The sequence below is a fragment of the Manihot esculenta genome, chromosome 3, assembly GCF_001659605.2.
Source record: "Manihot esculenta cultivar AM560-2 chromosome 3, M.esculenta_v8, whole genome shotgun sequence".
In the NCBI taxonomy this organism is placed as follows: domain Eukaryota; kingdom Viridiplantae; phylum Streptophyta; class Magnoliopsida; order Malpighiales; family Euphorbiaceae; genus Manihot; species Manihot esculenta.
The window spans coordinates 16,989,457-17,061,140 of record NC_035163.2 but is presented as its reverse complement, the minus strand read 5'-3'; the positions used below and the strand labels follow the sequence as shown (position 1 = coordinate 17,061,140).

Below are 71,684 nucleotides of genomic sequence, written 5' to 3'. Positions count from 1 at the left end.
TAAAAAAATAATACTAAAACTAAATTAAAATTAAAAATATATAGAATCACACCGAAATTAAACTAAAATTTAATTTTAATTTTGATAAATCTTTTCCTCCTTCTGGTCCATGATAAATCTGGTTTTCTTCTGGGTCCCTTCTTGCTGGGCTCTCTAATGGGTCTTTCCATGTTCTATCTGGTGAAGGAACCTGTAAAATAAGAAAGAATGGTCAGGGGCCTACCGGGGGTGCCCCGGTGGAGGCCCTCCAACGCTCAAGTCAGATTTTATGGCTCAGGGTAGTATATTCAGGCAAGAGTTGCAGAAAGAATAAAAATGGTGTCCAGGAAGGAGAAGGAAGAAAAAGAGAGAGCCCCTGCGTGGCCTTTACCGTGATATATATATCTGTCTCTCTACCACAATGCTAGCTGTCTTCTGCCACAATGCTAGCTGTCTTCTGCCGCCTAGCTCCGTATGTACGGATGTGTCAGGCGCCTGCTCCATGCGTAACGGCCATTAATTCTCCTCTGATACGCATGCGGAAGGACCTACCAGTGGGGCATCTTGGTCATTTTCCCCTTTCCGGGCTGGGTTGAATGGTAGGGCTGAAGTTGAGCCTGGTGAGGGCCTGATTACTGGGCCGAGAGGTTTGGGCCGGCTTGATTGAGAAGTCTAGGCGGAGTCCGGCCCTGTGACTGAGCGGGCTGGACCTGGCTCTCGAGGGGAATATTGAAGCCTTCGGATCATGGACTGTTTTCATGGGCCTGGCCTTTAGACCGGGGTGAAGAAATCCAGCGATCATCAATTGCCCCTTTATCTCCTCAGCAGTTATTCCATGACTGGTGAGGGGATAAATCTTTAAACTCTATTCATGACCGTGTGGTCTGAGAACTGCTCTTGTCGAAAGTATCCCTTTCTTGCCTTTTTATTATTTTTGTCTGAGCGTTGGACTCTCGTGTATGTTTTTTGCCCCTGAGTATTTATGGGCTATCTTCTCTCGGGCGTTTTGCGGGCTCTTTGTTGCCTGAACCTTTCTCTAGGCCAGCTGAGTTGGTTTAGTGTGAGCGGTCAATTCTCGAGGTCGGTGCCTCTTATGATTGCCCCTGATTCTCTGTTTGGCTTTGTATTTTGGTATGCAGTTTGCTTAGGAATCGTCTTGCCTTAATTCGGTCTGCCTATTGGGTTTACCAGTACTGTGCTCGTTTTCTTGAGATCGGCATGATGCTTTGGTACTTTTGGCTGTTGTGTGAGATCAAAGTCTCTTTACCTGTTGACTCGAGGTCCTTTGGGAGGTCGGAGTTTAGCTTTTTAATTATGGTCTCGTGCCCCAATCTTTTATGTGAGATCAGAACTATGTTCTTATGAGTTGTTTTTGCTTGTGGCACCGGACGATCTTGGGGATCCCGGCCGTTTTTGCTCCGGGGGATCTTTGAGATCTTCGCCGGCCTTCTACCTCAATGAGGTCTTCTGCCTCAGTGAGGTCTTCTGCCTCATTGAGGTCTTCTGCCTCATTGAGGTCTTCTGCCTCAGTGAGGTCTTCTGCCTCATTGAGGTCTTCTGCCTCAGTGAGGTCTTCTAAGGTCTTCTGCCTTATTGAGGTCTTCTGCCTCATTGAGGTCTTCTGCCTCATTGAGGTCTTCTGCCTCAGTGAGGTCTTCTACCCCATTGAGGTCTTCTGCCTCATTGAGGTCTTCTGCCTCAGTGAGGTCTTCTACCCCATTGAGGTCTTCTGCCCCATTGAGGTCTTCTGCCTCAGTGAGGTCTTCTGCCTCATTGAGGTCTTCTGCCTCATTGAGGTCTTCTTTTGCTAGGACCTCACCTCTTTGAGGTCTTCTTTTGCTAGGACCTCAGTGAGGTCTTCTTTTGCTAGGACCTCAGTGAGGTCTTCTCTTGGTGGGACCTCAGTGAGGTCTTCTTTTGTCAAGACCTTTTTGAGGTCTTCTTTTGCCAGGACCTCAGTGAGGTCTTCTTTTGTCAGGACCTCAGTGAGGTCTTCATTTGTCAAGACCTTTTTGAGATCTTCTTTTGCCAGGACCTCAGTGAGGTCTTCTCTTGGTGGGACCTCAGCGAGGTCTTCTCTTGTCAAGACCTTATTGAGGTCTTCCTTTGTCAAGACCTTATTGAGGTCTTCCTTTGCTAGGAGATCTTGGGGACCCTGGTCTTCATTCTCCGGGAGGTCTTTTAAAATCCTCACCGGCTGTTTTTATTTTGTTTTTCCGGGAGTTCTTAGGGGATCCCGGTCTTCTTTGTTTTCCCGGGAGTTCTAGGGGATCCCGGTCTTCATGCTCCGGGAGGTCTTTTAAGATCCTCACCGGCCGTTTTTATTCCGGGGTGACCTCGGGGCCCCGCCGGCTGATTTTTGCTTTGTTTTCCCGGGAGTTCTAGGGGATCCCGGTCTTCATGCTCCGGGAGGTCTTTTAAGATCCTCACCGGCCGTTCCGAGGTGACCTCGGGGCCCGCCGGCTGATTTTTGCTTTGTTTTCCCGGGAGTTCTAGGGGATCCCGATCTTCATGCTCCGAGAGGTCTTTTAAGATCCTCACCGGCCGTTCCGGGGTGACCTCGGGGCCCCGCCGGCTGTTTTTTGTTTTGTTTTCCCGGGAGTTCTAGGGGATCCCGGTCTTCATGCTCCGGGAGGTCTTTTAAGATCCTCACCGGCCGTTCCGGGGTGACCTCGGGGCCCCGCCGGCTGTTTTTTATTTTGTTTTCCCGGGAGTTCTAGGGGATCCCGGTCTTCATGCTCCGGGAGGTCTTTTAAGATCCTCACCGGCCGTTCCGGGGTGACCTCGGGGCCCCGCCGGCTGTTTTTTGTTCCTCCTTGAGGTTTTGCACAAGATTCGGGCTCAGTGGCCTTACTGTCGCTTCGTCATCTCAACTGGCTTTGTGCCTAATTGAGGTCTTGTTTTTTTCAAGGGGTCTTTCTGAAAGATTCAGGATTTTTCTGCAAAATAAGAACTTGCACAGAGCACATATAACGAGGATGCTCGTTGTTAATTCAATAATATTCATCAATAAATAATATGTCGCACGTGTCACTTAGTTTCATACTTCAGATGAACAAATGCAAGTATTAACTCTTGCAACGTTAACCCATGCAGTTTTAGAGATGCAATAAACAATATTTTACCTGTGTAAATTTCTTCAAGACTTTTCGATCTATAAAATGCAAGCTATTATCAGGATATCTAAACTCATAGAGTTTTATTTTAATTAAACTTAATCTTATTATTTACATGCGAAACCTGCCCTTTAATCAACTTATAAAATTATTTATTTTTAATGATGCTTAAAATAACTGCCGATAACTAAAGGCATTCTTGAAAATTAAATTATATTTTACCTATTTATAACTTTGTATGTTGACAGTAATCATGACAACAAGAAATTCTTGAGCAGACCCCACTCCCAACACCAAAATTTGTACTCCCAATACCTCTTCTGACAGTGCCACTTGAATAGCACTTCGTAATAAGCTAGAATTTTATACTACTGAATATTTCACTTTTATAAAAGCAAAATAAACAAATAAATAAATGAACCACTTCTTCTGTACAGTCCACATGTACCTGAATTTCTTTCTGGATTTCGGAGAAATCATAGAAGCATTTTCCAGGAAGGTGCAGGAGCTCGCCCCACTCCTCCTCTGTGGCATCGGCCTTTCTTTTAATCTGCAACAGCTGCAAAACCAACTGCCGTCGGGTGCAAATATATTTTCCCCGAGGCAAGAAATCCCTCCCGACAAGAGCTTTCAGCACGCTGGATTTCCCACTGCTCTGGCTTCCAACGACCGTCACCTGCGACAGCTCGATCGTCGACTGGCTCCCGAGTTGCGCGAATATGTCCTGCAACTTATTCACCATCGGTATGACTGAGGAACCAAGCGGCGCAGACTGTGATTGCTGCTGCGATTGCGCCGCCAGAGACGACGAGGCGGGTTCCTCTGCCATTGACGGATCCATTGGAAATAATAGGGAGTTTTGGAATTATCTTACGTTTTTGAACTCTGTTTCAGAGAGAAATGGAGAGATACGCTTGTAGAGGGGATCTTCAATGGGTGATGAGAGACGGACTGACGCGACTGGACGCGACGATAATTTTTATCTGACCTAAAGTGTGAGGCCGATCTCAAACACGGTTCCGTCCTCGATCACATCTAAGCTCGAGCACAGGTTCGACCTCAACGAGCAATCTATCACTATGGTCGTCGGATTTGCCGAGTTCTCCGACCTTCAGCATTACGCGAACCAGAAACAGAGAGCGGCAACTGGACGCGACAATCATTTTTATCCGACCCAAAATGCGAGGCCGATCTCAGACACGGCTCCGTCCTCGATCATATCTAAGCTCGAGCATAGATCCGACCTCAACGAGTAATCTAATGTTGGGGTCGTTGGATATGTCGAGCTCCTTTCAGTTCTGCTACTCCGACCAGCGAAACCATTGACGGTCTTATTAGCGGTGTTTGATCAGTCGTTCTTTCGACAGTCAAATGGACTAAGGGCGACCATGCCAACCTGGGTATCTCAGTTCACCTTGTCTTCGAGCTGGATGACATACTGCGTCCGAGCTTATCCACCTTGCCTGGATATTTGATTATTTCCTATTATCTCCAGGTTGCTCTGATACTTGAGGGGCGTTGCTCTGCAACAGAGTTGGATGGCTATGTCCGACCTGAAATGTTAGTCCGAACTTGTCTATTTTTCATTTACTAATTTTCTCTCTAACTTGCTAACCTGAGATTTTACAGCCGATCTCACAACTTCAACAAATATATATATACTTCTCATTCTTTTTTCCTTTTACAGAAAAGATTAAAATCTACACTCAGAGACAAACATTTCAATCTGAAGTTTCACCTCATCACCTCATCAGATCTCAAAGAAAAAGTTAGTAGTAATAAAATTCAATAAATGTTAAAATAAACAACGAGGGTAGGAAAATGAAGATTAAGAGACTGTCAAGATATTCTTACACCAGCTGGGTCTTTCTTTTCAGCTGGGTTACTGTAAATCTCCAGCTTTCTTTTTCGTGTAAGCTTTCTTTTTTGTATTGTCTCCCTGTCGCCCCGATGCTTTCCATCTGTCCTGAAATGCGACTCCAACCTCAACCACGAATCTAGTTTCGAACATGGATCCGACCTCAACGAGCAATCTATCGCTGTGGTCGTCGGATTTGCTGAGTTCCTTTCTGTCTTGCTAAACACGGCTCCGACCTCCTTTTTTCTCACGGACTCCTCTTCTCTTTCTCTCACCTTCTTCTTCTCTTTTTTTTTTTTTTTATATATACAGCGGACCTCAGAATTTCAACAATACATATATTCCTCACCCTTTTTTTTTCTTTTACAGAAAATATTCACCAGACTTCAAAGAAAAAATCAGCCGTAATAAAATCTAATAAATATTAAAATAAATTATCTGAAAGACCATCAAAATATTCTTTAGCACAATGAACCTTTCTTTTCAGCTGGGTTATCTGCTCAAACTTTCGTACCTTATGTGGATCTCAATGGGTGGATCTGAAAACTTTTGAGATAGTAAAATCTCTTTCGTGGAGGGCACATTCCCGGCCAAGCTCGGCGAGGGGTTAAAAGGAATGGGTGGTTGGTTGTTTGGAGTTGTAGGACTGGAAAATAAGAACCGCTGCCCCTCTTGGGCAGAGCTCAGATTATTTGGAATGAAGTTAAGGTTATTTTCTTGGTGGTTTGCCATTGTGGATCTCAGTGGGTTTTGAAAGTGAAAACTCCGGTGATGAAAAGATCTCCTTCGTTTCCCACAGACGGCGCCAATTGATAAATCTTTTCCTCCTCCTGGTCCATGATAAATCTGGTTTTCTTCTGGGTCCCTTCTTGCTGGGCTCTCTAATGGGTCTTTCCATGTTCTATCTGGTGAAGGGACCTGTAAAATAAGAAAGAATGGTCAGGGGCCTACCGGGGGGTGCCCCAGTGGAGGCCCTCCAACGCTCAAGTCAGATTTTATGGCTCAGGGTAGTATATTCAGGCAAGAGTTGCAGAAAGAATAAAAATGGTGTCCAGGAAGGAGAAGGAAGAAGAAGAGAGAGCCCCTGCGTGGCCTTTACCGTGATATATATATCTGTCTCTCTGCCACAATGCTAGCTGTCTTCTGCCACAATGCTAGCTGTCTTCTGCCGCCTAGCTCCGTATGTACGGATGTGTCAGGCGTCTGCTCCATGCGTAACGGCCATTAATTCTCCTCTGATACGCATGCGGAAGGACCTACCAGTGGGGCATCTTGGTCATTTTCCCCTTTCCAGGCTGGGTTGAATGGTAGGGCTGAAGTTGAGCCTGGTGAGGGCCTGATTACTGGGCCGAGAGGTTTGGGCCGGCTTGATTGAGAAGTCTAGGCGGAGTCCGGCCCTGTGACTGAGCGGGCTGGACCTGGCTCTCGAGGGGAATATTGAAGCCTTCGGATCATGGACTGTTTTCATGGGCCTGGCCTTTAGACCGGGGTGAAGAAATCCAGCAATCATCAAATTTTAATTTTAAAAAACTCAAAAAATGGAACATCAATTTTAATTTCGATTTCTGTAAAAAACCATCTTGAATGGCACACCCTATATTACCTTCAATTTCAAAAGAAGCAACAAGGAAATAGGAATTAGCAAACCCTTCTTATTTAATTCTATGCTCTGCATAATCTCTTATGTAAGAGTTTAAGATATTATATATTAACCCTATCCCTATGTCAAGTCACCCCTAAATATTAAAAAGGAAAAAAAAAAATAGTTTGTTCTTCGGTCAAGCTGGAGAGCTTTTCATTACTTATTTAGACACGTCATCACATGGACTGATTTTTAATTTTTACTATTTATTTTGTTTGGATAAAGAGAAAAAAAAATTAATTATATTATTACACATTATTTATATTAAAATTATTCATATAAATAATTTTAAAATTGTTACGCATTATTTATATTAAATAATAATTTTATATTATTACACATTATTGGTATTAAAATTATTCATATAAATTTTAATTATATAAATAATTTCTTTTTAAGTATCTATATTTTCCTAAATATTATACTTATTTATAAATAAATCATTATATTTTTATAAATTAATTCTTAAATATTATAATTATTTATAAATAACCTTTATATTTTACAAATTAATCACTAGACATTTAATAAATTTATATATTTTCATAAATTAATATCTAAATATTATAATTATTTATGAATAAGTCCTTATATTTTACAAAAATAATCCTTAAATATAATTATTGACAAATTGATCTTCACATATTATAATTATTGATAAAAACTAATATTTTATAATTTGTTCTCTTAATAATTTAATTAGTAGAGAATAAACCCTTATATTTTCATAAATAATTCTTACAAATTTCTCCCTAAATATTATATTATTTATATTTATCAATTATATTGTTATAAATAATTATAATATTTATGTATCAATTTATAAAAGTAAAAAAGCTTATTCATAAATAATTATAATACTAATAAATCAATATGAAAAAAATGACTTATTTGCCAATGATTATAATATTTAAAGATCAATTTATAAAAATATATAAGATTATTTGTAAGTAATAATATTTATGTATCAACTTGTAAATATAAAAACTTATTCGAATAATAGTAGGGATTAATCTATCAAAATATCAGAGTCTATTTATAAATAATTTAAATATCCGAAATCATTTGTAAGAAAAAAATAAATAATTATATTTAAAACTTATTTTGCAAACTACTAGCTAGGGTTGTTAAGAAATAATTATAATTTTCAGGGGTCACGTAAATAATTACAATATTTATGTATTAATTTATAAATCATAAGATTATAATATTTTGTAAAATATAAGCTTATTCGTAATAAATAATTATAATATGAATGATCAATTTGTAAAACTATTGATTTATCTATAAATAATTATAATATTCAATAATCAATTGAGAAAAAATCAGCGATGTCCAAAGTCAGAAATAAATGAAAAGAATCGAAATACTAAATATGAGTTTATAACTCGAGTGCTTGCGGACAATCTCATATTTTGTGAAAATTCTCTCATTCACCTTTTCCTGTTAGTCATAAGTTTTCTATAACATAAAAGTCAAACAAAGCAATGAATGCGTTGGGCAATGGTACTGCCCAAACCTGGCTCCACCGCTGCCTTGTACAAGAGGGGACCTATACTGAACACTCCATACGTGGTTTTAACCGTAAAATTGCCACTAAAGTAGCCTTCCATCCGACTTGGTCCATGGCATTTATATCATACACAAAAACAATACTTTCCACTAACTCAATTATCATTTAAAAAAATGTAGTCCTATTGCACATATAAACCTTCTTGCAATAAACAAATATTACTAATAATACCTTTCCAAATCAAAGAATTTGATGGAAAACTGAAGTGCTTACCTTTCAGAACTTTAAACATCTCTTTTGAGAATCCTCCGTCCCAAATTAATTCACCGACATGATTATATTAAAATAATTTATTAATAATTATATCCAAAAATTATTTTATAAAATGTGAGTGCTTACATCTAAATGATATGCTCATTATATTAGGAACCGATCTAATACTACCAATTTGTAAAAGTATTAAAAGTGAATTATAAAAAATATATAAAATTTAAATTAATGGAAAGAGCATTTTAGCCATTTTTCCAAAATTACATAGAAATTAATTTATAAGTTTATTCAAATGTTAAGCACTCAGTAGATGTGTTTTAAAAAGATACAGGAAGTAAACTGGAGATTTCCTGAGATTTGCTATTAACAGAAGGTGAAAGATGATCACCATCGAAGTTGATGACTTTTCTTGCAAAAGATACATATAGATGAGTAGGCAGCTCAAAACAACAATCTTTTTTGTTCAAAAGATTCAGGATTCAGTAACATACTATGTACATAAGCAAGGCAACACACATTCAAGCAACTTGGAGAACAAGAAGCTAATATGGCAACTAATGAAAATCAAACTCAATTCTCATCTCTTTGGGAAGCATTTCCAGGGGCATTTGCCAAAGAGGATGATGAAGTTGAGGTTGAATGATTTCCACTGGATTGAGATCCTGAGGAAGATGAGAACAAACTATTGAAAGGCCAAGGAAATGAAAACCTTCTACCATTTCCATTTCTTCCCTCCTCTTCTCCCTCTTCAATGCTATTTCCGTGATGTTGGTGATTATTACTACTATTACTACTGTTACTGCCATTGCTGCTACTATTGTTATTATCAACATTACTGCTTTCTGTCCGATGAATGCTAATCCGAGACCTCTCAGAATCAGACTTGGACTCATCAGCAGGCAACTGAAACCTGCAAACTGGGCAAGAACTATGAAGTTCCAGCCATGGCAATATACATGAGCTATGAAACTTGTGCTTGCATGGCATTTCCTTTGCCTCAGTGCCAATCTCAAAATCATCCAAACAAACTGAACATTGGAAAGTTTCCTTGATTGTTACAGTAGGCAATGCCTCAATTGCCTCCTTTTGTGCTGGTGGAGTACCATATCTGTTTGGATCATTCTCTGCTAAATGCTGCAACAACATATCCAAACCAGGTCCTAAGAAATAATCACCTAATGACCCAATGGGAGTGTGATTCTGGTTTTGACCATTGCTTGAATCATATGAACCCTGAACAATGACAGTTCGATTCATAGGATTGATCAAAATGACTCGTTCTCTTTCCCTATCTCTATCTCCATCTCTATTCCTTTCTCCTTCAGAATTCTCTGATTCAGATGCCATTCCAGCTCGAATTCCTTGAAGCAATTGTAATATCGTAGCTGAACTTCTTCTCCTCCTCCTCATGAATGATTCAAGTTCACGGTCTAACTCAGTTTCTCCTCCATGGTGTGGCTCACCATCATCACTGTCCTCTTCTTCTTCAAAATCCATTCTTCTATATCTTCTCCGTCGACGGGGATTTCCCATCATTCCAAGCAAGATTGGGGCCCAAAGAGAGAGTGCACGATCAGAACTAAAATCAGGATCAGGCTCCTGATTTTCCCTTGTGCTACTGCTCATTTCTTCTACAAATCCACTTTGACAAAAGGGGCATTTAATCTCAGCTTCCATAATGGGATTGACCATTTGAGAACACATGTGACACCAATATTGGGCTGCCATTGCTTCCTCCATTCTTTCTCTTTCCCCTCCTCCAGCAACACCCCCTTTATTGTAATCTCTGTCACAATCAAGGCATAAACGCATTAATAAGTAAAGCAAACACCGTTCCAATCTTGAATTCACACAGAAAGAAGTGACATGAAAATTTGCAAATGTCTTCAGATCTAAGAACTGATGAACAATAGAAATACCAAATTCCACAATCTCTTGTGTAAGGGAGTGGAAGGTAACTGAATGTCTCTTGGAAAAACAAAACCACTTATGGGTCCGGTAAAAAGTGATATATTTCAAGATCTATCAATCAGAAAATCACAGATCACCCAGTGATAATCAATCTCCAGCTAAAAATTTGACCAAAAAAAAAGCCTAAACTAAAAGAAATAAATAAGAAAATGGGGAAATTTTCCATCTATAAACAAGAATCTTCATCTTAAAGCAAGTACAATTTCCACAAAACAGAAAAAAAAAAAATTGTAGCATGTTGGCAGATCCCCGCAAGAAAAAAAAAATTAATTTCAAGAAAAAGAGAGATAAAGAAAAAGACTTGAGTAGCTCTTACCAAATGAATACAAGAGAATTAATTCAGTATAACAAAATATCAGATAAACCCAAAATATAAATATAAATTCAAGAAGAGAGACCTCTTATGAGGAAAATCAAGGGTAGGTAAATCAAGCTCAAATTATTAAAACCCCAGAAAGATCTGGAAGAATCCCCAGAAGCAAAGCATGTAATGTTTGACGCAAACAAGCATTTCATCTTACATATTTATCAGCTGATTCTCTAAATTCTTAGAAAAACCCATCATCGCATAAAGAAACAAGACAAGACAATAATATTTGAATTTAACACGCACAGAGGAAAAAAATTATAAAAAAAAAAAAAAATCAAAAGGAAAAAGTAAAGCGAAATACCAGTAATCATCAAGAAAATATAAATAAAATGAAAGAGGAGAAAAGAAAATTACCCAAAAGTGGAATTGGATGGGAGATTAGCTGGAGAAAAATATGTGTGGATTTCGTGTTGAAGAGAAAGAGAAAAAGAAAGAAATGAAGATGCACAGCTAGATTAGCATTATAGAGCAAACAACCAAACCGCGTCCTTTTCTTTATTTCTTGCTTTTTTCAACTTTTTTAATTATTATTATTATTGGTTGGCTATTTATTATTGGTCATTGTAATTTAAAAAAAAAAAAAAAAGACGTTTATGATAATCATTCTTTGTGGAGAGTACTATTTTGTGCATAATGATGCGTGAATCGAACCGAATTGATTCATCAAATAATTAGGTTTAGTTTCATTTTTCAATTTCCAATTCCATTTAGTTCAACTTTTAAAGAAAAAAAATAATAAATAAATCAAACCAAATTACTTAAATTCCACACTTTGAAATTTAGTTTTAATATTCAATTTTCCTTTTTCACTATAACAATTATGAAAATTCTTTCACACACTTTTATATATTATTTAATATTATTTTTTATATGTTTTTTAAATAAATAATACATATGAGATATCCAAAATTGAACCTCAATTTAAATCTAAAATATTAAAAAATAGTGAAAAATTCTAAAATTTAAAATATTTCCAGTTAATTTTATTAAATATATCACAAAAAATATAAGTAAATTTAATCATAAACTATTCATACTAATTTTAATAAATTTACATAATTCATAATAATAACTCAAGTATTAAACAATCATGAAAAAAAATCTTAATAAATTATATTCAAACAACATGCCAAATAACAATAAATTAAAAGTTTAACTACAAATTTTAAACTATAAAAAATAAAATTTAACTAAACAAGTTAAGGTAGATGCTACTCATTTCTCTATTAACTCAACAACTTTAGATAACGGGTATATATAGAATGTTAGACCTAAACTCATAATGTGAGTTAAAATTGATACTTATATAATTTAAATTATCCAATAATTAAATTTAACCTTTTTTACTTATAAAAAATATCATCTCCATTTAAATTTAATATTATTTTGTTTTTATATTGCACCCATAAACCCATTTTCAACAATTAAATTATTTAATCAAATATCAATTTAATAATATTTAAAATTTATATTTTATTTAATTTTATCAATATTTTTTACTTTTAAATTTTTTCAAATTAAAATTGAATTGACTTTAAAGTTTAAATTTAATTAAAATCTTTAAAGTTTAATTTTAATTAAAATTTATATTGAAACGGTAAAAAATATTATTGTATCTACTATAAAATCCAACTAAAAAATTAAATAAAAATTATTAAAAAATCAAAACTCTTTTAAAATTATTATAAATCAAATTAATTTTAATTTGATTGATTTTAATTCAATTTGTAATCGAATCGTCAAATTTAGAACCGGCCTGATCCCTTCTAATTTTATTTGAAGTTAGTTCACTTTCATTCTTTTTCCTAGTTTTGAAACTAAATAATTGATTTTTCTCATTCTTTGTTCTCTCAATTCTTACATATTTGGAAGGATATTTTTTAAGATAAAACACTTTCTAAAATAATGCATTTATTTTAAGGTTTTTTGATGGAGGTAAAAAGAAAATAGGGAAAATTACTTTTTAGTCTCTGAGATTTAATATAATTAACACTTCTGTCCCTCTATTTTGGCGACCCAACATTTAAATTTCTCACTTTCTCTTCTATCCAAATTCGTAGTCCTTCCATCCAAAATAGCCGTTTGGAACACATAAATTGATAAAATTAACTCTCACTAAAAGTCTCGCTATTTCAAAATCACGAAACCCAAACCCAATGGCTCTTCACTGTAGATTCTTCTTCTTCTTCTTCTTTACCATAACTGCTACTTTTTCTGCAACTTTTTCTTCTCCATCATAACTTCTACCCTTTCTGCAACTCTCAAATAATGTTTCAAGGAGAATAAAGATGGAAAAGAGAAAAAAAAAAGGAAAATCAACAATGTCAAAAAGAAATAGAGAAAATATGAGTGAGAACAAAGATGAAAAAGAAAAAAAAAAAGGAAAATCAACAATGTCAAAAATACGAAGGAGAAAAAAGATGAAAAAGAAAAAAAAAAAAAAGAAAAATCAACAATGTCAAAAGAAAATAAAGAAAATACAAGAGAAAAGAAAGATGAAAAAAAGAGAAAGAAAAAAAAGAGGAGAATTAACAATGGATAAAAGGGAATAGAGAAAATATAAAAGAGAAGAAAGATAGGGATTTCATGTTGAGAGGAGGGTATTTTTGAAAAAAATTATCACCTTTCACCTTTGACTCTTTGATCAAACAGTTATTTTGAATGGAAGGACTACGAATTTGGATATAAGAGAAAGTGAGGGATTTAAGTGTTGGGTCGTAAAAATAGAGAGACAAAAATATTAATTACGTTAAATATCAGTATCAGGGATTAAAAAGTAATTTTTTTCAAAAAACATATGAAAATATGATACCCTTTCAATCCCCTAATGGGTGAATTGGAGAAGAATCTTTCATTACCTTAATTTACCTTATTTAATAAACCTTTCTTTTTTCTCCGTTCAAACCTTCCTTATTTAATAAACTTTCCCTTTTTGCTCCATTTAATTTACCTTATTATTTATTAGAAGATACTTTCAAAATTTGATCAATTTATTCATAATTGCAGATTTTTTTAAAAAAAATCAAATTATATCTTATCTTAAATTAGACAATAAGCTAATACCGCGCCCTATATATTAATTAAAAAATCTGTTTCTTATGCTAATTCTATTAGTTGGTTTTTGTGTTCTGAATTTTTTATAAATATTTTAAATATTGATGTTGTTCTAAATTTTTTACTTAATATTTTAGTTTTAAATTGGAGTCATGAAAAGACCTCATAATTTGAATCTTCTATATTAAAATTTTTCGATTAATAAAATTTATATTAAAAAATAATATCATTTAAACTAATCTATAATATATAAAAGTGGAAAGAAAGAGAATATATGAATGATGTAAAATGTCCTTAGATTATTTATAAGTACATATTAAAAATAATAATATTAGTATTTAAATTAACTTTAAGAGTTAATTAAATAATTTTTAAAATGAAAAGCATGTGATTCAAGCTAAAAACCAAAGTTGCCAATTAAAATGAAAAAGAGGGAAGGTTTTCTTATATTGGTGTCAAGTATATGCGGTATGCTTATAAATTCCTTGACGACCAAGCTTGTTTTCAATATATAAAATTTTGAATTGGGAAAATTATTATTTTATATTTTATTATATTAATACTTTAGTCTCCATATTTTGATATTTAAACTATTTAATCCAGAATTTTAATTTTATTTATATTATGAAGTTAAATAATAAGGCGGTTCACACTAGACCAATCTGGATTGGTTCCATGATTTAATACCACAAGACAAGTCTTTGCCGACACTTTCTAGAGCCAGCAATGTCAGAGCCTGAGCATGCGCTAAGCCATACATGGGCATCGGTATTACCTGCAAATAAGTTTGTTAGCCTCCTCTCCACCTCTACCTCTCGAATCAACGTCGAAAAAAATGGTGAGCTCGATGTGTTAGGGTCATAGAATTCTAGAGATCAAAATATAATTTTTCAATAATAGAGTTTTTAAAAAATAATATTGGGATAATTAGTGTAAAATAGAAGTAAATTAATGGTGAGCTCGGTGTGTTAGGGTCATAGAATTCTAGAGATTAAAAATATAATTTTTCAACAATAGAGTTTTTAAAAAATAATATTGAGATAATTAGTGTAAAATAGAAGTAAACTAAGGGTCGGGTTAGATATCTGTAATTCCCTTTAGATTATTTATTTTAAAGGGTGTCATCTGAGACATATTGATGTCTTATCCTACTACAAGCCAAGTTGTTTCTAAGGTTCTTTAGGGGGGAGTGACTAGTCGGCCACCAGCAGGGATTTGACCCAGTTGGCTACCGTAAACCTACGGAGATCCTAAGTTGTGCCTTCACTCCTTGTAGACCATGGGACGGTCTACAAGGGAGGTGAGAATTATTGTAACGATTGTGTCGATTATAATGTATAATTACTATTTTATAATGATTGTGTCGCTGATAATATATAATTATTATTTTGTCCTTGAAATAAAATAAGTAGTATGTTCATGAATTCTTATGTTCAATTCTTATCTCTTGTGCCTACTGTGAGGCTTTTGATTGAATGCTGCTTATGGATTTCGTTGTTCGCTTATATAACTTTGACTAATCAGGGTATTCATGTTCATAGGGTATCGAGTGATTCTTAAGGCTGATTTGGCTTGAAGGTGTTCAAGTCAAATGCTGCATGGTCCCAAATGAGTGTCAAAATGCGGGCCCATAATAGTTGGTACAGGCCTAGTCATAAAGCGGTTCTCGCCAGACCACTCGGGCGTTGGCCTTACGAATCAAGACCACAAGGCAAGTTTTCGCTAGGCTTGGTCATAAGGTGATTCCCGCTAGACCACTCGGGCATTGGTCCCTCGAATCAAGGCCACAAAGCAAGTCTTCGCATGGCCTGGTCACAAGACGATTCAAGCCAGACCACTCGGATATTGATCCTATAAACCAATGCCACAAGGCAAATCTTCGTTAGGCCAGGTCACAAGGCGATTCCCGCCAGATCACTCGAACATTGGTCCCACGAGTCAAGGCTATAAGGCAGTCTTTGCCAGGTCACAAAGCAGCTCCCGTAAGACCATTCGAACGTTGATCCTACAAATTAAGGCCATAAGGCAGTCTTCATCAGGTCACAAGGTGGCTCCCGCCAAACCACTCGGATATTAGTCTCACGAATCAAAGCTATAAGGCGATTTTCGCCAGGATTCCAACTATAACTACATGGCAAGTATCCGTCGTACCTTATGTTTGGAGCACTACCTCCATTCTGGAAATTCATTAAGTTTCTTATCTCATGGCACCAAGATGGATCAGCGACCAAGCATTATAAATGAATGGTAGCCATGTGAGCAAATCTTTTTCCTCTAAAATAAATAAATAATACTATTGCAGATAATATAAACGCCCAACGGAAAGAAAGACAATATTCTCATTAAGAAAAAATATATGAAAAGATTACAAAAGGGCGGGGTCATAAGCCCCATTCGTTTGAGTTTCCATTACATTAATATTCTCAACATTCATTATAGGAGAAACTTGGTGGGTACGTCTTCATCACGCTCATCCTCAAGGGGAGTATCTTCAGCATGCTCTCTTCCGCCCTCATTTTCTTCCCCGGGAAGGATATCATCTATCTAGGAGAAATCCTCAGAAGGAAAACGCTTCATTAGCTCCTTCTTCACGGAATCCTGACCTTGAACAAACATCTCCTCACCTTAGGCCATTGTCTCCTGGAGTTCCGCTTCTAGCTCGACTACCCTAGTGGAGGCAGCCCGAGCCTCCTCAGCTTGAGCTTATAGCTCTAAAACTTGGTGTTGCAATAAGCCACTTGATCCTTGGCAGATTTAGCCTGATTCTCAAGACCCAGTCGAGAGGCAAGGGCCGTGTAATACCCGGCTAAATCCGGCATCGGAATTCCTATCGTCCGATGGAGTTCAGGGATGTCAGAGGTTTCTAGAAGGGTAAGAGTGAAGGTTTTCTAAAAGATTTTAAGTGTTTGAAAGGTTTTGAATCAAACCGGATTGAATTTTGAAGAGAAAAGGTTTAGGAGACAAAGGCCAGGTTCGGCCGCCGAAGGTAAGTTCGGCCGCCGAAAGTGCCCAATGTTCGGCCTCCGAAGTTTATGTTCGGCCCCCGAAAGTTGCATGGTTTTGCATGCAGTTTCGGCAGCCGAAGCTGAGGTGGTCGGTTAGTTGTGCACACTCCTCAGTCTGTGGTTTGGCCAGGTGTTCACCTCCAGATCATGACCTGAGGTTAGGCCACGTCTCCCTTGACTCATCTGCAAGCTTTTATCAGCTCATGCAGAGGTTTGAGTGTGTTTCAACGTGTTTTGCATGTTTTGAGAAAAAAGAAGAGCGCTTTAAGGGTTTGGTGAAGGAGAAGGATAGTTGGTGTATAGCTGTGAGTTCAGATTGTCTAGCTTCTGTTTTCAAGAGGTAAGGGAAGCTTTTAACTTGTTTTAATGTTTTATGATAGCTTTTAAAGAGGTTAAGGGTAGAGTTATGTTTATAGGTTTAGTTTTGATGTTTTAATGGTTTATGCATGATTATGTGTTATGTGTGTTGTTTGTTGGGGTTGATAGGTAGTTTTGGACCCCTTGAAGCATGTACTTGAGTATATGTGAGTTGAGAAGCTGAGTTATGCATGATAGAGTGTGTTGGAGAAGTTGTGCATGAGAGGAAGCAAGGTTTTGCCTTTTGGAGAACCCAGCTTCGGCCGCCGAAGTGAAGATTCGGCCGCCGAACCTCTTGTGGAGTGGAGTTGGTGCTTGGCAGGCTTGTTCATGCACGAAGCTGAGTTTTGGATGAACTCAGGTTCGGCCGCCGAAGGGAGGATTCGGCCGCCGAACCCCTTGTGGAGGTAGTTTCGGCTGCCTAAGGGTGCCTCCGAAAGAATGGACTTTCGGATCTGTCATGCACATTCGGCCGCCGAAGGTGCCGCCGAACATGCATGAGTTTCGGCTCTGGAGAGGACATTCGGCCGCCGAACCTGCCGCCGAATGTGTTCTGTCCAGCCTTCTTTTGCATGCTTTGTGTGCTTGTTTCAGGAGCTTTGAGAGGGATTTTGGGAAGTTGTTTGTGAGTTAATAAGAGTATGTTTGACACCTCATTCGAGTCCATTTGTGTAGGATTGGACCCGACAGTTCAGGGAGGTTGTCAAGATTAGCAGTTGCAGAGTCAGTCAGGTTTCTGCTTGAGGAGCAGAGGTGAGTAGAACTAAACTTAATCTTTTTATTAAAGAAACAGAATGCTTGTTAGCATAGTTCATGCATCATGGATGCCATCATATGTAATAGGGTGATTGCATTAGAATCACAAAGTTGATGCATTGCATTATACATTGATAGTGAGGATTGGACCAAGGCGACATCAATAGCCCGTCGAGGGAGTTTTGAGGTCATGTCTAATCCAAGATGTGGAATGTTTGAGTTGTGACACATTTCATATAAAATGCGTATGAATGAACTGTTTTCAGTGTTTCTACTCACTGGGCTTTAGAAGCTCATCCTTTTCCCTTAATCCCAGTTTTGCAGGTACAGGGTTAGCTGGGAAGTCAGAAGCATCAGAGTGTTGGCTCCAGTATGCTTATGTAATAGTTTAGTGTGGACATGATGTAAATTAAAGAGATTGTAATACCCAGTTAGAATCCGGCATCGGGATTCCTGCCTTCCGGCGGAATCTAGGGTGTTGGATCTCTCTAGAAGGGGTAAAATGTGTTTTCTAAAATGTTTTTCACGTGATTTCATGGTTTTAAATGAAAAAGAATTGAGTTTTGAAAAGAAAAGACCAAGGAGGCATTTGCCAGGTTCGGCCGCCGAAAGTGAAGTTCGGCCGCCGAACATGGAAAGGCTTCGGGAGCGCCTTTGGCCTCCGAAAGTCTTGTTTGAACGAGCCAAGGTTCGGCCGCCGAAAGTCAAGTTCGGCCGCCGAACATGCATGAGTTTAGGGGGCACGTTAGGCTGCCGAAGGTCTTCGACCAGGCCACCTATAAAGAGCCCTCAGATCGGAAATGGGCGAGTTTTCTCCCCATTCCCGAGCTCAGGTGAGTTTTTGTCCTTCCTTGGCCGTTTTCATGTTCTTTCTTCATCTCCTTCATGTTTTCATGAGTTCCATGGTTATTTTTGAAGAGTTTTAAAGCTTGGATCAAGTTTTGGGAGCTTGGAGCTTTTGGAGCTTGGATTCTCCACACCTCCGAGTTAGGGATCGCACCACCCCTCGATCTTCAAGAGGTAAGTGTAGATCTTTGCTTTCCTTCATGTTTTAATGAAGTTTTAAGAGGTTTTAATGGTTGAGTATGGGTAGATATGCATGTTTAGGTTTATGTGGGTTTTATGCCCAATGTATGTTATGTGATGATGTGTTGAGAAGTTTGAGTTAGTTTCCTTGCTTCCTATGCTTGTGGGAGTGTGTATGCATGCTTGGGAGAGAGTATGTGAGGTTTGGGGATGTTTTGTGAGGTTTGGAAGGCTGATGTGCACGAAGGCTGAGTTCTGGATGAACTCAGGTTCGGCCGCCGAAGGTGGTTTCGGCCGCCGAACGTGCCTGAGGATGCATAGGTTTGGCCGCCTAACCTTGCCCCCGAAAGTGGAGTTGTGGCTTGAAAGCAGACTTTCGGCCGCCGAAGGTAATGTTCGGCCGCCAAAAGTGCCTGACTTTCGTCTCTGGAGAGAGGGTTCGGCCGCCGAAGGTGCCGCCGAACCTACCCGAGTTTCGTCTCTGGAGGAGACTTTCGGCCGCCGAAGGTGCCGCCGAAAGTGCCTGTCCAGCCTTTTCATGGCTGTTTTCTATGCATGTTTCAGTGATGTTTAGAGGGGTTTTTGGGTAGTTGCTTATGAGTTGTTAGAGTGCGTTTGGCACCTCATGTGAGTCCATCTGTGTAGGATTGGACCTGAGGAGAGGTGTCTAGCTTCAGTGCTAGTTGACCCTGAGTTTGTTGAGCAGTGGCTTCAAGTGAGTAGAACTAACTTAATCTATTATTTTAAGAAAATCAAATGCCTAAAGCATGTTCATGCATCATGATTATATGTAATAGGATGATTGCACTAGTTTCACGAATATGACGCATTGCATTATTTGATGTTGATGGAGGAAGGGTGGACCGAGGCGACTTCAATAGCCCATATCTGTCACGAGTCTTGTCTTAGTCCTTTGAGAGCCGGACAAGTACATGTAGGAAAGTCCATGTGAGCTCTCTGTGGACCAAACACCATGTCATGTATGTTTCAGGCCTTTGTGAGCTCCTATGGGGGAGCCGGGCACCGACAGAGGGATTTTTGATGTCATGTCCATCCTCTGAGAGGAAAGATGCATGCAAAAAGACAGACTCTCAGAAACCAGGGTCCGTGGGGAATAAATATTGCATAAGCCCCGAGGCGGACAAGATTATGTGATTTCTCTGTGTTATGATGCATTTCATAAAAGCATGTAATTAATGAACTGTTTTCGATGTTTCTACTCACTGGGCTCTTGTAGCTCACCCCATTCCCTAACCCCAGTTTTGCAGGGCCAGAGTAAGTAAGCCAGAGTTCAGTCAGAGTGAGCTATGGAGATAAAAGAGGTTCAAGCATGGGTTGCCATGTTTGGTTGTAATAGCTTAGTTGTGTTTTGTTATGTATAAGAGATGCTTGTATGTATATGTTTATGGAGAAGTGATATGTTATGTAATGCTATGTATGCTTCGTATGCTTTTATAGCTTAGTTGTGGACATGATGATATTTGGACTTGATGTATGGTCCTTATGTATGTAAAGACTATGAATGAGTAGAAAGAGTAATGTATAAAGAGATAGAGCCAAGTTAAGAAAAGTATAGATATGTCATGTGTTGTAGCATGAGATGTATAGAGTTGTGCTTTGCCTAGAGTGTTGGTTAATCCCTTTTTGTTATGCATGATCTTAAGAAAACGTTTTAATGCTATGAGTTTTGAATGGCCCGTGAGGGAAGAAAGGGTTCCAATCCCTTGACCCAAAGCGGATATGTTTTAAAGCAAGCTTGATGACCCATCTGGTATGAGGCTCTATGTTTCCATGCATAGGTCAAGCTGACGTAAGAAAAATAAGTTTAAAGGTTTTAAGTTTTCAAGCAAAGTTTGATCATGTATGGGATTATACCTAGAGTTCAGGATGTTTAGCAGGCTTGCTACGGGTTCCGGCGGCCTTAAGCCGATCTGAATCCTAGCGCCGAACAGTTTGGAGCCGTTACGGCAGGGTATCGGTTTCCGGGCTGTTACAGTTGGTATCAGAGCATAGGTTCCTCGAGAGTACGGTGTTTTGATGCGAAGGTGCTCAGACATCGGAAAGAGGTTGTGCTGGATGTTAGGAGGGCAAGCACATTAAGAGAGATTAAGAGTAAGATCATGTCCACTAGGATAGGATGAGGAGTCCTGTCTTGCTTGATGATGTGTAATGCCATGTGTGATGCATGTGCATTTATGTTGTATTATGGATGTTGATAGTCCCTTAGCTGCGAGATGGCATGATATGTACTGATATGAGATGAGCTGAGCGACCAAGAGTGGCCCTTGGCACAGTTGGTCATGGCATGTTCTGCTTTGTTGTAGGCTATAGGTGACAGGTTCATCCATGATATATGTTGCATGAGGGGTCATGTGTTTGTCACATGGACCATATGATATGATGCATGCTATACGTTATGATGCTATGCTATGTGTTGTGAGTTCATGTGTTTGTCATGGACCACATGATATGATGTGATGCTTATGTGTGCTTGTGTGCCCGTTGTGTTTCAGACAAGCTGAGATGCAAGGTGCTAGGAGCTCTATGGAGTCAGATCCATCTGAGTGGGAAAGTGAGCCTTTTTCCCTTGCAAGGTCAAGTGGAGATGACAGAGCAAGAGACCCTGAAAGGTCTGTTGAAGTCAGCAGAGAAGTTATGGTGCAGAGGAGGGATGTAGGGTTGCAAGTGAATATGGATGAGGACTGCATGAGAGAATCTAAGGATTCTGAGAGTTCAAGTTCAGGGGAAGTTGATCTCTCCATGCTGAGTACAGCTGCCAAGAGAGGTAGAAGGTGGGGAAGAACCAGAACCCCTAAGCAATGGGGCAGAACTAGAAAGGGTAGGCTATGGAAGAGGTTTAGGCTAGATGCTGAGGATGGTTCGAGTTCTGGCCGAGGAGCTACAGGATGTTTGAGGTGTGGGAGACCACACAAAGGAGTTTGTCGAGTTGGGACAACGGCATGCTTCAGGTGCGGACAGGAAGGGCACATAGCACGTGAGTGTCCTACTGCGCCCAGGAGGGTGTGGTCCCAGCAGCGAGCTTCAGGTGCTGTGGCCCAAGCCAGTGTTCCAGGAAGGGGAGCAGACACATCGAACGCAGTGATGCCAGGTATGCTCACTTGTTCATGTTCTGATGTGTGTGTTTGTGCTCTAGTGTGTTTCCCTTTTCTGTTGTTGCTCTAGGAGCCTTTGAGAGGTTGAGTTGATAGCTTTTGGGTGTAGAGTGTTCTCTTTGGGTTAATAGACCCGGGTAGGATTCATCTGAGCAGAGGATCAGTCCAGTGTCATTGAGAGTAGATGCCTTCCACCCGATTTTGAGGTCCTAGACTTGAGTGTCTGGATGTCATTCGGGGAATGGCTTGGTTTTCTACTCGTGGTGCTAATGCTATCTGCGTCTGCAGCGCAAGGTAGTCAGGATCACAGTTCAAGATGGATCCGAGGTAGGTTCCAGAGGGGATCGAGTAGGATGCCTAGAAGTTTGATGTCAGCTGTCAGGCTCGTAGAGTTGAGCATAGGAGTGGTGTCTGGACGCAGAATCATTTCTGTCCTTCCCTATAGGATGGCACCTGTAGTTGAGAGTTGTCAGAATAGAGGTGAGGCTTGGTAGATAAGGGTTTTATCCGACCTAGTACCTCACCCTGGATTGTTCCAGTGTTGTTGTGGGAAAAGAAGGATAGATCTGTGAGACCTTGTAACGACTGTAAACAGTTGACTGAGGTCACTACCAAGAGCAGGTATTCCCACGCAGGATGGATGATCTATTGGGACAGCTAATAGGGGCTGTTTGTTTTTCCAAGATAGATCTGAAATTCGGGTACTACCTGTGAGAGTTAGAGTTAGTTTTGGGTTAGTAGTGAGAAGAAGCCAGTTAGTAAAGATGAGAAGAGAAGGGTAAGAGCAGAGAAGGAGGAAGATAGAGAAGGATCAGAGTAGCGCAGCAGAAGCTTGTGGAGTATGGGAACCTGGGAGTTCTTACTCCAGCGTTTGGTGTCTCTCTTTGGAGAGAAGCTTTAGGATTCGCTTGCTTGCTTGCATGTTTGTTGTTGTTTTAACATTCGGGGACGAATGTTTTTGTAAGGGGGGTAGAATGTAATACCCGGTTAGAATCCGGCATCGGGATTCCTGCCTTCCGGCGGAATCTAGGGTGTTGGATCTCTCTAGAAGGGGTAAAATGTGTTTTCTAAAATGTTTTTCACGTGATTTCATGGTTTTAAATGAAAAAGAATTGAGTTTTGAAAAGAAAAGACTAAGGAGGCATTTGCCAGGTTCGGCCGCCGAAAGTGAAGTTCGGCCGCCGAACATGGAAAGGCTTCGGGAGCGCCTTTGGCCTCCGAAAGTCTTGTTTGAACGAGCCAAGGTTCGGCCGCCGAAAGTCAAGTTCGGCCGCCGAACATGCATGAGTTTAGGGGGCACGTTAGGCTGCCGAAGGTCTTCGACCAGGCCACCTATAAAGAGCCCTCAGATCGGAAATGGGCGAGTTTTCTCCCCATTCCCGAGCTCAGGTGAGTTTTTGTCCTTCCTTGGCCGTTTTCATGTTCTTTCTTCATCTCCTTCATGTTTTCATGAGTTCCATGGTTATTTTTGAAGAGTTTTAAAGCTTGGATCAAGTTTTGGGAGCTTGGAGCTTTTGGAGCTTGGATTCTCCACACCTCCGAGTTAGGGATCGCACCACCCCTCGATCTTCAAGAGGTAAGTGTAGATCTTTGCTTTCCTTCATGTTTTAATGAAGTTTTAAGAGGTTTTAATGGTTGAGTATGGGTAGATATGCATGTTTAGGTTTATGTGGGTTTTATGCCCAATGTATGTTATGTGATGATGTGTTGAGAAGTTTGAGTTAGTTTCCTTGCTTCCTATGCTTGTGGGAGTGTGTATGCATGCTTGGGAGAGAGTATGTGAGGTTTGGGGATGTTTTGTGAGGTTTGGAAGGCTGATGTGCACGAAGGCTGAGTTCTGGATGAACTCAGGTTCGGCCGCCGAAGGTGGTTTCGGCCGCCGAACGTGCCTGAGGATGCATAGGTTTGGCCGCCTAACCTTGCCCCCGAAAGTGGAGTTGTGGCTTGAAAGCAGACTTTCGGCCGCCGAAGGTAATGTTCGGCCGCCAAAAGTGCCTGACTTTCGTCTCTGGAGAGAGGGTTCGGCCGCCGAAGGTGCCGCCGAACCTACCCGAGTTTCGTCTCTGGAGGAGACTTTCGGCCGCCGAAGGTGCCGCCGAAAGTGCCTGTCCAGCCTTTTCATGGCTGTTTTCTATGCATGTTTCAGTGATGTTTAGAGGGGTTTTTGGGTAGTTGCTTATGAGTTGTTAGAGTGCGTTTGGCACCTCATGTGAGTCCATCTGTGTAGGATTGGACCTGAGGAGAGGTGTCTAGCTTCAGTGCTAGTTGACCCTGAGTTTGTTGAGCAGTGGCTTCAGGTGAGTAGAACTAACTTAATCTATTATTTTAAGAAAATCAAATGCCTAAAGCATGTTCATGCATCATGATTATATGTAATAGGATGATTGCACTAGTTTCACGAATATGACGCATTGCATTATTTGATGTTGATGGAGGAAGGGTGGACCGAGGCGACTTCAATAGCCCATATCTGTCACGAGTCTTGTCTTAGTCCTTTGAGAGCCGGACAAGTACATGTAGGAAAGTCCATGTGAGCTCTCTGTGGACCAAACACCATGTCATGTATGTTTCAGGCCTTTGTGAGCTCCTATGGGGGAGCCGGGCACCGACAGAGGGATTTTTGATGTCATGTCCATCCTCTGAGAGGAAAGATGCATGCAAAAAGACAGACTCTCAGAAACCAGGGTCCGTGGGGAATAAATATTGCATAAGCCCCGAGGCGGACAAGATTATGTGATTTCTCTGTGTTATGATGCATTTCATAAAAGCATGTAATTAATGAACTGTTTTCGATGTTTCTACTCACTGGGCTCTTGTAGCTCACCCCATTCCCTAACCCCAGTTTTGCAGGGCCAGAGTAAGTAAGCCAGAGTTCAGTCAGAGTGAGCTATGGAGATAAAAGAGGTTCAAGCATGGGTTGCCATGTTTGGTTGTAATAGCTTAGTTGTGTTTTGTTATGTATAAGAGATGCTTGTATGTATATGTTTATGGAGAAGTGATATGTTATGTAATGCTATGTATGCTTCGTATGCTTTTATAGCTTAGTTGTGGACATGATGATATTTGGACTTGATGTATGGTCCTTATGTATGTAAAGACTATGAATGAGTAGAAAGAGTAATGTATAAAGAGATAGAGCCAAGTTAAGAAAAGTATAGATATGTCATGTGTTGTAGCATGAGATGTATAGAGTTGTGCTTTGCCTAGAGTGTTGGTTAATCCCTTTTTGTTATGCATGATCTTAAGAAAACGTTTTAATGCTATGAGTTTTGAATGGCCCGTGAGGGAAGAAAGGGTTCCAATCCCTTGACCCAAAGCGGATATGTTTTAAAGCAAGCTTGATGACCCATCTGGTATGAGGCTCTATGTTTCCATGCATAGGTCAAGCTGACGTAAGAAAAATAAGTTTAAAGGTTTTAAGTTTTCAAGCAAAGTTTGATCATGTATGGGATTATACCTAGAGTTCAGGATGTTTAGCAGGCTTGCTACGGGTTCCGGCGGCCTTAAGCCGATCTGAATCCTAGCGCCGAACAGTTTGGAGCCGTTACGGCAGGGTATCGGTTTCCGGGCTGTTACAGTTGGTATCAGAGCATAGGTTCCTCGAGAGTACGGTGTTTTGATGCGAAGGTGCTCAGACATCGGAAAGAGGTTGTGCTGGATGTTAGGAGGGCAAGCACATTAAGAGAGATTAAGAGTAAGATCATGTCCACTAGGATAGGATGAGGAGTCCTGTCTTGCTTGATGATGTGTAATGCCATGTGTGATGCATGTGCATTTATGTTGTATTATGGATGTTGATAGTCCCTTAGCTGCGAGATGGCATGATATGTACTGATATGAGATGAGCTGAGCGACCAAGAGTGGCCCTTGGCACAGTTGGTCATGGCATGTTCTGCTTTGTTGTAGGCTATAGGTGACAGGTTCATCCATGATATATGTTGCATGAGGGGTCATGTGTTTGTCACATGGACCATATGATATGATGCATGCTATACGTTATGATGCTATGCTATGTGTTGTGAGTTCATGTGTTTGTCATGGACCACATGATATGATGTGATGCTTATGTGTGCTTGTGTGCCCGTTGTGTTTCAGACAAGCTGAGATGCAAGGTGCTAGGAGCTCTATGGAGTCAGATCCATCTGAGTGGGAAAGTGAGCCTTTTTCCCTTGCAAGGTCAAGTGGAGATGACAGAGCAAGAGACCCTGAAAGGTCTGTTGAAGTCAGCAGAGAAGTTATGGTGCAGAGGAGGGATGTAGGGTTGCAAGTGAATATGGATGAGGACTGCATGAGAGAATCTAAGGATTCTGAGAGTTCAAGTTCAGGGGAAGTTGATCTCTCCATGCTGAGTACAGCTGCCAAGAGAGGTAGAAGGTGGGGAAGAACCAGAACCCCTAAGCAATGGGGCAGAACTAGAAAGGGTAGGCTATGGAAGAGGTTTAGGCTAGATGCTGAGGATGGTTCGAGTTCTGGCCGAGGAGCTACAGGATGTTTGAGGTGTGGGAGACCACACAAAGGAGTTTGTCGAGTTGGGACAACGACATGCTTCAGGTGCGGACAGGAAGGGCACATAGCACGTGAGTGTCCTACTGCGCCCAGGAGGGTGTGGTCCCAGCAGCGAGCTTCAGGTGCTGTGGCCCAAGCCAGTGTTCCAGGAAGGGGAGCAGACACATCGAACGCAGTGATGCCAGGTATGCTCACTTGTTCATGTTCTGATGTGTGTGTTTGTGCTCTAGTGTGTTTCCCTTTTCTGTTGTTGCTCTAGGAGCCTTTGAGAGGTTGAGTTGATAGCTTTTGGGTGTAGAGTGTTCTCTTTGGGTTAATAGACCCGGGTAGGATTCATCTGAGCAGAGGATCAGTCCAGTGTCATTGAGAGTAGATGCCTTCCACCCGATTTTGAGGTCCTAGACTTGAGTGTCTGGATGTCATTCGGGGAATGGCTTGGTTTTCTACTCGTGGTGCTAATGCTATCTGCGTCTGCAGCGCAAGGTAGTCAGGATCACAGTTCAAGATGGATCCGAGGTAGGTTCCAGAGGGGATCGAGTAGGATGCCTAGAAGTTTGATGTCAGCTGTCAGGCTCGTAGAGTTGAGCATAGGAGTGGTGTCTGGACGCAGAATCATTTCTGTCCTTCCCTATAGGATGGCACCTGTAGTTGAGAGTTGTCAGAATAGAGGTGAGGCTTGGTAGATAAGGGTTTTATCCGACCTAGTACCTCACCCTGGATTGTTCCAGTGTTGTTGTGGGAAAAGAAGGATAGATCTGTGAGACCTTGTAACGACTGTAAACAGTTGACTGAGGTCACTACCAAGAGCAGGTATTCCCACGCAGGATGGATGATCTATTGGGACAGCTAATAGGGGCTGTTTGTTTTCCAAGATAGATCTGAAATTCGGGTACTACCTGTGAGAGTTAGAGTTAGTTTTGGGTTAGTAGTGAGAAGAAGCCAGTTAGTAAAGATGAGAAGAGAAGGGTAAGAGCAGAGAAGGAGGAAGATAGAGAAGGATCAGAGTAGCGCAGCAGAAGCTTGTGGAGTATGGGAACCTGGGAGTTCTTACTCCAGCGTTTGGTGTCTCTCTTTGGAGAGAAGCTTTAGGATTCGCTTGCTTGCTTGCATGTTTGTTGTTGTTTTAACATTCGGGGACGAATGTTTTTGTAAGGGGGGTAGAATGTAATACCCGGTTAGAATCCGGCATCGGGATTCCTGCCTTCCGGCGGAATCTAGGGTGTTGGATCTCTCTAGAAGGGGTAAAATGTGTTTTCTAAAATGTTTTTCACGTGATTTCATGGTTTTAAATGAAAAAGAATTGAGTTTTGAAAAGAAAAGACTAAGGAGGCATTTGCCAGGTTCGGCCGCCGAAAGTGAAGTTCGGCCGCCGAACATGGAAAGGCTTCGGGAGCGCCTTTGGCCTCCGAAAGTCTTGTTTGAACGAGCCAAGGTTCGGCCGCCGAAAGTCAAGTTCGGCCGCCGAACATGCATGAGTTTAGGGGGCACGTTAGGCTGCCGAAGGTCTTCGACCAGGCCACCTATAAAGAGCCCTCAGATCGGAAATGGGCGAGTTTTCTCCCCATTCCCGAGCTCAGGTGAGTTTTTGTCCTTCCTTGGCCGTTTTCATGTTCTTTCTTCATCTCCTTCATGTTTTCATGAGTTCCATGGTTATTTTTGAAGAGTTTTAAAGCTTGGATCAAGTTTTGGGAGCTTGGAGCTTTTGGAGCTTGGATTCTCCACACCTCCGAGTTAGGGATCGCACCACCCCTCGATCTTCAAGAGGTAAGTGTAGATCTTTGCTTTCCTTCATGTTTTAATGAAGTTTTAAGAGGTTTTAATGGTTGAGTATGGGTAGATATGCATGTTTAGGTTTATGTGGGTTTTATGCCCAATGTATGTTATGTGATGATGTGTTGAGAAGTTTGAGTTAGTTTCCTTGCTTCCTATGCTTGTGGGAGTGTGTATGCATGCTTGGGAGAGAGTATGTGAGGTTTGGGGATGTTTTGTGAGGTTTGGAAGGCTGATGTGCACGAAGGCTGAGTTCTGGATGAACTCAGGTTCGGCCGCCGAAGGTGGTTTCGGCCGCCGAACGTGCCTGAGGATGCATAGGTTTGGCCGCCTAACCTTGCCCCCGAAAGTGGAGTTGTGGCTTGAAAGCAGACTTTCGGCCGCCGAAGGTAATGTTCGGCCGCCAAAAGTGCCTGACTTTCGTCTCTGGAGAGAGGGTTCGGCCGCCGAAGGTGCCGCCGAACCTACCCGAGTTTCGTCTCTGGAGGAGACTTTCGGCCGCCGAAGGTGCCGCCGAAAGTGCCTGTCCAGCCTTTTCATGGCTGTTTTCTATGCATGTTTCAGTGATGTTTAGAGGGGTTTTTGGGTAGTTGCTTATGAGTTGTTAGAGTGCGTTTGGCACCTCATGTGAGTCCATCTGTGTAGGATTGGACCTGAGGAGAGGTGTCTAGCTTCAGTGCTAGTTGACCCTGAGTTTGTTGAGCAGTGGCTTCAGGTGAGTAGAACTAACTTAATCTATTATTTTAAGAAAATCAAATGCCTAAAGCATGTTCATGCATCATGATTATATGTAATAGGATGATTGCACTAGTTTCACGAATATGACGCATTGCATTATTTGATGTTGATGGAGGAAGGGTGGACCGAGGCGACTTCAATAGCCCATATCTGTCACGAGTCTTGTCTTAGTCCTTTGAGAGCCGGACAAGTACATGTAGGAAAGTCCATGTGAGCTCTCTGTGGACCAAACACCATGTCATGTATGTTTCAGGCCTTTGTGAGCTCCTATGGGGGAGCCGGGCACCGACAGAGGGATTTTTGATGTCATGTCCATCCTCTGAGAGGAAAGATGCATGCAAAAAGACAGACTCTCAGAAACCAGGGTCCGTGGGGAATAAATATTGCATAAGCCCCGAGGCGGACAAGATTATGTGATTTCTCTGTGTTATGATGCATTTCATAAAAGCATGTAATTAATGAACTGTTTTCGATGTTTCTACTCACTGGGCTCTTGTAGCTCACCCCATTCCCTAACCCCAGTTTTGCAAGGCCAGAGTAAGTAAGCCAGAGTTCAGTCAGAGTGAGCTATGGAGATAAAAGAGGTTCAAGCATGGGTTGCCATGTTTGGTTGTAATAGCTTAGTTGTGTTTTGTTATGTATAAGAGATGCTTGTATGTATATGTTTATGGAGAAGTGATATGTTATGTAATGCTATGTATGCTTCGTATGCTTTTATAGCTTAGTTGTGGACATGATGATATTTGGACTTGATGTATGGTCCTTATGTATGTAAAGACTATGAATGAGTAGAAAGAGTAATGTATAAAGAGATAGAGCCAAGTTAAGAAAAGTATAGATATGTCATGTGTTGTAGCATGAGATGTATAGAGTTGTGCTTTGCCTAGAGTGTTGGTTAATCCCTTTTTGTTATGCATGATCTTAAGAAAACGTTTTAATGCTATGAGTTTTGAATGGCCCGTGAGGGAAGAAAGGGTTCCAATCCCTTGACCCAAAGCGGATATGTTTTAAAGCAAGCTTGATGACCCATCTGGTATGAGGCTCTATGTTTCCATGCATAGGTCAAGCTGACGTAAGAAAAATAAGTTTAAAGGTTTTAAGTTTTCAAGCAAAGTTTGATCATGTATGGGATTATACCTAGAGTTCAGGATGTTTAGCAGGCTTGCTACGGGTTTCGGCGGCCTTAAGCCGATCTGAATCCTAGCGCCGAATAGTTTGGAGCCGTTACGGCAGGGTATCGGTTTCCGGGCTGTTACAGAGATATTTGTTACAGATGTAAAAGATAGTCAGTTAATGTGCATATGGTTTAGTGTGTGCTTTGCCTACAGTATGTTCTATCCCTTGGGTATGCATGTATCCTGTTTTTTAGTTTCTTGATGAGAAGTGAGTCAAACCAGGCTTAATCAATGTTGTGTTTCGAAAACCCAGTGAATTATAACTGTGAGGGAAGACAGGGTTTAATTCCTTTGACCCAAGACCAGTGCAGAGGAAAGACCAGGTTTGATTCCTGTGATCCATAGAGAGGCCAATAGAGAAGACCAGGTTTGATTCCTGTGACTCTATGGTAGCCAAGTTAACTTATGAAATGCTGACCCTTATAGAGTGGGTTCTATGTTTCAGAGCATAGTGCATGGAGGTTACTTGGTAAGTATCACTGGTTTAGCCCTGAGGGCTAGTTCAGACTGAGATGTCTGATGTTTTACAGGTTAAGTCTGGTGGTTTTTACAGAGAAAGAAAGTACAATGAGTAGTCGAGTTGGATCATGTATGGGATTTTACCAGGTACACAGAGTTCATAGCAGGCTTACTACGGGTCTAGGCGGCCTTAAGCCGATCTGGATCCTAGTGCCGAGCACTTTGGGCCGTTACAGAGAGGTACCGGTTTCCGGGGTTGTAACAGCCCGGCCCCGTACGACCGGCCCTGTTACCGCTCACAGCCCGTGACCTTCCTCTGGGCCCAGCCACTGTGAGCAGCTCTTAACATCCCTTCACCCTCACGGGTTCCAGGCAGGATTTGTCCCTCGGGGGAGCCATTACGGCCCGCCCTAGCCCGAGTGGATTTGGCCCAATTCCTTCCTCTGGGAATTAGGTCGCCTCCCCCACTGCTCGAACCCTTGACCTCCCACTTTAAGGGAATAGTCTGGTGAGAGTGAGTACCAATTGTTCCAATAAGCCCTAAGCAGGTGGATTGAAAGTATCCCACATCGGAAAGAGGTAAGGAGGGGGGAGGCCTTATAAGGGCAAGCCCCAAGAGACCACGGTAGACGCGTTTTGAGGGGAAGGATGCGGGGGAAGGACGCTGGGCGTGAACCCTGGGCGTGAACCCTTAGAAACAAAACCGTGAGGGGAAGGCTGGGCCAAGGCCCTCGAACCCAAAGCGGACAATATCTACTGTTGTGGGCCCAGAGGATGTTACAGGGGTGTTACAGGCCGCATCAAGGTCAGCCTGAAACTTGTCCAGAGATTCTAGGGTATCCTTCATTGTACCCTCAACTTCGGCCATCCGGGTCTTCAAGGTCAAACATTCTTCGGCCAAAAGCTCTCTGCGCATCTCATTTACGCCAAATTTCTGTCTCAAGGTTCTAACAATGCTCTTTGACCACATAAGCGCAAAGGGCACCCTCCAATGCAAAATTAATAGCATTTATATATCGCACGTCCGTCTCAATCTCATTTAAGTGATGGTGATCTGCGGGTTTCAAGGCACTCTTGATTAGCAGAAGACTTAGAGAAGGTGACCTATTTAGTGCCAAGGCTAAACGTCGAATGCTCGCAAGCCAAGACGACTCGACCCTAGCAGTCACAGGAGTGGAAGAAGACGGGGCATCAGTGGGAAGCATAAGGGCGAAGGCAGAAGCAGAGGCGCTTAGGCCTAAAGACTCAGGTTAAGGGAACACCAGTTCCTCGTTGTAGGTTGGGAAGGAGGAGGGGGAAAGTACAATCACATCCTCTAAAGGGCGAGCGCGCATGATAAACAGAAATGGAGTTGCAAGAGTGAATTCCTTTAAAAGACAAAAAAACGGTAAAGTGATGCTTAGAGAAGACGATGGACCCTTATAAAAGTCGTTTTGATGGTAGCTGTTAAATGTGGCATGATAAACTGTGCAGAAGGTTCAGTAGACGAAGTGACGTGATAGCAAGAAACCAATCTTGAAGGGCCATGTGTCTCGGACCTCGATAGAAGATACATTTTTGAATTTGAAGAAATGAAAACTAGCGGGGGGACTTCTGATGTTACATAACATCTGCCCAAAGTAAGCTATGAGTTGTCACCACAGAACAAGTACCATGTGACAAGGATCTAACAAATGAAAAATACGGTTCCGCTATAGGAGAAGGAGACCCGAACACTTTAACACCTAGACTATCGTCAAGACTTAGCCTCCTCGAATTGGCCGAGACTTGACATAGAGTTACCGTTATCAGGCACATTCTCATTTTGCTAGAGATCACGGGATTACCAACCTAATTAGCTGGTGATGTCCATTATCGAGTAGTCGGTCACATCATCGCCTGATTTTCAAGAAACAATATATTTATCTTTATTCTCTCATAGTATAAAAAAGGAAACGATCTTAAAAGTAAATGTACACTATCTCTAGCATGACTCAAATTCTAAATAATTTATTGCATTCTCTCTAATCTTTAAGATATTGACTTGAGTATCGGAGTGGCTGCCGTAAGCACTCACCACCAACTCATGTTTTCTCTTTTTCAGGTTTTAACCAATCACATCGCAGTGTTGCTTCGGCCACGTCATCAATGCAATTTCAGTTACATTAATATATATCTTAATTTAAAAATTTTTAAAGTAATTAAATTTAATTAAAATAATTTTTGATATCTTAATTTAAAAAGGTAAATAACTAATATAAATTTTATAGATAAGTTAATTAAAATTTCATATGAAAGAGGTGTAATATCACATGCAATAATAATAATAATAATAATAAATCATAAGATGCTGTTTTGACTGGGTAGAATTGAAATGAGGCAAATTTACTGTACTCGTCCAGGAGAGGGAGGGCAACAAAATGAGGTATATGATGAAAATATGAAGACGAATATGAAAATCTCATTGAAAAATAGATGGAGACGACCATCTCAACGAGCTTGGAAGCAAGATCCCTAATAGAATAAATGGATGGAGGATTGATTTTTCAGACAGAATATAAGTTGGGATTAAAATATTCCGTTTTAAAAATAGGATATATTTATTAATTATATTATATTTTATATACTAAAAAATCATTTTTCTTTATTAAATTTTAAGACCTAAAACTAAAAAATAGGTGTAGTGAGTAATTAGAAAAAAAAAAAGTCTATTGGTTCTGAAAAACTACAAGTTTGAGTTTTTTTATATTTGTGAATAAAATTTTAAATTTTAAATAAATTTTTTTTAACTTTAATAACCTCGAATTAATTTTAATTAAATTTAAATTAATTTATATGATATATTAGATGCTATTATTATTATTATTATTATTTGGATTTAATTTACATAAATAATTAAATTAATTTGAGTTAAATTTTAATTAAAATTCTAAATCACTAATTATTTAAAATCTCAAAATTATATAATTAAAATTTTAATTTGAAAATAAAAAATAAAAAATTTTAATTATATAATTTAAAAATTTTATATAATTAAATTTTTTAATTTTTAAATTACTTATCTGATTAAAAATAATAATACATAATATAAACTAATTTAAATTTAATTAAAATGAATTTGAGTAATTGATATAATTATAATAAATTTAAAAAATTAAGATTTTTATTTAAAATTAAAAATTTTGATTATAAATATCACAAAACACAATATTGTGGTCTTTACGAACCCATACTAAATAAACTGGGGGAAATATAGAGTTAAAAGGGGTCGACGGTGAAGGAGCGAACTATCGTCTAGGGGCATTTCAAGAATCGGACAGCATACGCAAATGGCTGAAGAAGGTGGCAATGGGAAAGGAAATGAGAATTGGGTAGAGGATCTTCAACGTACTGTTATCGAATCCAAGGACTCGGCAATTCGCTCTGCTCGATCCTTTCAGCAAAATTCTTCTTCCCATTTTCGCTCCTTACAGGTCCCTTTTCCTTTTCCTTTTCCCCATTTATGTCAATTCCTCAATCTTCTTTCTCGGATTACCAAATGCATTTTTTCTTCAATTTCAATTTCTGGGTATTTCCATCCTGATATGATTCCATTGGTTTCTAGATTATTTAAGCATTCAATTCCTTTTTCTGTATAGTTTGGAGTGTATATTCTGAAATAAGCATCACCACTTCACAGGATCATGTGCCACAAGCAATTTCCCAGTTTAAAGCTTATGAAGATACCTTTTTCAGCAGAATTAAAGGTAACCTGTGATAGTATAGTATGTAAAACGTTTTCTGCCAAATTAATTTGGCTAACCTGCCGACCCACAAACAATCCAAAAACCCTTTCCCCCCTTTTTGTGTCGCAACATAATTTGGATTATCTGCTAAACACTAAAAGAATTCTGTTGTGGAAGTTGGGTGCTGGTACTCCAACTCCACCCTTAATGTATCAACCGTATTTACCAAACATCCATGAACATGGATACCTTTCTTGTTCAGAGAAATTATTTTTGATTGAAAATAATGGCTTCGACCAAACAGATTATTATTTTGCCAACTTCTTTGTTCAGAGGAGTTGACGAGTGCAAAGGAACACCCAGTTGAGGCTATTGGGGTTGCTGTAACCACTGGCCTCCTTCTTATGCGAGGTATGAATGAATCCTTATTTATGTCTGGATAATGCTAAGATTTATTTGGTTATACTCTTCAGAAAAATTCTTAAACTCCTGACCGCTTGCGTAAGCTTCTTATTTTGTTTTTCTTTATTAGATTTATTTACTTCGTGCTCAAATCATGCTACTTTTGTCTTTTGTGCATTATGGTATCAGATCTTTAATAAGTAACCAGAGTTTGATCCATGCAAAAAGCATGTTTTCATTAGTGTTAAACTGAAAATCTGTACCTTGGCTTTAATCTTGGAAGGGGAAATATCTGGAAGTGTTGTAGATTAGGTGCCTAGTTTAGAACTGGTCTCCTTCAACTAAGATGCCCATTTAAAAAGGACTTAGAATCTTATGTAATAATTTAACTAATTTAACAAAACTACTAGAAAGGTAAAGAGAAGGTTCTACTCTTGAATGGTCCTACTATAAATAATAATTCAATAATGGATTCTTCTTCTACCCCTCTTTTTGAGGAAACTTAGGTCTTAGTTCCAGTAGTGAAATGTGGGTTTGTAGATAACTATTATCAGCCATCTGGGTTTGCTTTGTGTTTTCCATAATTTTGATTGTATAATTGATGATCATATACATCAGAAATATTGGCATAATCTCTCTCAAAAATTAAGGGAATGCATTAGTTATTTATTTGCATTAATTTTTTGGCCTTCTTTTTTGAATGTGATCTCCCATGCAGAAAGTTTTTGATTTCATATCCTCCCCCCTTCTCTTCTTCTTTACAACTGAATGAGATGAGACCACGTCTACATGATTGCTGAAAAGAGAAACTACATCTGTTTGCAGGCCCTCGAAGATTTTTGTTTCGCCATACATTTGGTAGACTTCTAAATGAAGAGGCAAGTTCTCTTTTTCTTTTTAATTTTTTATGGGTGGGATGGCATTTGCAAATGAGCTACCAGTTTATCTGGTAACCACAGAAAGCCTATATTTTCTGAGCCTAGGGTTTGTGTTTTGCCATTCATTGTAAAAGGCTGATGCTTTTGTATCTGAGCATTGACATTTGTTTATATATTTGCAGGCAAAATTTCTTAAAGCTGAAAAGAATGTGAAAGAGTTGAATGTCTCAGTAGATTTAATGAAGAATGAGAGCAAAAAGTTACTTGAAAGGGCATCTCTTGCTGAAAAGGATATGAAACATGGCCGTACTGAGCTCATGTATAGTGATTTTAAGTTCTTTTGTGTTCTGATATAATTTATTAACTGTCCCAGATTATTTGCTTATAGTTATATCTATAGGGATGCTGGAAATCAAATTCAACGTCTTGCTAAATCAGCTTACAAGGTGGAAAATCAAGTTGCAGGTAGGCATGCTAGACTATTCCTGTTTCTCTTATTGTTATTGATAATGTCATAATGGAGTGGTATGAGCATTCGCCTTGATGGTTTATTGTTGTATTCCTCTGTGTATTGTTACTCATGCTGCCTTTTGGTTTGTTAGAATTTTGAAGTCTTTAAGCATTAGTTTGTCCTTTTGAAAGGGAATTTGAAAACCAAGAATTTAATTTGAGTTTTTAGTAAAATCTTATAAACATGGACCAATGACAGGAAAAAAAGTAAAAATAAAAATAGAGAAGTATTTCTTCTTTCGATTAGACCCATTTCTTTTAGTTTAATCAATTTGGCGTTATGGTCCCGAGGCACAGATCTCGTCACAGGGCAATGGATAAGGAAGGAGCTTATTAGAGGAAGCTCTTAACACCTGAGACTTGTTAATGAGAGAGTCTTAAATCTCAAATTTATTTGTTATTAAAATTTTTATTTTGTTGAATAAAAATAAACTTCTAGTGCTTCTAATTAAAGTAGAAGTCCAATATAAGCAATCGTTATATCTAGGATAAGATAATGAAAAATATGATAAGATAAGATAATGAAAAAAATAAAATCTATTTGTTATGAATTTGGTCTATCAATTATCCATAACATCACCCTCTCCTGGAGAAGGAGTTTGTTCTCAATCTAAAAGGTAGAATATGCAGCGTGAAAACAATTAATAAACTTCCATGTAGCTTCAAATTTGCGACAGCCTTTCCAACTAATTTTAATACTTTCCAAACATGAGTGTCTACAACTCTATGACCCTTATTATAATACTCTTGCATGCGTACCTGTGGTTGTTGCAAGTGTATCTGAATTTTATTTAAAATTAAATTAAGATCTTTTAAAACATACCTCCATTCTTATAGATCCTGAAATGTAGGAGAATAATGAGTTATTTGTGCCATCACACGGGAGAAAGTCAAGTTTGACAACTTGGGGCATCGTAGGTACTTCAATCCTCTCATTCGCATGTTGACCAAAATTTTATTGGCTGCTACTCGATTTATCTGACTTCTGGTTTACCCTCCTAGTGAAGGTTCGAACTAGTTTAGAAATTTATTGAGTTAAGTCATTCAAATGTGTATCTATCGTTGCATGAAAGAATTCAACTTTTCTTCTAGATTTGTTAAATCACCAATGACGACCGGCTTTGATACCAAATTGTTATGGTCTCGAGTCACAGATCTCGTCATGAGACAATGGATAAGGAAAGAGCTTATCAGAAGAAGCTCTTAACACCTCAGACTCGTAAATGAGAAGGAGTCTTAAATCTCAAATTTGTTTGTAAGTAATCTGTTTGTTTTTATTGAATAAAATTAAAGCCATTATATAGTGGAGAATCTAATACTTTAATCAGAGTAAAAATGTAAGACAAGCAAACATTAGATCTAGGATAAGATAATGAAAAATCTGATAAGAAACTAATTGATAAATAAAATTTGTTTGTTATGAATTTGGTTTATCCATTGTCCATAACATTTGGATTGCAGACTTTAATTAGTGTTACAATTGAATCCTTATCTTTATTTAGGACCTACAATAATTGTTAATGTGGATGCTAAGCATTGATAGGACCCACATTGCTGTATAGATCCACTTCCTGGAGCATTGATGGCTACCAAACTGAATGGACTATTGCCAACTTCTAAGTTATGTTTTGAAAGGGGAAGTTCATGACACAACTCCTTAGCAGAGTGTAAGGAGTATAATTCTTGTTCTGTATGCAAACAAATTAAGAGCACTTTTGAACAGAACTTTAATTGATATACAAATGTGATTCTAGTTAGACTTTATTACCCAAATTAATAAAAATAGAAAAGCTTTTGTTATAATTGTTCAAGGTGTCAAATTTCATATGTATGAACCTGACTGAAGTAAAATCATCTGATACATAAATTATACTTGAACTTTCTCTTTTTGGTTCCTTCATGCCTCAAACTTTTTTTTCTTGCATCATACCTCATCTTTTCATGCATAACACTTCTTAGCTTATGTGGCAAGGCAAGTTAAGTCCGGGGAGATAACCAACACGTCATGTAATTGTCAATTTGTCATCCTCTTCCAAATGGTTCTCTGTCTACATGAGTCCCCAAATTACTCTTTCTCTCTTCTCATACCCAATGTCATTTTCTCTCTCCTCAGCTAATTAATAGACTGACTCACTCTTGTGTTCTTAGCTTCAATTACCGCTCATTTCGCGAATCATAGACAAAAACCTTAACACAAAGAAGAAGATACCCATAGCTTCAAAGTTATTGCTAATTGCAAAGAAGTCTCAGTCTGCTGCTGTTGATTTACCAAGATAATACTTGATTCCTCATTGCCACTATCGAGAAAGATTGAAACGAAGATTACATGGATGAAGGATAAATTGGTTTTGGATTATTTGATTATGGTAAGAACAGTTAAGTTTTGAGATCTATTTGGCTGATTGAGATAATTTTGTAATATTGGGAAGTTGGAGCTTGTGGGTTTATTTGTGTGGTTTTATTCTCCCATTCCCTCACATGCAGTGTAATTCTGGGTTTTCTAAGTAGCGTCAGACATATAGGAGAAGAAAGGGACAGAGAAGGGCTTGCAAAAAAGGTCTAACGTGAAGAGGACATGGTTAATTGGTTTCTGGATTGTTGTGTTGTATATGGCTTTGATTGTTAACAAGGTTCCTAATTAGTGTTTGGAGTAGTTATTCCTGCTTTGATGAATTATGTATTTGACCTTCTGCTATATGATTTGTACAGTGATATTGATGATTGCTATTTTCACCTTAAAACTTGCAATTGCATATATTCTGTGCGACTGAGTGACATGAAATAGGAAGATAAGAGCTAAAAATAAATTCCCAAGTTTGAGGTAATGCCGCCAATAGGATACTTAATGGTGCCTCTAAGATTTTGATGACGCTGCTAAGGTTTTCAGTGGCACCTGTAGTCTCTAGCAGTAATTCTTTGTTTTTTCTTCAATATTCACACCACGTTTAAAATCTAATGCTCTTTATAAAATGAACAACAATCCTAGGTATTCAAATGAGTTTACTCTACTAGCTGATATTGCAAATGTTCAAAGGATTTATTAGAAAATAAAAGAAAATTTAGGGATTTATGTGTTTCTGCAAAATGTTTTGTGGTAATTTGGAAAATTGGGAGGAATGATTTCCCTCCTTTTGGCATCTGGGTACCATGATGGTCAAATAGCTGTTGCATATTATCACGTGCGTAAAACACGCACTAACAAGTGAGCTAAAAGGTGTTTCATTGTTATAAAAGCTGCAAGTTGATGTGTGACGCTACCGAAAATAGGTTCAGGGTGCACAGTGACCAAAATGAGAAAGTACAAGGGGGATTTTATGTATCTTTATGTTATATCCTGGTATCCAAATGTAACATTAAAGAACTTTGTGGATTACAATATATCATGTTCTAAGCTATAATAAGGCTTTATTGATGGTCATTGGTGGAAAGTTTGGCAGTGGCATATATTTTTAAATGGAAACTCTGCAATTGATGATCCCATTTTCTTCATTTGTGGCAGATTTGATGGAAGGGCTACGAGAAATCCCTGGGAGGGATGCTTTGAAACTTCGAGCCGAGGTAAATAAAAACATCTTTTTTATCTTGTTTTGGCAATATTTAAATGTCCCTGCAATTGATAGGCTGATCGTAGGTGCTCTCTTTCTTTGTATTGATTAGGTTGCTTCTATGGCGTCAGTTTTGAAGCAGCATAGAACTGTGTTGGACAAACAGATCATGAAGATTTCTGAACTAGGGGTTCCAGTTTGATAGGATATAATGATGCTGAAGCCAGCACTTGGTGCATCTGTATTTTGTTTCTCTCAATTCTAATCCATTTTCTGTTATGCAGCAGCAAGCAGAGAAGTCATTTAGGAACTAATGTACGTCATGGTATTGCATCTATAATCTGACGGATTTCATTATAGAACTGAAGAACAGATAGCATGCAGAAGCATTTTCTTTTTATCTTTTGTTGAATTGATCAACGTTTTGTTAACTGGAGAGCTCATAGCACTAGCTCAATGACTACTTTTCTTCTAAGTTTTTGTTATGAAATAAGAGAAGAGCTCCATGACTACTGTTGTCCCGCTGGCCTGGGTAAATCCTCAACTCAAGATTGGTAAACTGAAAATAAATAAATCAATTGAAAATACGTCCTTAATTAAAAATTAGTCATTTTTATTTATAAAATATTTTCTGCAATTGAGTTGTTTACCCCCTCCAAGGCTTGGAATTAAATGTATATCATAGAATATTGTTTTATGTAAATTTTTGCCAGCAATTAAACAATACATATTGGAGTAAGCATTCGGTCGGTTCGATTTAAAATCAAATCGAATTGAATCGATTTAAAATTAAATCGAATCGAATAAATTGAAGATCAAAATTTTAGTGTTTATAAAAATCAAACTGAATTGATTTTGATCAGAAATTGAATCGAATTGAATTGATTTGATTCGATTTGAAATTTTAATAAATTTTTTATTTTTTACATTTTTTTAATATTTTAAAATTTAATTAAAATATTTTAAACTTAATATGATCTAATTTCTTTATATTATTGAAAATAATATACTATTATCACTTATAAATCATAATAGATTTAATTTGATTTTTTTCATATTAAAATAGAATTAAATCGAAATAACTGAAATTTTTAAAATTAAAAATTAAATCAAACTGAAATAAATAAAAAATCGAACTGAATTTTCATATTTCTTTACTTCGATTACTCTTTTCTGTCTTCAATACTTTAACCATGTCTTTTGTTTTCATATTAAAAGGTTTGCTCAAACAATTGTACGATTACAATACGTTGAAAAGAAATATTCATAAGTATTTGATTCAAATTTATCGAATTAAATTAATTTAAAATTTTGATTGATTTATTTATTTAAATTTTTTTTAAAATTTTAATTATTTTATTACAGTTTGATTTTGATAAAAAAATTAATAAAATTAAATCAAATCGATTAAAGAACAATAATATATTAATTTTAATAATATAGATATTAAACTATAATTAAAATTGAAATACTTAAATTTAATTTTAAAATATTAAAAATAAAAAGTAAAAAATAAAAAAATCAAATTATATTGAATCGGATGGATTTGATTTAAATTGATTTTTATTTAAAATTAATTTAATTTAATTCTCATAAATATTAACATTTTAATTTATTAATTTATTCAATTTAATTTAATTTTTAAACTGAACAAGCCCTAATAATAATAAGATTAAAATTTGTATTTTTAAATTTTTTTTTCAAAAGCTTAATGGTTTAAAAAGTACTTTTTTTCAAAAAGACTTTTACTATTATTCGCTCATCTTTTCAATTTTGGTAATTTAACTTATTTTTAAAATTTAGTTGTTAATTATTTTGTACAAAAAAAAAAGTTAATTAAGTGAAAAATAATTCTTTAAGAATATATGAAGTTCATATTTTTCTATTAAATAAGATTGTAATTAATGTTTTAAGGGTTACCGTAAAAAAAAACAATTTTTCTTTTAATTATGATTATAATTAAAATTTTTAATTTTAAATAATAAAAATTTAATTTTTAAATTTATTGCAATTATCGTCAATATCTAAGATAATTTATTAAATTTAAATAGAAAAATCTAAAAATTTAGGTTTAACCATAATTATAGTCACAAGTTTTAATATTATACCTAAATTTTTTAATTTTTATGCGATTATAATCAATTCTTAAAATAATTTTATCAATTTTAAATTATTTTAAAGTGGTGAAAGGTGTTATATTTATTTAACTTTTTAAATATTTAGTTAAATATACAAAATTAATTTTTTTAATTCTAATTAATCACGGATTATAAATCTATTTAACTTTTATTATTTTAATATCTAATTCTTAAAATCTAATTAACCACGTGCCTTACAAAATATTTAGCTTTTATTATTCTAATATCTAATCTAAACTTTAAAATCCCTAATTTAAAACTAGTTAGATTTAGAAACCATATATCTCAAAAAAAATATTTAAACTTTATTATTCTAATTTCTAATTTAAACTTTAAAATTCTTCATTTAAAACTGATTAAATTTAGAAGAAAATTCATACTTTAAATTAGAGATTAGAATAATAAGAATTAAAGTATTTTTAGAATATGTGTATCGATTAGAGTTAAAAAAATTATTACATATATTTAGCTAAATATTTTAAAAGGTAAATAAATATAGCATAATAATATTAAAAGTTATGACTATAATTAAATGTAAATTGTTAAGCTTTTCTATTAAATTTGATAAATTATCTTAAAAATTAGCTATAATTATAATAAATGTAAAAATTAGGTCTTTATTATAAAAAATTAAAAATTTTAGCTATAATTATAATTAAGCGCTAAATTATAATTCTATAAAAATTTTAATTCAATGAATCAAGTTTTATTTGATTCAAGCTTAATAAAATTTATAGTTTATTTTAATTAGTTTAATATTATTAAAATTTTTATTCATAAAAATTATTAATTAATTAAAAGTTATTAATATAATAGAGTTTATAAGTAAAATAATAATTCTACTTTTATTAGAATTATATTAAATATATAAAAAATAATTTTAAAATTAAATTAAAATTTTATATTATTATTTAATTTTTATAAATATTAAAAATATATGAAAATGTTTTAATGCAGTTTTCACACTTTTATATATATTATAAGTTATTAAAATTAAAACTACATAATATAATTTAAAAATATATGAATTTTTTTAATAAGCTTTAAAGAAAAGTGGGATTGATAAGCGCATGCCTCACACGTGCTATCTTAAGTGATTTGAGTATATAATTTTGGAAAGCTAGGGTTTTGCAAACTGCAGTCGGAGACACAGCAGAGTCGCCGCTTCTTCTAAGAGTCGAAGGGTTGAGCAAAATGAAGACAATTCTCTCATCTGAGACTATGGACATACCGGATGGGGTTAAGATCAAGATCAATGCCAAGGTCATAGAGGTGGAGGGTCCTCGAGGTAAGCTCACACGCAATTTCAAGCATTTGAACCTCGATTTCCACCTCATTAAGGCCATCTCCAACCGAACTCAATTTTTAACATCAAAAAAAAATATTTTATTTATATTCTTCTCTCTATTTAATATTATATTATTTATTTTATTTTAATTTTATTTATATATTTCACTCAAAAAATTCATATAATTTTATATATTAACTCTAAATATTTATATATTTTATATTTTCATCCAATATTCAAATATTTAATTATTTTATAAATAAATAAATAAAAATATATTAATTATAAAATTATATTAATTAAATAATAATTATAAAAAAACATTACTTAAACATTAATTATAAACATACATTAATTAAACATTAATTAGCAAACTAAAAATAAAATAAACTCATACATATTAAATTATCAATAAAAAATTACAAGCTAATTTATATGATCATTTGAATTTGTATATTGCTCCCACAAATGCTCTATTAATGCATTACGAAGTCCAAAATGAGCATCTTTATCCTTAATTTTTTTTGTGTCGAGTTAAAAATTGTTGAAATCGAGTAGTTTCATCGACAGTCATTTCAACTGTTGGAGCTGAAAATTCTCTACTGTCTTCAATAGGTGCACTAAGATCACGTTCATCCTCGATTATCATATTATGCATGATAATACATGTAGTTAAAATATCATGCAACACTTCTTTTTTCCAAAAACGTGATGACCCTGCAACGATTGCAAAACGTGACTGTAACACTCCGAAAGCACGTTCAACATCTTTTCGACATGATTCTTGTCTCATTGCAAAATACTTCTTCTTCCTTGTTTGTGGTTCACGAATAGTTTGCACAATAGTTGACCATTTCGGATATATACCATCAGCTAAATAATAACCCGTATTATATACGTTTCCTTGAATAATATAATGAGCGGGAGGAGCAATACCTTTAGCAAGGTCGGAAAATAAATGCGATGACTCCAAAATATTAATATCGTTATTAGAGCCAGGCATTCCAAAATATGCATGCCATATCCAAAGGTCATAATCAGCTACAACTTCTAAAAATAATTGTTGGCAATCCACTACGACTTGTATATTGGCCAGCCCATGCAGTAGGGCAATTTTTCCATTTCCAATGCATGCAATCGAGACTACCTAACATTCCAGGAAAGCCACGTTGCTCACCAATATAAAGAAGCCTTGCAACATCCTCGGCAGTTGGTGATCTCAGATACTGCTCACCAAAAACCTCAACAATGGCTCGACAAAATGTCTTTAGACTTTCAATTGCAGTGGACTCCCCAATTTTCACATATTCGTCTGTAGCATCCGCCGGCAAACCATACGCTAACATTCGAAACACAACTGTGATTTTTTGAAGAGTAGATAATCCAATTTTACTTACTGCATCTCTTTGTTGTTCAAAGTATGTATCATGCGCTTTTATTGCATCGATAATACGAAGAAATAAATTTCAAGATATTCTATATCGTTGACGAAACATTACATCATTGAAACGTGGATTATCTGAAAAATAATCCAGAAATAAATTACGATCAGCCGCTTCACGATCTCGATTGATTACTACATGACCTAGAACAGAGCCACCTCTAGAAACTCGATGTTGATCTTGTATTTGCTGCAAAACCATCTTATTTCTAAGAAATTGTTGATAAACTACTTGTGTTTTCACTACAAACTCATTATCGTCTGAAATATAATCATCAATATCTGAAGAAGACGATGATGAATTTTCAGCATCATTATGTGATGTATCTCCAACATAGAAATCCATTTTAAGTAATGATCTATAGAATTTTCTTGACTCGAATTTAAGATGAACTGAAAAATATGAGTTATGTTTATATCTTTAAAGAATACATGATTTAATAGGAGAAATGTGGGGGTAGGGATGCATACTATCTGAAGGTCGAGATCGAAATGAAATATATCCAACGGTTGATTTTTAGATAAGATCTATCAGAATACTGTTGGTGTAATTATTATCTGAGATTCCATCTGACTTCATTGAAAAATGTGGTGATAGGGGTGCATACTATCTGAAGGTCGAGATCGAAATGAAATCCATCCAACGGTCGATTTTTAGATAAGATCTATCAGAATACTGTTGGTGTAATTATTATCTGAGATTCCATCTGACTTCATTGAAAAATGTGGGGATAGGGGTGCATACTATCTGAAGGTCGAGATCGAAATGAAATCCATCCAACGGTCAATTTTTAGATAAGATCTATCAGAATACTGTTGGTGTAATTATTATCTGAGATTCCATCTAACTTCATTGAAAAATGTGGTGATAGGGGTGCATACTATCTGAAGGTCGAGATCGAAATAAAATTCATCCAACGGTCGATTTTTAGATAAGATCTATCAGAATACTGTTGGTGTAATTATTATCTGAGATTCCATCTGACTTCATTGAAAAATGTGGGGATAGGGGTGCATACTATCTGAAGGTCGAGATCGAAATGAAATCTATCCAACGGTCGATTTTTAGATAAGATCTATCAGAATACTGTTGGTGTAATTATTATCTGAGATTCCATCTGACTTCATTGAAAAATGTGGTGATAGGGGTGCATACTATCTGAAGATCGAGATCGAAATGAAATCCATCCAACGGTCGATTTTTAGATAAGATCTATCAGAATACTGTTGGTGTAATTATTATCTGAGATTCCATCTGACTTCATTGAAAAATGTGGTGATAGGGGTGCATACTATCTGAAGGTCGAGATCGAAATGAAATCCATCCAACGGTCGATTTTTAGATAAGATCTATCAGAATACTGTTGGTGTAATTATTATCTGAGATTCCATCTGACTTCATTGAAAAATGTGGGGATAGGGGTGCATACTATCTGAAGGTCGAGATCGAAATGAAATCCATCCAACGGTCGATTTTTAGATAAGATCTATCAGAATACTGTTGGTGTAATTATTATCTAAGATTTCATCTGACTTCATTGAAAAATGTGGGGATAGGGGTGCATACTATCTGAAGGTCGAGATCGAAATGAAATCCATCCAACGGTCGATTTTTAGATAAGATCTATCAGAATACTGTTGGTGTAATTATTATCTGAGATTCCATCTGACTTCATTGAAAAATGTGGAGATAAGGGTGCATACTATCTGAAGGTCGAGATCGAAATGAAATCCATCCAACGGTCAATTTTTAGATAAGATCTATCAGAATACTGTTGATGTAATTATTATCTGAGATTCCATCTGACTTCATTGAAAAATGTGGGGATAAGGGTGCATACTATCTGAAGGTCGAGATCGAAATGAAATCCATCCAACGGTCAATTTTTAGATAAGATCTATCAGAATACTGTTGATGTAATTATTATCTGAGATTCCATCTCACTTATATATATTGGAATGCCAACATCTACAACTTACCATAAGTTAGCCATATCCTTCAATATTTAATCACTTTGTAAACGATGACTTCAAGATCTGCAGGATATTCTACTAATGAAGATGTGCTATTATGCGGAGTTTATCTAGATATTTCACAAGATCCCATTATAGGTAAACAACAATGTAGTCAACGTTTTTGGAGTCGGGTGGCAGAAGCATATGAAATTGCAAAAGAATGAGTGTTGGGAGTCCCGCAACCCACGATCTTTGCAATGTCGATTGCAAGTTATTGAGAAGGCTATAAGAAAATTGAATGGTTGTTATCGACAAGTTGAAAACTTACATCCTAGTGGTGCTTCAGAGCAAGATCTGGTGAGTATTTTTTTAGTAATTACTTTGTACATAAATATTAGAATTTTTCTTAACATTTTTTTAATTATGCAGCTCAATCAAGCGAAAACTTTACTAATGCAAGATCCAAGCTACAAAAAAGGATTCAAATTTGACCATGTTTGGAGCATGATGAAGGATACTGAGAAGTTTAAAGATTGTAGCTCTAAAAAAAATAGTTCAAAATCAAAGCTCCTCTTATGTGTCCTCAGAGTCGGACAATCCTACTCCTGACTCGCCTATGGTACCATCTTCAAACTTATCATCTTTTTCAATACATTTAAATGAGGATATTGCAGGAGATTATACATCATCGGATCGACCTCTTGGTGTCAAAAAAGCAAAATTGAAGAAAAAACTTGACGAATCTTTTTCATCCGCTCTGAAATGCTTACATGCTGATAATGAAAAGTTTGTGGAATCGTTGGCGAATGCAACTGCAGAAAAGGAGAAGGGAAGACTAATGAAAAGTAGAGTTTTGGACTTAAAGGAATTTAAAGAAGAAAATAAAATTTTATTGCTTGATTTAAATTCTATTTCTGATCCAATTGCTCGTGAAACATTTCGCCAAGAAAAAATTCGAATATCAGAGAAAAGAGCTTAGCGTCAACAACCACCACCGTCATCCGCATTTAATGTGTATGGTCAATATCTCAATGATATTGCTGGATCCGAGTCTGACCTTCCGGAATATTAAATGTTTAATGTATCGTGAATAATTGTATTTTGAATTAATATATATTGTTCAATTATAATATATGTGTCACTTTACTAATTTATTTATATTATTCTATATAATATGTTATAAATAAATTAATTTATTATAAATATTATTTATAATTATGAATATATTAATTTAAATTAATTTTCAATAATTATAAAAATATAAAATAAATTAAAAATATAATAAATTATAAAAGTGAAAAAAATTAAACTTAATTGAAAATATATATAAATTTTGAATTATATTATAATTTAAAAAAATAGAAAAAAATAAATTTTAAATTATATTATAAATTAAAGAAAAAATAAAAAATAGCGCTGCTACAGTGTCACGCCATATTTGGCGTGACATTGTAGCGAGCGCCAAAATCCCGTTGAAATTTGGTGCAGCGTTGGAAGGCCATCTCCAACACCAAAATGAAAATTGGCGCAGCGTTGGAGATGGCTTAAGGATGAAGATACCGAAAAACGCAAACTCAAGATGGAAGCTTGGTTCGGCTCCAGGAAGACCAGCGCTGCCATCCGTACTTCCCTCAGCCGAGTTGAGAATCTCATCACCGGTGTCACCAAAGGTTACCGCTACAAAATTGCGATTTGTTTACGCTCATTTCCCATCAACGCCTCCATTACTAACTCCAACACTGCCATTGAGATTCGGAACTTCCTTGGTGAGAAGAGGGTATCTTTCTTTTATTCTTTTCTTGCTATTACAATCTCAATATGCCTCGAAATGTTTGTCAGTTTAGGATGAGGATAGTTTTTAAAGTGGTTAATATATTCTGATGTTGATTTGAAATTGTTGAAATGCTATTTCCTTTGGCTCATGTTGCTATTTACATGCTGCGTTTATAGTTAATTTAATTAGTGTTATTAAACCTGCACTGGAGGTTGACCTGGCAGTGGGATCGAATTGATGCATTTCTCATCGGTTCGATCATTGAGTCCTTAAAAATTTAGTTAACAATTCTATACTTAACTTTATTGGATGGATAGAGATTATGGAGCTGATGCAACAATGAGTTAAGTTTAACAAAATTAATTAAGCGTGTAGGGTCCAATTAATTAATTGAATGAGCATAGTTCACTGAAAAGTAATTTGAGTTAGAATTGTTAAAAGTGGTAAAGTTTAGGGTGGTTTTTGCCGTTTTAATTATAAATTAAACTTTAAATTTTAACCTAATAATAGTTTTATTTGAAATTTATATGAAAGTATTTACTTTTGAGTGTTATTATTGAGTTTTTTACCCCTATTATTTGTGTGTAATGCATTAAAAGTGAAAAAAAAAATGTTATAAATGTGTAACTATATTTTTTTAATATATACGAAATATTAATTATGTGTTAAAAATAAACATAATTTTCTTATAAATTTATTATCTTACTGTGAAATAAGATTATATATATGTTGCAATAAAAAATTACAAGTATTAATTTAGCTCGAGTTATGGTTTTAAAGATCTTGGTTGATGTTTTCCGTTCAATTCTCATTCGTAGGACCTGCCAGGTGAATCAGGTCACACTGAGTCACTTTCCTTGTATGATCAGATTAGTGTTTGGAGTAGGGATGAATTAGTGTCTGTATATGTTTTAGTTAATTTAATTAGCGTTATTAAACCCCTTCTGGAAGTTGATCTGGTTGTAGGGATAAATTAATGTGTTTCTAGCTCAACCAGGGCTTCACTGGTTCAGCCATTGAGTTATGAAAAATTAACTAGATGTAATTAATTGACTTTTAGTTATATAAAATTAAGCTTCAATATTTGTTAGGTTATTATTTTTTTGTAATTTATATGAAATTATTTAATTTTAGATGTTGTTGCTAGATTTTTTTTCCTAATATTTATGAATAGTGCATAAAAAATTGGAAAAAATATTATAAATATTTAATTATTTTTATAATATATATGAGAAATCAATTGTGTTAAAATTAAACTTATTATCTTATATATTTATTATACTATTATCATAGTTATTAAAGCCTCAAGGCGCACCCATACTCCAAAGAGTTATGGAGGATATTTATTTAAGTTTATCTACTTTCATAATTATATTTGTAATTATAAATTATACTTATATATTTCATTACAAGAACGTTATGATTTACCAATGGATTTTACTAACGGATTTTCATCCATTAGTAATTTTAATGAATTTACGAATAGATTTGAAAATCCGTTGATAAATTTTGATATAAAAAATTTTGTGTAAAAATTTACCAACGAATTTCAAATCCATTGGTAATCCCTTAATATTACTAAGAGATTTCAAAATCCGTTAATAATTTGTAAATATATAAAATAATTAGTGTTGAAATTTACTAATAGATTTAAAATCCATTAGTAATTCTGTTGGTAATTCACTATTGGATTTCAATCTATTAGTAAATTTTAAAAAGTGTTTCAATTATTAACGGACTCTTACTAACGGATGACGTCCATTAGTAAATCGAACACTTTTTTTACTTACTAATTAAATGATAAAATTTATTAACGGATTTTCAAATCCTTTAGTAATTTTTTGAACACATTGCTAACATCCAGCATAAAATTTTCGTGTTTTTTTTTAAAAATTTACATTATCTGTTATCAACGGATTTATTAACGGGTTTCAAATCCATTGATAATTATTGGAGGAAAAAAACCCGCTTTTATTTTTAAAATTTAGTAACATATTCAAATCTATTTATAAATATAACACCACCTCTTCTCCTTTTATCATTCGTTCATTTTATCATTTTTATTTCTTCCATTTTCTTTCCCTTTCTCTCATTTTCTTTCTTTTTCTATTACTTTCTTTCATTTCACTTTTTTATTTCATTTTTTTTCTTGTCATTTTTTTTATTATTTTCCTTTCATCTCTTATCCTTTTCTTATCTCATTCTCAGCCCTCCAGGCTCGTAGGATGTTGAGGAAGGGGTGTCAGGGGTTCCTAGCTTATGTGAGAGAGCTAGACAGTCGGGTTAGGGAACCATCCTCAGTACCAGTTGTTAGAGAATTCCCAGATGTGTTTCCTGAAGAGCTTCCAGGACTACCACCTGATAGGGAAATAGAGTTCGAGATAGAGTTGATGCCTGGTGCCAGACCGATCTCTATTCCTCCCCTACAGGATGGCGCCAACAGAGTTGAGAGAGTTGAAAGAACAGTTACAGGATTTGGTAGCAAAGGGTTTCATCCGCCCGAGTACCTCCCCTTGGGGTGCTCCAGTATTATTTGTCAGAAAGAAGGATGGACCCCTTAGACTTTGTGTTGACTACAGACAGTTGAACAAAGTCACTATCAAAAACAAGTATCCTTTTACCCAGGATCGATGATCTATTCGACCAGCTGGCAGGAGCAGGTTGTTTTTCTAAGATAGATCTGAGATCCGGATACCACCAGTTGAAGATCAGGGAAGGAGATGTATCCAAGACTGCTTTGAGGACCAGATATGGGCATTATGAGTTCCTAGTGATGCCGTTCGGGTTAACTAATGCCCCTGCAGCATTCATGGATCTCATGAATAGGGTTTTCAGGGAGTACTTGGATCGTTTTGTGATCGTCTTTATCGATGATATCTTGGTGTACTCCAGGAATGCGGAGGAGCATGCCCAGCATCTGAGGGTAGTTTTGCAAACTTTGAGAGAGCGTGGCTTGTATGCCAAGTTCTCCAAGTGCGAGTTCTGGCTGAGGAGCATTTCCTTTTTGGGTCATGTAGTTTCAGAAGAAGGAATAACAATAGATCCCAAGAAGGTAGAGGCAATAGCCAATTGGCCTACACCCACGACAGTGACAGAGATCAAGAGTTTTCTGGGTTTGGCAGGCTACTATCGGAGGTTCGTTCAGGACTTTTCGAAGATAGCTGCTCCTATGACCAGACTGACCAGGAAGAATCAGAAGTTCGTATGGTCAGAGGATTGTGATGAGAGTTTTGAAGAGTTGAAGAGACGGTTGACTTCAGCACCGGTGTTAGCTCTGCCGATCAGTGATGATGATTTCACAGTGTTCTGTGATGCATCCCGAGTGGGATTAGGTTGTGTGTTAATGCAGAATGACAGAGTGATAGCTTATGCTTCTAGACAGCTGAAGAGGCACGAGCTGAACTACCCGACACACGATCTTGAGATGGCAGCTGTTATCTTTGTACTTAAGATGTGGAGGCATTACCTCTATGGGGTAAAGTGTGAGATCTATACGGATTATAAGAGCCTGCAGCACATCTTGAGTCAGAGAGAGTTGAACTTGAGGCAGAGACGGTGGGTAGAATTGCTCAGTGATTACGATTGTAAGATCCAGTATCATCCGGGTAAGGCTAATGTTGTAGCTGATGCCTTAAGCCGGAAGTCACTTGGCAGTTTATCCCACATTGCAGTAGAGAGAAGACCGGTGGTGAAGGACTTTTATAGACTCATGAATGAAGGGCTACAGTTGCAGTTATCTGGTACAGGTGCTTTGCTTGCACAGATGAGAGTTACACCAGTGTTTCTAGAGCAAGTGGCTCTGAAACAGCACGAAGATCCTGAGTTAGTGAAGATTGCCAGGACTGTTCAGTCTGGCAACAGTGCAGAGTTCAGATTTGACAGTGAGGGGATTCTTCGTCACGGTAAGAGATTATGTGTACCAGATGATAGCAGTTTGAAGGAAGACATTATGAGGGAAGCTCATAGTGCGAGGTATAGCGTTCACCCTGGAGCCACCAAGATGTATCAAGATCTGAGAAGGGTGTATTGGTGGCCAGCGATGAAGAGGGAAGTGGCACAGTTTGTGTCAGCTTGCGAGACATGTCAAAGGGTGAAGCTAGAACACCAGAAGCCGGCTGGAATGCTTAACCCACTGCCGATTTCAGAGTGGAAATGGGAGAACATAGCTATGGATTTTGTAGTGGGGTTACCGGCGACGTCCAACAGGCTAGACTCCATATGGGTGATTGTGGACAGACTGACGAAATCTGCTCACTTCATTCCAGTCAGGAGCAACTATTCTATGGACAAGTTGGCGCAGGTCTATGTAGACGAGATAGTTAAGCTGCATGGAGTTCCAGTGTCGATAGTATCAGATAGAGGACCGCAGTTTACCTCCAGGTTTTGGCGGAGTCTGCAAGCTGCTATGGGTACAAGATTGGATTTCAGCACTGCTTTCCATCCACAGACAGACGGTCAGTCAGAGAGGACCATCCAGACCATAGAAGATATGCTGAGAATGTGTGTGTTAGACTTTGGCTGTTCTTGGAGGCAGCATCTACCTCTGGTGAAGTTTGCCTACAACAACAGCCATCATGCTAGCATAGGGATGGCTCCTTATGAAGCTCTGTATGGGAGGAAGTGCAGAACACCTATTTGCTGGGAAGAGGTAGGAGAGAAGGCTCTTGCAGGGCCAGAGTTAGTTGAGATTACCAGCAAGTTAGTGCCTGTGATCAGAGAGAGGATCAGAACAGCTGTAAGCAGGCAGAAAAGCTATGCAGACATCCGTAGGAAGCAGATAGAGTTCCAGGAGGGGGATATGGTATTGCTAAAGGTGTCTCCAATGAAGGGAGTTGTTCGCTTTGGACAGAAGGGTAAATTGGCTCCACGATACATAGGTCCCTTCGAGATCTTGCAGAAGATCGGGCCTGTGTCGTATAAGCTGGATTTACCTGCATCGATGGAACGAATTCACCCGGTATTTCATGTTTCTATGTTGAGAAAGTTTGTGTCAGATCCAGAGAAGGTTCTTAGTGAGCCTGAGGTGGAAATCCTAAGCGATCTCACCTATGTAGAGCAGCCAGTGCGGATCATTGACACCCAGATTCGAAAGCTGAGAAACAAGGAGATACCAATGGTGAAAGTCCTGTGGAACCACCACAACCTAGAAGAGTGTACCTGGGAGACACGGGAGTCCATGCTCCAGCAATATCCATATCTGTTTTACGGGTAGGTGTTCCCCATTTATATGTGTTTATGTGTTTATGTGTGTCATTGTTTGAGGAACATTCGGGTACGAATGGTCTTAAGGGGGGGAGAATGTAATACCCGGCTCGAGTCCGGCCTCGGAATTCCTGTAGTTTGGTGGAATCTCGGGAGTCGGAACCCTCGAGAAGGGTAATACATATGTTTTTCTTATGTATTTTGACTTTTTTGAAGGTTTTAAGTATAAAGGAAAATGAGTTTTTGAAAGAAAAGAGCCAAGGGAGAAAATGGCAAGTTCGGCCGCCGAAGGTGACTTTCGGCCGCCGAACCTTGCATGGTTTCGGATTCACGTTTGGCCGCCGAAGGTGGTCTGGCCAGCCACCTATAAAAGGGTGCCAAGTCGGTGGAAGGATGATATTTTTCTTCCATCTTCAGCCAGAGGTGAGTCCAACACCCTCTCTAGTTGACTTTCATGATCTTGCTCAAATCGTGTAAGGTTTTGAAGAGTTTTCATGTGTTTTTGAAGGTTTTGAGAGTTTTGAGAGTTTTGAGCAAAAGAACCAATTTTTGAAGTTTGGAGAGTTGTGAGGAGATTTCTCTATATCTCCACGTTAGGAGTACTTGATCTCTTGTTTGGAAGAGGTAAGTCAAGATCCAGAACCTCTTTTACTGATTTTTGAAGGTTTTATGGGAGTTGTCTGGATAGTATGCATGAATAGGGTTTTGGTTGAGGTTTTGCATGATTTTGTGTTTAAGCATGTTTAAATGTTGTTTGCTATGTGTCTTGGGGTTATAAGTGAGTTTTAGGCCCTTTTATGCATGTTTTATGGTATGTGCTAGTTGGGAGTAGTTGATATGCATGTTGGGTAAGTTTGGGAGAAAGGTTTGCATGAAACAGAGCAGGGTTCTGCCCAGCGGGCAAAACCAGGTTCGGCCGCCGAAGGAAGGTTCGGCCGCCGAAGGAAGGTTCGGCCGCCGAACCCCTTGTGGAGGCAGTTTCGGCTGCCAAAGCTTGCCCCCGAAAGCTAGGCGTTCAGTTTAGAAAGGGACTTTCGGCCGCCGAAAGAGGGAGTTCGGCCGTTGAAAGTGTGTGAGTTTCGTCTCTGGACGAGACCTTCAGCCGCCGAAGGTGCCGCCGAACATGTATGAGTTTCGTCTCTGGAGAGGGGTTTCGGCCGCCGAACCTGCCGCCAAAAGTGCCCTGTCCAGCTTTCTGTTGCATGTTTTATGTGATTGTTTGGGGATCTTTTAGAGGGTTTTTGGAGAGTTTCTTGGTCCCTCATTTGAGTCCACCTGTGTAGGTACGGACTAGAGGAACCCCAGAGAGCAGCAGTGAGCACTGTTTCAGAACCTACAGAGTGAGTACAGAGTCAGCCAGAGGTGAGTGGAACTTCTCTTTTCAGAACTAAACTGCTTTGAGCATATGTCATGCATCATAAGATTATAGTAGGATGTTTGCATTAGTTTCACGAAGATGACGCATTGCATAAGACGATGTATATGAGGCTGTGGATAGACCAAGGCGACTCCAATAGCCCAAGCTCTGTTATAAGACCTGGCTGGACCAGGCAGCCATCTGTAGGTAAGACCTGACTAGAGTAGGCAGCAGAGATAGTAAGACCTGGCTGGGCCAGGCAGGCAGAGTTGTAAGACCTGGCCGGGCCAGGCAGATTGAGGTTATAAGACCTGGCTAGGCCAGGCATCCTTTCAGTGGGATTTTTGGTGGTCATGTCTATCCCTGAGATGATGTGATGTAGTGCATTCCATGAGATCATGTTTTCAAATTATGGTTTCTAGTTCTGCTCATTGGGCTTGTATAGCTCATCCCTCTCCCCTATCCCCCAGGTTTGCAGGTTCAGAGTCCAGAGGGAGTCCAGCAGGGTTTGCAAGAAGCAGAGTTATGTAATAGCTAGTGTGGACATGTACATGTAAAGAGATAATGTATAGTGTGTAGCTTTGTGCTTGACTTATAAGAGTTGTAATCCCTTGTTGTAGACACATGATCAGTTTATATATGTTTCTTTTATTGTTAATGAATATGAGAAAACCAGGCTTAACATTATGAGTTGATAGATCAGAAATAGTGCATGCACAGGTTAAGCCCTGGAGGAAAGAAAAGTTTTAATGGTTTGACAGAAAATGTATGATCATGTATGAGATTTCACAGGTACACAGACAGTATAGCAGGCTTACTACGGGTCCCGGCGACCTTAAGTCGATCTGGATCCTAGTGCCGGTAGCAGTTCGGTTTCCGGGCTGTTACAACTGTAGACCCAACAAAAATTGAGACCATTCAAAGTTGGCTGCAGCCCACTTCTCCAAAGGCTCTACGTGGATTTCTGGGTCTTTGTGGTTATTACAGGAAATTTATACAGCACTTTGGCAAAATTGCAAGTCCTTTAACCAAGTTGCTGAAGAAAGATGGGTTCAAATGGTCACCAATGGCGGAAGCAACGTTTCACCAATTAAAGGAGGTGATGACTAAAGCACCAGTTCTGGCTCTGCCGAATTTCTCCAAACAATTTATCATTGAATGTGATGCTTCTAGGTCAGGAGTAGGAGCTGTATTGCAGCAGGAGCGTCCAATTGCTTTCTTTAGTCATGCACTTCAGGGTAAACACCTTCTCTTATCTACTTATGAGAAGGAAATGTTGGCACTTGTTCTTTCTGTACAGAAATGGAGACCATATCTTTTGGGTCGGTCATTTGTTGTTAGAACTGATCATCAGAGTTTGAAGCACTTGTGGAGTCAGAGAATTACAACTATAGCTCAGCAGAAATGGTTATTCAAATTGATGGGCTTTGACTTCATCATTCAGTATAAAGGCAGAAAAGAAAACGTTGTCGCTGACGCGTTATCTAGGAGGGACGAGCTAGACAAAGAGGGAGGCAGAATCTTGGCAATTTCTGGTCCTATTCCAAATTGGACCGACTCAATCAAGGAGGAGGTTAATTCTTTCCCAGATTTGAAAGAGACAGTGCAGCAGGTATGTGATGGTGAAGCACTTGGACCTTGGGAATATAGAGATGGGATTTTGTTCTTCAAAGGTAGGATTTACTTATCAAAAAATTCTGCCCTCATTAAAGACATAATTGAGCAATTTCACAACAGCACCCATGAGGGGTTTTTCAAGACACTCCAGCGAATAAGGTCCACTTTTTATTGGCCGAACCTGAAGAGCATGGTGAGGAACTTTATCAGGGAGTATGAAGTATGTCAGAGGCATAAATCTGAGCACACTGCTCCGGCTGGACTTTTACAGCCTTTGCCGATTCCCGAAAGAATCTGGGAGGACATCTCAATGGACTTCATTGATGGTTTACCAAGCTCAAGAGGCAAAACAACAATATTTGTGGTGGTAGATAGGCTCTCAAAATACGCCCACTTTGTGCCGATCTCACATCCCTATACTGCTATGTCTGTTGCTCAAATATTCTTTGATAATGTTTTTAAATTACATGGGATGCCGCAAACCATCGTGTGTGATCGTGATCCTGTTTTTACCAGCTTATTTTGGAGGGAATTATTTAATTTACAGGGCACCAGGTTCAACTTTAGCTCAGCTTACCACCCCCAAACTGATGGCCAAATGGAGGTGGTAAACAGAACTTTGGAGATGTATCTAAGATGCTTTACAAGTTCACATCCCAAGTTGTGGATCAAATGGTTGTCTTGGGCAGAATATTGCTACAACACGAGCATTCATTCTGCGACAGGAAAGTCCCCTTTTGAGATAATATATGGCAGACCTCCTCCCACCTTGCTCTCTTATGTACCGGGTACTGCTAAAGTCGCAGCTGTGGAATGTGAATTGCTGGACAGAGATGCCATGATTAGGGACCTTCGGGAGAAAATCCAGCAGACTCAGAAACGAATGAAGCGAGTCTATGATTCAAAGCATCAAGAAAGGGAGTTTGTTGTTGGAGACATGGTTTTCCTCAAGTTACATCCTTACAAGCAAAAGTCTCTTGCTTTGAGGAAAAGCTTTAAACTTTCAGCAAGGTATTATGGGCCTTTCAAGGTGTTGCAGAAGATTGGAGCGGCTGCATATAAATTAGATTTACCTCAAAATGCTAAAATCCATCCTGTGTTCCATGTGTCTCTTCTCAAAAAGCATATTGGAACCATATGCAACGTGCAACCAGAATTACTACTCTTGGATGAGGAAGGTGAGCTAATTCCTCAGCCAGAAGCTATTTTGGATAGCAGAATTAGAAGGAAGAAGAAAGAAGTTTTGGTTCATTGGCGTGAGTTGTCTCCAGCTGAGGCTACTTGGGAAGAATTGGCCAAGATTGAAATTCAGTTTCCAGAAGCTCCGCTTGAGAACAAGCGGATTGTTTAAGGGGGGAAGAATGTCACATGGCTTTTTAATTTAATAAATATGTTGAAAAAGTCAAGTTATAATCCCTGTTTAGTTGTAACTACTTATTGTTAGCAGATTTATTTCCTTGTAAGCAGCTAATCTATTAGCTATTTTGCTATTTAAGTGAATGAATAAAACAGACCAAGGGGGACTAAAAAACAACTCAGAAACGTGAAAACGTTTGAGGTCTTGGTTTCCTCCATTAAACCAGATTCTTTTCTTCCTTTGTTCGTTCTTATTTAGCTCCCATAATAGGTCCTCAAAAGAACAAGCAGCAGTACGTACCATAATTCCCTCCTATCTAGAGTGTTGGAAGAAAAATATCTCCACTTCCCTTCCTTTCTTCGAACCAAGCCGAAAGTACTCTTTCTTAGGGTTGGAAAAGCAACTTATGGGGAATGCAAGTTCTTGAAGGTCTCTGTTGGCAAGTATGTTTAGGACAAGTGATCATGTGTAAGCAAGATAAATTGGTATTGAAAGCCTAGCTTGCTATGCCACACCCAATGCAAAATCATGACAGTTCAATCTTGTGAGTTTCTCAACTTATAAATCATCATTGCAACACTTGGAATAAACAACACCTTGAGGAAAACTTCACTATAGAGGATGTGCAACATATTCTTTTCATTCCTCTATCAATCTTTAGATGCAATGATACTTTGATTTGGCACTACAACTAATAAGGCATCTACACAATAAAATCTAGTTACATTATTGTTCACCGAGTCCTTTCTTCGAGATCTTTTCGAGCTCCAGTTCCTCCACAAGCTCAGATGGACTTTTGGAAGAAGATGTGGAGCATCCCCTACTGAGCAAGCTCTCCTTATTCCTCTAGATGCTCTTATAGAACCACCTCCCCTCCAATGAGCTCCTCACTAGTCGATTCCGCATATTGATCCAGTGTACAAACTGCATGGTCAATTAGAATCTTAAATGATTTTTAAGTAAGCTTCAGTAAAGGTAATTTGGAAAATAATTTATTATCTTTCACTTTTGATCATGTGGAGCCTATTGACCCAACTGTTGTGATGAAATGGAAGAATGCCTTATGGAGAAAATAGAAATAAAAGGACTAAGGGATTCAATTTTAAAATAGAGGAATATATTTATTAATGAGATTTATTATTTACTCTTTAAATATTGTTATTATTAACAAATTTTTAAAAATCTATTAAAACGTTTTTTTTTTCATCTACGAAATAATTTTTTATTTAATGTCTGTAAAATTTAGAGAGAATTAGGTTTTCAATGTATTTTGTATTTAATAATCAACTCTACTTATACAGTTTTACGTATATAGTAGTTACAGAGGATAACTATGAGAGTACAAGATTAGTATTAGAATATAACTAAATACAGCTAATTGAGAAGAGATAATATTAGTAGAATAACTTAATATTATCCGTAACAGCCCCCTTCAAGCTGAACTGCAGGTGACTGTAGTCTAAGCTTGCATAAATGAGATGCAAATAATTGTTGTCCCAATGGCTTGGTCAAGATATCTGCGATTTGATCCGCACTTTTGAGAAAACGAATAGAAACAATGCCTAGCCTTATCTGATCTCGAATAAAGTGATAATCTATTTCAACATGCTTTGTGTGAGCATGGAAAACAGGATTTGAAGTCAGATAAATGGCACTGACATTATCACACCATATTGTCGCAGAATGGTTAGGAGCATATCCAATTTCTCGCAAAAGAGAAGTAACCCACATTAATTCAGCAGTAGCATTTGCGATAGCCTTATATTCACTCTCTGTACTTGATCGTGCTACGGTTGGTTGCTTCTTACTGGACCAGGAGACTAAATTTTCACCAAAATAAACTAGGTAACCACCTGTGGAACGTCTATCATCGGGGCAACCAGCCCAATCACTGTTCTAATAACATTGAAGTGAGAAAGTTGATGATGGACGAAGCAGAAGACCTTGAGTGGCGGAACCCTTAAGATAATGCAACAATCTCTTGCATGCTTGCCAATGAATATCTGTGGCACAATGTAAAAATTGAGCTAATTTGTTGACAGCAAAGGCAATATCCGGTCTAGTAATAGTCAAATACTGCAAGGCCCCCACTACCTGGCGATATTCTTTCATAGAATCCAATAAAGTGCCCATTTCTTTACTGAGATTTGGTGTTGCTGCCATAGGTGTGGCACATGATTTGGAGTCTTCCATGTTTGTTGCTTGTAAGATTTCAGAGAGATACTTACTTTGAGAAAGTAATAAGCCATCTGATGTTCTTGTAGCCTCTACTCCAAGAAAATAATTAATCTCACCAAGATCTCGAATAGGAAATGTAACAGCTAATTTTCGAATAAACCAATCAATGAGTGATGACTTTGTTCCTGTGACAAGAATGTCATCAACATAGACAAGCACAAATATTTTATCAATACCATTAGTATAGATAAATAAAGAGTGATATGCCTGTGTATGTTGGAATTGAAGAGAGCATAGAAATTTCTTGAGCCTTTCAAACCAGACCCGTGGCGCCTGCTTCAATCCATAAAGAGATTTCTAAAGCTTGCAAACATAATCAGATTTTGTGTTATCAACAAAGCCTTTTGACTGTTCCATATACAAATCTTCATCTAAAAAACCATGAAGAAAAGCATTTCAAATATCTAATTGACGCATTTCCCATCCTTTCGTTACAGCCAAACACAAAAGAATGCGAACAGTGGTGAACTTGACAACTGTAGAAAAGGTCTCTGTGTAATCAAGACCCTGCTGCTGTGTAAAGCCTTTCGCGACTAAACGAGCTTTGTAGCGCTCAATATGCCCATTAGAGTGTTGTTTAATCCGATAGACCCATTTATTCTGAATAATATTTGCCTTTGCTGGTCGTGGTACCAATATCCAAGTTTGATTCTTCAGTAAAGCTGAAATTTTTTCTTGCATAGCATCACGCCACTCCTGTTGTTTATGAGCTTGCAAGAAAGTTTTTGGTTCCTGAAATGGCACAAATTGAGTAACAGATGCATATTTTGGATTTGATTTGGGATTAGTCCTCAAAACCATGGAATGTGTTCGAATGGGAGGAATAGGTGAAGCAAGATTAGAAATAATTGGTAAACCTGTAGATGAGACAGATTGTAACAATAGTTCTGCAGAATGTTGAGAGATTAATGGTGATAAAGACTGAATTGGAGTGCGTGGTGAAGATGGAGTAGAAAAAGGAGATGTACCTGATGAAGGCGACGATGAAGATGGCGTTGTACAAGTAACGTGTAGCCATGTTGGATCAGCTTGTGGTTCTTGCATATCAGCTGGTACTGTGAACTTGGCATAGGGAAATTCTCTAGGCACAAATCGAACATGCTTTGCCAAATACACTCGCCCTGTCTTAAAATCTAAACATCTATAGGCAGAATGAAAAGGACTTTGCCCAAGATACACACATTCAGTGGACCGGTAACTAAATTTATGTTTATTGTAAGGGCGCAACAAAGGAAAAATACTACATCCAAATGGCTGAAATGATAAATAGTTTGGGTATTTGGAGAATAGCTTAAAAAAGGGTGAAACTTTCTGCAAGACATCAGATGGTAAAGTATTAATCAACATGGCACTCTGTTCTATAGCATAATTCCAGTACTTTAATTGTAAAGAAACATGAGCTAAGAGGGTAAGACTAGTATCTACAAGATGACGAATTTTTCTCTCTAATGTACCATTTTGCTCATGAGTATATGGGCAAGCAATCCTATGAACAATACCGGTAGCTTTAAAATAATGATTCAAACGTTGATATTCACCCCTCCAATCTGAATGAAAGGCTAATATAGGTTTGCCAAATTGACGTTTGATGAGCTTTTCAAACTGAATAAAAACATCGTACACCTCACTTTTATTTTTCAAGAAGTAAACCCATGTAAAACGAGTGAAATCATCAATAAATAGAACAAAATAACGATGACCCAAACTAGATTGCACAGAGGCAAGACCCCATACATCTGAAAAAACAATATCAAATGGTTTTTGACTTGTATATTCCTTAGAAACTAAAGACATTCGAGATAATTTGCCTAAGCGACAACTAGAACAGGGACTCATTTCTGTATCAGAAACAATTATCTTATTCTGCCTAACTAAATCAGATAACTTGTGAAAGTTTGGATGCCCCAACCGCCGCTGCCAATCATCCATGGAAGAAGCTGCTGAAACTTGATTCGCCATAGGATGTGGCTTGAGTTGAGTTAACTTGTACATGCCATCTTCACTGGGGCCTTGCATCAGTGTTTTCTTGGTGCATTGGTCCTTTATTGCAAAATAATGAGGCCAAAATTCAAAGAAAACATAATTGTTAGTGGTAAATTTTTGGACAGAGAGCAAATTTTTTGTAATTGCAGGAACACATAAAACACTATTCAGCTTAAGCTTGCAATTCGAATTAGAAACAAGGCCATTACCAGTATGCGAAATGTGCAGCCCTTGTCCATTACTGTAATGACCCGGAAACCGGACCGCTACCGGCACTAGAATCCAGATCGGCTTAAGGCCGCCGGGACCCATAGCAAGCCTAACATACATCCTGTACAGCTGGTATAATCCCATACATGATCAAACATAAACATAAAAACTTAAACATCTGATGCAAATACCGAGCTTGACCTGTATGCTGCATAACTGGAAACATAAAAGAACCCCATACTAGAGCCTTCAACAAAAGCTCTAGTTGGGTCAACATAACATACATCAAGCTAGGATCACATCCGATGAACCAAAACCTATCATGTGCATGCATCAAAACCAAAAGCACAAGACCTCCACTAGAGTCCTCATCAAATACTCTAGCGTGGTAAACATTACATGCCACAAGTTTGGTTCACACACAACTCAACATTAAAACATTTCATATATCATGTACTAAAAAGGGACTAACCAAGCCTTAGGGCCAAGCACAATACTAATCCATAAACATAACTCTACTTTACGATACATTACATTTTATCAATTTATATTACATGTCCACACTAAAATACTAATCTATTACATAAGCATAACATTACCCTTGACGTCTTCCTAGACTACCTCTGACCTGCAAACCTGGGGTTAGGGGAGAGGGGTGAGCTAAAAAAGCCCAGTGAGTAGAAACAATAAAAACAGTTCATTAATTACATGCTTTCATGAAATGCGTCACAGCACAAATAATTCACATCACGGATTGGACATGACCTCAAAACTCCCTTTGTCAGTGCCCGGTCCATAGAGAGCTCACACAGGACTTTCAACACATAGCATGGTGCCCGACCCTAAAAGGGCTCACACAGGACTTATCCATCGAATGCCCGGCTCTCAAAGGACTCACACAGGACTTTCAATGCCCGGCCCCCGAAGGAGCTCACACAGGACTTTTAATCATGACAGATCTATGGGCTATTGAAGTCGCCTTGGTCCATCCACATCAACAGTAAATAATGCAATGCATCATATTCGTGACACTAGTGCAATCAACCTATTACATATCATCATGATGCATGAACATGCTTTAGGCATTTGATTTTCTTTAAGATAAGAGATTAGTTTAGTTCCACTCACCTCTGGCAGACGCTGGACTGACTCTGCAACAGCTAACTCTGCTGGCCTTCTCGGTCCCTCAGGTCCGATCCTACACAGGTGGACTCGAATGAGGTGCCAAACACACTCTAAACAACTCATAAACAACTCCCCAAAAACCCCCTAAAATATCACCAAAGCATGCATAGAAAACACCCAAGAAAAGGCTGGACAGGGCACTTTCGGCGGCAGGTTCGGCGGCCGAAAGTCCCTCAAGAGCCGAAACTCAGCCACTTTCGGCGGCACCTTCGGCGGCCGAAAGTCCTTTCCAAAACCGAAACTCCTTTCCAAAACCGAAACTCATGCATGTTCGGCGGCACCTTCGGTGGCCGAAACTCCCCTCCAAAGCCGAAAGTCCAACTTTCGGGGGCAAGGTTCGGTAGCCAAAACAAGCCACCACAGACAGGTTCGGCGGCCGAAAGTCCGTTCGGCGGCCGAAAGTCCATTCGGCGGCCGAAAGTCCCTTCGGCTGCCGAACCTGAGTTCATCCAGAACTCAGCCTCAAGCACAAACAAGCCTCCAAACACCCAAAATATGCATCCAACCTCTTAAAAATATGCATAAACCCTTAATCATGCATAAAGGAGCTTAAAACAAGTTTAAACTCCAACAAAGAACATCATAAAGTATACATAAATAGCTTATGACCCACATAAGCCAAAACCATCAAAACCACTCAAAACCTCACTTGCTCTCTCCCAAACATGCATACACTCTCCCACATGCATATAGGGCATAAACTAACTTAAACCCCCAACACAACATCATATAAACCTACATTGGGCATAAAATCCACATAAACCCTAACATGCATATCTACCCATACTCAACCATCAAAACATCTTTAAACTTACTTAAAACTTCATTAAAATGTAAAGGAAGCAAAGATCTACACTTACCTCTTGAAGATCGAGGGTTGGTGCGATCCCTAACTTGGAGATGGGAGGAAACAAGCTCCTTAGATCTAAGCTTTAAAACTCTTCAAAACAACCATGAAACTCATAAAAACATGAAGGAGTTGAAGAAAAAGCATGAAAATGACCAAAGGAGGACATGAACACACCTGAGCTCGAGAATGGGGAGAAAACTCGCCCCTTTTCGGTCTGAGAGCCTTTTATAGGTGGCCGGTCAACGACCTTCGGCGGCCTAAGCTGCTTCCGCAGCTTCACCACCTTCGGCAGCCGAACGAGCCTCCTAAACTATCCCATGTTCGCGGGCCGAACTTGAGGTTCGGCGGCCGAACCTGGTTTCTGCCCTCAAGACTTTCGGAGGCCTAAAGCACTCCCGAAACAGCCTTATGTTCGGCGGCCGAACTTGAGGTTCGGCGGCCGAACTTGAGGTTCGGCGGCCGAACCTGGGTCCTTCCTCCTTGGCCTATTCTTTTCAAAACTCAATTCCTTTTCCATTTAAAACCATAAAATCATGTGAAAATATTTTAGAAACACATTTTACCCCTCTAGAAGACTCTGGCATCATCAGAATTCCAGATTCCAACGGAGATTCCGCCGGAAAGTAGGGATTCCGATGCCGGAATCTAGCTGAGTATTACAATTACCAACCAGTAATTGATCATTACCTGAATACTCATTAATAGTATTTAATTGTTGCGGATCCGAGGTAACATGATAATTTGCAGCAGTATCTGGAAACTAGGACACAGAAGCAGAATCTGCCATGGAAGGAGCAGTCGGGTAAGCCATGGTATGCACCATATTTGCAACAGGAGGTCTATAAGGTCGAGGAGGACGATATCCTGAATAATTGCCATTATTATAACCAGATTGATTACTACCAGTATTGTTTCCAATAGTACCACGATAAAACCTCCAACGGCAATTCAAAGCAGAGTGATTGGGTTTGTTACAGATTTGACAAACCACACGAGCCTTTGAAGAATCTAAAGAAAAATTACCATTAGCAGTAGCAGTTGATTTTGGTGTAGGCAGAAGAGGAGTAGTAGAGGAACTCCCTCGAAGACTAAGATGAGCCATAGGTTGATGAAGATTATTAAGAAGCATTTCATGCGCTACCAAGTGACTATGCAACTCAAAGAACGAAACTGGTGTAGGAGGAAGATTAAGATTAGTGATAATCGAATGAAACTCAAAACCAAGATTATGATAGATTATCGCATTGAACTCAGCTGGAGAAAGAGGTCGTCCAGCTGCACCTAACTCATCAGCTAGGGATTTTGCTTTTTTTAGATAAGCAGAGACTGAGAGATCATTTTTCTTGACTTCTTAAAGTTCAATATGTAATTGCAGCTGTCGATCTTGAGAGACAGCACCGAATGCGTTGGCTAGAGCTTGCTAAACTTCATATGAAGAATTAAGACCATATACAAGAGAATAAACTGCTTCTGTAAGAGAGGCTAGCAACCATGAGTGAAGCATCTGATCTTTGTTGAACCAATCCTTATATACTGGATTTGGTATAGGTGTGGCATCTGTAGCAGATGTGGGTATAGTTTTAGGAGGAGCTGGTTGAGAACCATCAATAAAACCATTGAGATCTTGAAAATTAAGGATTGGACCGAATTGAGTTTTCCAAGCTAGGTAATTATTATCTTTTAATTTAATAGAAAACGAAGATGCAGAGGTAATTGATGGAGAGGAAGAAGAGGTGGAGGAAGATGAGGATAGTGGAACAATGGCCATTATGGTGGCTCTGATATCATGTAAAATTTAGAGAGAATTAGGTTTTCAATGTATTTTGTATTCAATAATCAACTCTACTTATACAGTTCTACGTATATAGTAGTTACAGAGGATAACTATGAGAGTACAATATTAATATTAGAATATAACTAAATACAGCTAATTGAGAAGAGATAATATTAGTAGAATAACTTAATATTTTCCGTAACAATGTCATCTATTTTTACTGTAAAAAATTTATTAAAAAACTAAATTATTTTTTCTCTTTCTCTTTATTTTTATTCCGTTATTCTTCTTTTTTGATGGGTGTTATTAAGGTTAAAATTAAAAAAAAAATTAAATTATTATTGCAAAAAAAGTGTTATTGATGACAAAATTAGATTTTAATTTTTTTTATTCTTTATCCATTTTTAATGAAAAAGAAAATAAAAAGATTATTTCATTTATCGAAACAAAAGATAAAAATATTTTAATAAATTTTAAAAAATATAAAAATTAATTTATTAATAATGATAATTTCTAATAATTAAATAGTAAATTTCATATTTATTAATTATGTAAAAATTTAGGAATTAAAATATATGTTAAATTTATTTGTTTTAAAAGTAATTTAGTTATTAAGCAAATGAGTGAAGAAAATATCAAGAAAATAATATAAAATTTATTAGTTGAACTATATTAATTGTATTTTATTAATCTATGTAAAAATAAATTTATTTTTTTAATAGAGTTGTATTGTTATTTTGTAAGTTGAAAATATTTCTTTAAAAAATTATGAAGTTCGCGTTGGACTATTAAGGATTATACTCTTTTTTTTTTTCTAAATTGAGATAATTAAATTCTTAAATTAAAAAAACATAATATAATGGAAAAAACGAAAGAGCTTTTTTTATTTATTTATAAGCATTATTTTTTTTTGTTTTAAAAAATAAAAAATAAAAATTAAAGGAGGGAGTAATAAGCGCATGCCTCACACGTGTTAACTTAAGTAAGTTGAGTGTATAAGAATGGGAGGCTAGGGTTTTATAAACTGCAGGCTGCAGCCCGAGCACAGACAGACAGAGACGCCGCTTCTTCTAGGGTTGAAGGGTTGAGCAAAATGAAGACAATTCTTTCATCGGAAACTATGGACATTCCCGATGGGGTTAAGATCAAGATCAATGCCAAGGTCATAGAGGTGGAGGGTCCTCGAGGTAAGCTCACACGCAATTTCAAGCATTTGAACCTCGATTTCCATCTCATCAAGGATGAAGCTACGGGGAAACGCAAACTCAAGATCGAAGCATGGTTTGGCTCCAGGAAGACCAGCGCTGCCATCCGTACCGCCCTCAGCCACGTTGAGAATCTTATCACTGGTGTCACCAAAGGCTACCGCTACAAAATGCGATTTGTTTATGCTCACTTCCCCATCAACGCTTCCATTACTAACTCCAACACTGCCATTGAGATTCGGAACTTCCTTGGCGAGAAGAGGGTATCTTCCTTTTACTCTATTACTTGCTTTGGCAATCTCTATATGCCTCTAAATGTTGTCTGTTTACGATGGGATAGATTTTGATATGGTTATTGTGTCTTTTCAATTTGATTCTGAAATTATTGAAATTCTATTTTCCTCCGGCTTATGTGTATATAGGTTTGCGTTATTAAACTTCTTCCGGATGTTGACCTGGCTGTAGGGATGAATTAATATGTTCTGGTTCAAGCAGGGCTTCACTGGTTCGATCATTGAGTCATAAAAAATTAATTAAAGATAATTAATCAAATTTACTATTTAAAAATATAAACTTTTAATATTTATTAGGTTAGGTTAATATTTTTTTGAAATTGATATAAAATTAATTAATTTTATGTTTTTAGATTTTTTTTCTTATATTTATGAGTAATACATAAAAATTTTGAAAAAAAAAAACAATTATAAATGTGTAATTGTCTTTGTAATATATTTGAACTATCAATTATACGTTAAAAATGAAGTTGTTATCTTAGATATTTGTTATATTATTATGAAATAGAGACATGTATTTTGGAATAAAAAAATATACAACTATTAATTAAGCTCAATTTGTTGTGATTTTAAATATCTCATAGGGTTTGTGTCCTATTCTCCTTTACTAGTTGGACCAGCCAGGTAAATTCATGATGAGCCACTTTCCTTGTCCTATCAAATTATAATCCTGCATCAGTTTGAGGTTTGGTTCACTTATCCAATCTTAATAACATTGAAAAAGTGAATTGCAAAGCTTGTTAATATCTTGAAATAATTTTAGTATGCAAGTCAAATAGGTTATTGATGAAACATATTTAGTATAGTTTTCCTATTTAATTTAGTTGTGATTATTATTTGAGATTGAGGATTACTTTGATGCAATAGCAGGCTTTCCAAAGCAGAAAATGAAATTTATGACTTCATAGATGTGAGTGAATAACATTTTAGTTACACTAATGATTTGGGCTTTTTTTGGTTGGTTCCTTTAGGTCAGGAAAGTGGATATGCTTGAAGGTGTAACTGTTATTCGGTCTGATAAGGTTAAAGATGAGCTTGTATTGGATGGGAATGATATTGAATTGGTGTCTCGGTCAGCTGCCTTGATAAACCAGGTTTTCTTTCTCTCTCTCTCTCTCTCTCTCATGGCGTGCTTGTGAGCGTGTGTGTTGTAAGCACAAATTTGTATAGACGAATGGTGCATGCAATGGCAGAACTCTTGCACACTTCCTCACTGATTTTCCTTTTCTTTTTTTTTTTGGACAGAAATGCCATGTTAAGAACAAAGATATCAGGAAATTCCTTGATGGTATCTATGTCAGTGAGAAAGGGACCGTTGTTGAAGAAGAATGAGAAAAGTTCAGCATTCTATATCATACTTACATTTGTTTTCCAGTTTATGAGAATATCTTTTTGTTTTTGGGTTAGATTAGTTGGACTTGATGCACCCAATGTTTTAATTGTTTTCTTGTTGGTGTCATGAGAATTTTGAGGAAAAATGTTACTCATTTGAAAATGTTTTGTGCATCTTGTTATTATTTTATTTTCTTTATTTTATTTTATGCATCCAGTCAACTAGCAGCAGTTTGATTGAGATGTGCATGCTTGTCTGTTTGAGTGAATTGGACATCAGGCCGATTTTGAATGATAAGAATGGTTTTCTAAAATTCTATGTTGTTTTTGGGCTGGATAGCAACCAGAACCCGAATCTGGAAGGCAGTTACTTCTAGGAGTAACAGAATAACAGATGAGAAGAAACAGAGAGAGAAGATGTGAGAGAGAAAGAGAATTGATTTTATTTCTCAATGAATGAATGAATATTCGTCGTTCTACAATCAAGTACATTGGAAGGCTACTGAGCTAACTAAGCTACCAACAGTTCAACTTGATCGACTTCATTCCACACCAACAGACATACTATTAACTACCTCACTATTCACAACATGCGGGTAACGCGTTGCCTCCTATTGCTGTGGATTTGCCACAACGACGCCTCCCCCTTTCGATGCACCAAGCAACGCCTCTGATTGCTGTAGGTTTACTGTGGGTGTGCTGGTATTGATTTGTGTTTAATTTTTTTTTATTTGTGTTGATATTTCTAGTATTGATATGTGCTTCTGGATTTGGGATTTGTTTGTTGAATGTGTTTAGGTCCAGATTGCCTTTTTCAGCACAATCGTTCATATTTAATCAGGTTCGGATGGTATGCATGCTAAACGGATTTGAAATGCATACTGATAGTAAAATGTACTTTTTAAACAGATTCCACTGTTTGACAATTCGGGCTTTCGATTTGCTAGGGGCGACCAATATCCAAATGATTTTCCAGAAATAATCTTATTTAATTGGGGCTGGAACACTGGCAATTCCTCCAAAGAATGGGCAACTTGGTACCTTAGCCGTACATAATATCTACCATGTTTTGAATGGTGCCAAACTAGCCTGTCGACTGCTAGTATTATGCATATGGGTATGTTCAGGATTCCCTGAGCACCTTGGTTTTTAAAGCGTCTTTTGATTAGAGTAGCATACACATATCTTTTAGGGGTCTGCAATTGCAAGCAATTGCTTTGGTTTTGAATTGAACCAAATAAAAAAATCAAAAACGAAATACATTAGAAACAAAATTAATCTGAATCAATTAAAAATAAGCGAACTGAATAATACGACTTCTCGTTCTCAAGCACTCAGCAATAGCAACCATTTCCATATACATAGCCAGCAAACTCAGGGTATCTAAATCGGAAGAGACAGAGTAAGAGAAAAAAAAAAGAAAAAGGAAAATCTAATAGATTTAATATCAACCACAAACACAATCTCAGTTGGCAATGGAGGGAAAAAAAAAAAAAACCCAACCAGCAAAGAAGTTTGCATTGCCAATATCAGCGGATGGGGAAGAACGAAAGATCTTGTTGCGCTCCTGCAGAGTTCGCATTGCTTGGATGGTATGCATGGTTTGTCAATGCCTATCCGTGGGAAGGGAGGCTGGCAGGTCCAGTTGGTGTTACCATTGAGTATCCTTGTTAAAATTGAGATCGAGACGAAAGAAAGTGATGGGAGAGCAAGATTAAGAATCAAGATGAAGACTTGTAGCATAAATGAAATGAGAAAAGGAAAATGGTAGCTGGAAGAAAACGAAAGGGAGGAGAGGAAGGATTTTAATTTATTCATTCTTGATTATTGTCTGCATTAATAACGATCTCTGCATATTAAAAATCTCATTAAATATTCATATAGTTTAAAATTTTAACAATCATTTATTTTTAGACCATTTGCCATTATTTGAAAAAAAGAAAATTTTAAAAATAAAAATATAATATTGCTCTCTTTACTCTCAATAATGCCAAACCCAAAACTTGTTTCAAAGTTACGGTGACGCCACCATTTTGAAGGCCTTTATTACTGACTGTATCACATCCAACACTAGAGAAGGTAACAACGTACACTCTATATAGCCCCAAACTATTCAATTTAATCTGCAACAACCTAAATCAACAATAAGAAATAAGAAAAAAAAAAAAAAACTCAATCCAACCAAGTCGAGACAATACGAAACCAAAACAACAAACTATCACCCAATTCAGCTTAACCACCCAAAACAACAATCATGAAATATGCAGAAGCAGGCCTATTTTCAACACCAATAACCACTAGAAAAAAGATAAATTTATTAGTATTTCCAGTCTAATACATTTATGGAGCCGCCTAAAAGAAAAAACTCTATGCTTATTTTCAAAAAGTAAGTCGGTCAGTCTAATACAGTTTGTTTTAGAGAAAATAAATAAATTAATTAAATGATTATATATGAGCATGAACTTAATCTTATCCCAAATGTGATTATAATATAATATAGTATTAGAAATTTTTATTTAATTTATAAAATATTCTCTTCATTTAAACTTATAATTTTTTTGGTATAAATAAATTTGTAAAAAAAAATTAAATAATTTTTTTATAAAATTATACATGATCTCATTTTCATGCATGATAAAAAATTTTAAACTTAAAAAGAATTGATTTTTTTATTATTTTAAATTAGAGAATTGCAAAGAAAAAAATTAATTGAATTGAATTTTTAAAAAAATTTTAATTTTAAATGGAGTGTTAATGTTGAAGATGT

General features: G+C 37.5%; 4 protein-coding genes across 5 annotated transcripts; 3 read left to right on the top strand and 1 right to left on the bottom strand.

The window, feature by feature from the left end:
• Positions 1 to 8,813: 8,813 nt before the first annotated feature.
• Positions 8,814 to 11,224, bottom strand: LOC110612022 (E3 ubiquitin-protein ligase SIRP1). Its single transcript, XM_021752655.2, has 2 exons — positions 11,074 to 11,224; positions 8,814 to 10,164 (listed from the first exon to the last, which is right to left on the bottom strand). Exon 2 carries the CDS (start codon positions 10,116 to 10,118, stop codon positions 8,949 to 8,951), a length of 1,170 nt encoding a protein of 389 aa, XP_021608347.1. The 5' UTR covers positions 10,119 to 10,164; positions 11,074 to 11,224; the 3' UTR covers positions 8,814 to 8,948.
• Positions 11,225 to 33,878: 22,654 nt separating this feature from the next.
• Positions 33,879 to 40,227, top strand: LOC110612448 (RGS1-HXK1-interacting protein 1). Of its 2 annotated transcripts, XR_002487479.2 has the most exons (9): positions 33,879 to 34,130; positions 34,337 to 34,403; positions 34,716 to 34,793; positions 35,610 to 35,662; positions 35,845 to 35,981; positions 36,063 to 36,127; positions 38,321 to 38,538; positions 39,672 to 39,730; positions 39,830 to 40,227. XR_002487479.2 is itself a non-coding variant. In XM_021753242.2 (8 exons), the coding sequence occupies exons 1-8, from the start codon at positions 33,987 to 33,989 to the stop codon at positions 39,917 to 39,919; spliced, it is 693 nt and encodes a 230-aa protein (XP_021608934.1). In that variant the 5' UTR covers positions 33,880 to 33,986; the 3' UTR covers positions 39,920 to 40,227. The 2 variants fall into 2 exon arrangements, 1 of the variants encoding a protein (XP_021608934.1); XM_021753242.2 differs by lacking the exon at positions 38,321 to 38,538 and having other exon boundaries at positions 33,880 to 34,130.
• A 2,742-nt stretch (positions 40,228 to 42,969) lies between these two features.
• LOC122723359 (60S ribosomal protein L9-2-like) lies at positions 42,970 to 48,474 on the top strand. The gene is made up of 2 exons (XM_043955428.1): positions 42,970 to 43,143; positions 48,029 to 48,474. The coding sequence occupies exons 1-2, from the start codon at positions 43,050 to 43,052 to the stop codon at positions 48,382 to 48,384; spliced, it is 450 nt and encodes a 149-aa protein (XP_043811363.1). The 5' UTR covers positions 42,970 to 43,049; the 3' UTR covers positions 48,385 to 48,474.
• Positions 48,475 to 67,099: 18,625 nt separating this feature from the next.
• Positions 67,100 to 69,091, top strand: LOC110612141 (60S ribosomal protein L9). The gene is made up of 3 exons (XM_021752832.2): positions 67,100 to 67,555; positions 68,557 to 68,679; positions 68,831 to 69,091. Exons 1-3 carry the CDS (start codon positions 67,181 to 67,183, stop codon positions 68,915 to 68,917), a joined length of 585 nt encoding a protein of 194 aa, XP_021608524.1. The 5' UTR covers positions 67,100 to 67,180; the 3' UTR covers positions 68,918 to 69,091.
• Positions 69,092 to 71,684: the final 2,593 nt, after the last annotated feature.

Excerpts from the sequence above, each read along its gene's own strand:
- LOC110612022 (XM_021752655.2), bottom strand. The coding sequence starts at position 10,118 with ATGGAGGAAGCAATGGCAGCCCAATATTGGTGTCACATGTGTTCTCAA.
- LOC110612141 (XM_021752832.2), top strand. The coding sequence starts at position 67,181 with ATGAAGACAATTCTTTCATCGGAAACTATGGACATTCCCGATGGGGTT. Across the intron at positions 67,556-68,556 it reads ACTTCCTTGGCGAGAAGAGG|GTCAGGAAAGTGGATATGCT; the intron begins GTATCTTCCTTT and ends TGGTTCCTTTAG. Across the intron at positions 68,680-68,830 it reads CAGCTGCCTTGATAAACCAG|AAATGCCATGTTAAGAACAA; the intron begins GTTTTCTTTCTC and ends TTTTTTGGACAG.
- LOC110612448 (XM_021753242.2), top strand. The coding sequence starts at position 33,987 with ATGGCTGAAGAAGGTGGCAATGGGAAAGGAAATGAGAATTGGGTAGAG. Across the intron at positions 35,663-35,844 it reads GTAGACTTCTAAATGAAGAG|GCAAAATTTCTTAAAGCTGA; the intron begins GCAAGTTCTCTT and ends ATATATTTGCAG. Across the intron at positions 36,128-39,671 it reads GGTGGAAAATCAAGTTGCAG|ATTTGATGGAAGGGCTACGA; the intron begins GTAGGCATGCTA and ends CATTTGTGGCAG.
- LOC122723359 (XM_043955428.1), top strand. The coding sequence starts at position 43,050 with ATGAAGACAATTCTCTCATCTGAGACTATGGACATACCGGATGGGGTT. Across the intron at positions 43,144-48,028 it reads AGAGGTGGAGGGTCCTCGAG|CGTTGGAAGGCCATCTCCAA; the intron begins GTAAGCTCACAC and ends AATTTGGTGCAG.